Source organism: Lactuca sativa, chromosome 2 (genome assembly GCF_002870075.4).
Source record: "Lactuca sativa cultivar Salinas chromosome 2, Lsat_Salinas_v11, whole genome shotgun sequence".
Taxonomy (NCBI): Eukaryota; Viridiplantae; Streptophyta; class Magnoliopsida; order Asterales; family Asteraceae; genus Lactuca; species Lactuca sativa.
In genome coordinates, this window is record NC_056624.2 from 200,572,214 (window position 1) to 200,644,302 (window position 72,089).

Sequence of the window (72,089 nt, forward strand, 5' to 3'; positions counted from 1 at the left end):
CAAATCTCAAATCTATGCAATCCCTTTTGAAGAACACTCGCGATTTCTCTAACCAAGTTATAGACCGATTACACAAGTTTTTCAAATTGGATGATTTGATCGGAAATCTTTTGTGATCAATGTCACCTAAGAAAGAGAGATCCGATGCATATATGGGATGTAACATGTCTAATGAAAATTTTTAATAGTGATCCCATAAATCTATGAATTATATAGTAAGATATAATTGATAATCAATATCTACCAGACTAAATTCAAATGAATGAGATAAAGGTCACATAATCATTTATTTGTTTTGCAACTTGGATCCTAGACTTTGATAATTAATGTTTTTGGAAACTAAAAGGGTATTAATTATTAAAGACTAAATATTGAAAATACTAAATGAATTTTGTAAATAAATAATCCACACTCATTACTATGAATAGTTATTTTCGTTAAATGACTTGATAAAACAATAACATTCAATAGACATAACTTCAATAAATGAGTTCATGTCTTGAGAGAGAATCTCATGAGAGATGTGAAATTATATACACTTAAAGGTCATAGTCCTAAACAATTTGCTTTGTGCAATAGACCTGAGCATGATACCTATTAAAGGCATCACTGTGATGCTCAAGATGCTTCTAACATCATACTAGGAATAGTTATTCCTGATTTCCAGGAAGTCTTGGATAATATATATATATATATATATATATATATATATATATATATATATATATATATATATATGATATAACAGGTTAAACAATATTGCAGAAAATATAGTGATATTTGTTTTAAACTTGTTTAAATAGTGGAATAATGCAAGGATGAAAAGAGTGACCTTATGTGATCTAGGAAGCCTATGTTTAAAGGACTGAGCACCTTTAAGCCCAAGAAATCTAAGAAGACTCGCATAGATGGATCTTGTTTCTTTTGTGGAGAAAATGGATACTGGATGATAAATTACTTCTCTTACCTGAAAAAAAAAGTTCGGGAGAGACTAGTACTTCAGGTATCTATTAGATAGAACTTATACTTTTCATATAACACTCAAGTACTTGGTACTTAAATCTTAAGCTAATATTTGTGACTTGTTTGCATATAATTACAAAAGAGTAACCAACTGAGCACAAACAAGTTGTAACCACACTCTCAGAGTTTAGTTCATTATTTATGCTTAGAACATAAATTACTTGTAATATACAACAATGTTTGTTTTGGAACATTGTATGTTTTAAATTTAGCATGTCTAAATATTTATGTCTCAGTTGTTTTATTTAAATGTTTGATTATTTACTTGATCATTTTTATAACGATAATACTCATATTCTGAAACGATTAACTTCTGTTTATGAAACTAGATCTCTTAATAGAACTATAAATTAAATATCAATATTTTAATAAATAAAATTAAGTTCTAATTGCAAACACTTTTGGCTTAAACTTGTTTTGAATCAAAGTTATCTAAGGCATTGTTATATTTTATTATATAAATGAAATATACATATTCCAACTTCAAGAAATGGATATTTAAAAGGAAATAATGTTGTTTATTTGACATATGTGAATTTTATTGTATATAAAATATTTCTAATCAAAATTTTCCTAATATGTAGAGGGAATAATTTTGAAGGAACTATACATTCTGATGTATGAATTCCTTTCTAATGAATTTCTAAGATTTAATGCAAGATACCAAATCAAATTTATTAACAACTATAGTAGTTATAATTATATTTTACATGGTAAACATGATTGTGAAACCTTTGTTGATGTTCCAAACATAAAGTTGGGATACAATCCAGTAACACCATCTAAAGCTTTACGTGATAATGAAGGATAAATTAGTCCTTACCGGATAATGTTTACTTTTTAATTAGTCGAAATTATATTACTTTATTCTCTTGGGATTATACATTAATCACTATTAATTGTATCTTAATTACAAACACCAACAAATTACATATCTGTAGAATATTCTAAAGGGGCATTTAGATTATTAATACAAACCCATAAAGAATAAGTTCTCTTATTCTTCTGAATGTTGAGTTAGCAGAAAGCAAGCTTCTAGTGACAAATCAAGTGGAAGGCACATGGAACTTGAATAAGCTCAAGAACCGTAGCTTCATGTAGCAATTGTTGACACTAGTTTCAACAAGGAATTGTTAAAATTGAATAATAGTTATTCACAAATACAAACTGTTCGTATTAATGGTAGAAATCATCATTGATTTGAGAAATGTGGAATCTCTCATTGATGAGTTCTTTTTGATAGTTTCTGGAAAATCCATCGACTACCAAGATGCTATATCAAATCTTGAATTTGATAAATGAATTAGAGTCATGAACATTGATATGTAATTCATGTATAATGTAACATCCCGATGTTGAGGTATTTTCAATTGTAACCCTATGTATGATTAAATGTTGCATTTTGGTCCCTAAGTATAAGAAAGAGTATAAAATGGACCATATTGGCATTTTGGTAATTTAGTCAATGATTAGTATGTTGTAGGGTGTTTACGGGGCGGTTCGACTCAGATAGTAATAAAATTATGAACCGTGACCACGGGGCAGGCATCTTACATGCACTATTCGAAGCGAAACGAATTGTATAATAAACCGAATTGAACCAAACCGTATAAAAGCGGGTAACCACGACTCGGTTCACTGTTACCCGCTATAAAAGATCAAATTTTGTTGGAGTTCTAACACCATACATTACCAAAAAATGATAAATGTGATACATAGACATAAATAAGATACTATACACTGATACATATATATATGACAGAAAACATATCATGCATAATAATATAAACAAATATACAAAATTTGAGAAAAAACCAGTTATATATTTAGTACTAAAATAAAAACATTTAATTTAAGGAACTAATGCTTCAATAATGTATAAAGTAGAGAAAATGAAAACCCTAATTTTTATTTGGACACTCCTAGTACGATGGACATACACCTCATACGCGGGGCGTACGTAGTGAAAATAAAAACCCTAATTTTTAGGGTTTGATCCATATATAAACATCATTATCTCTCATTTCTCATTCCCTCACTAGCCTCCCTTTGTGAAAATAGACCCCAAGCAAACCCTAAGTGATAATAGTGCATTTTGAGCCCATTGGTGTACTTTGGTAGTGTTTGTGAAGATTAAGATGATGATGATGAGAAGAGATTGGAGCTTGGAAGCAACTTAGATCTAGGATTCCACACTTGTTGGCAACATCTTGGAGGTAAAAAGTTCACAACCTGATTACTTTATCTTGTAGATCTAGCCATTTCTTCCTTTAGGGCACTTCTGGTCCAAAATATGGTGATTCTTGAGCATGACATGTTCTTGATAAAATAAGTCATCCTTTAAGACCTTATGGGGGGTCTTAAGTCATAAAAATGTGGTCTTGATGGTTAGTTTTACTCCATGCATGTTATAGAAGGTTTTAATGCATTAAGATGTTAAGATTTGGTGTTTTAAGCACTTAATGGACATGTAAAGTCATAAAGTTGGAAACTTTATGACTCATGATGGTATTTTAGCCTTGGATCTATAATTAGACATCTTAAGTCGAAGAAATAAGTGCTTAATAGGCTAAGAGAAGGACTGCTGCGTATGTTGGGCATACCGCAGGGTACGCTGCGTGTACGCAGATATGGCCTCGATGCCTCAGACACACTTGTTTACCCCGCGTACAAAGCCTGAGTCAAGTCGGTTGAGTTGACTTGGTTGAATTGTTGACTTTGAGTAGTTTTGACCAAGGGTGTTGTGGGAAAATGTTATTAATTTAGAAAGGAAATGCATTGACATTTAGGATTTGGGTTGGGCCGGTATTTGGGAGTAGAGTGTTGATCAGATATTCGTCAAACTGTGAGGTGAGTTTCCTCACTGTTCTTGGGGTTGAAGGTACCAATGCCGGCCCCTTTGGTTATGTATCCTGGTATTTAGGATGTTGCTATATAGTAGTAATCTGTAGATCTGTCTGCTAGTCTGTTAATTGGTTATATGATTATATGTTGTTGGATATATGTTATTTGTTATATGCATGTCGACGTGGTATGGTGGGGTTGAGACTGTAGTGCTTTGTGCTATAAGTCAATAGACCAGGGCATTCCAACCGGAAGGTTGTGGGCCGGAGGTAATCTAACCAGAAGGTTGTGGACCTGTTATGTTATGTATTGGGCACTCTAACCGTAAGGTTGTGGGCCAGAGCATTCCAACCGTAAGGTTATGGGCAAGGGGTAATCCAAACAGGAGGTTGTAGACCTATTATCTGTTTGATTATATGTTTTTGTGGTGGTGCTTTGGGGGAAACTCACTAAGCGTTGACTTACAATTTTAGTTTTGTTTCAGGTACTTTAGAGGACCATGGCAAGGTGAAGGCGTGATCACACACATCATTGATTTTATGATTGATTGGATCTTGGGAGACTCTGTTTTTGAATAATTTTTCGAAAACAATGATTATGTAAACACTTCTTTTCAGTAAATGGGTTGTTTTAAAAAGTTTAAATTTATTGTGGTTTTGAGATGTTACATATAATAATCAAGTATGGTCTTGATGTATCTTCCTCTTTATAGCAAGGCTAGAAGGAGTAAGAGATTCTTTTAGAAAGAATAAATACATGGATATCATACACATTTAGCAAGGCATGTCATAAAATGATTTTATCATACTCGTATCATTGACTATGGTCCTATCATACTCATGACATTAACTATGATCAAACTTTTTCAGAAGTAGCTATGATTAGATCAACAAGGATATTATTTACTATTACTTTATATTCTTAATATGAAGTAAAGCACTTCCTAGGCTCTCCTAGGATCTCACCTCACCCTGCCATCAGCTGACTAAAGACCCTCATCGGTGCCAATTAACTACTTCATGAATACAATCACATGCAAAATAACTTAAATAATCTTAGATTAAAAGATTCAACCCTACAACGGTTGGACTCATACAAGATTTGCACAATAAGAACAAATCCTTCACTCTATGATTATTAACCCATGTAACATGTGACTTAATATATTCAATTAATAGTTAATTCACACTCGAAAGAGTCCTACAAGAAACAAGCAAGTAACATTCGATCAATAAAACTCTATAGGCATAAGGCATTATAATTCAGGAAATTCTAGTATGCAATTCCTGAAGATCCCTACCCTATAACTAGCATGCAGTTCTATCATAAGCAAATTACGGTGTGGTTATCTTAGAGGTATACTTTCTTGCTTCGGATGAGCGTACACATTTCATCATTCTTTGGTTACCCTTGAAAAACATATCCGAAAACAATTTTGAAAATTATTTTGAAAACTTTTACATACTCTGGATTCGTACGAATGTTCATACAATTCTCTCAACCAGGGATCCGATACCAACTTTTAACATCCCAAAAATCAAGGTAAATTTTTTTTCAAGACCAATCTAAAAACCATAGATGTTTACAAAACATAGTTTCTAAAAGTTATAATAATGAACCGAGTATCCCAAATCAAACATCATAAAATACGATGGATGTGTATGATTGAGCCTTTGTCCTATCCTTTGAAGTACCTGAAACCATAACAATCAAACTGTAAGTCAAAGCTTAGTGAGTTCCCACAAAGTACCATACACAACCATATGGATAACAACATGCATACCGGGTCCACAATTATCAGATTGGATTACTCCTGAGCCTACAACATGAATCTGGCTTGCTCCCAGGTTTGTTGGCTTCCGCATAGAGCAATATTGCTTCAACCCTACGGTGCTATATCGACATATGCAATAGGGATGTCAACGGGGGCAAACGGGACGGGGAGTGCATCCCCCGCCCCCGCCCCCAAATTTTCCTTGTTCCCTCGTTCTTGCCCCCGCCCCCGAAATGTATAACCTTCTTACCCCCGCCCCCGATTGATTTTCGGCTGCCTTTTTTTTTGGTTAAAAGAAGTTGTTATTTACGCTAAAAGAAACTATTTTTTAGGTAACAAATAATTATTTGTAGTAAAATTTTACATGTTAAAAATAAAAAAATTATGGCATCTTAAAAACATTATACTAACAATTTAAAAACATGTTTTTTTTAATGAATTTTGGAAGCTCAAAATCATGTTATAGTTTATTATATTTATATAATTGATATATGTAAATATTAGTGTAATTTATTAACGGGGTCCCCATGGAGGTTTCGGGACAGGATTGTCTACCCCCACTCCCGCCCCCGAAATTAAAATGGGGGTTAACCTTGCCCCCGCCCCCGATTTTTTAAATTTTTTTCCCCAAACGGGACGGGGGCCCCATGGGAACGGGATCCCACAGGACTTTTTGACATCCCTAATATGCAATAGATACATAATCTAGTGGGACGATATTGGTGCTTTCAACCTATAAGTACAATGAAGAAAATTCACTTGAAATGAAAGACCAAGAAACACTACCACATGCTTCCCTTTTGCATTGCTTGCTCCCATGAGCCATCTATCACCAAAACATGGAAGAGTCTTGATCAACAGCCAAAATCCTTCAAGTTTGACCTGAAGTCAAACAGGTCAAATAGATAACGGTCAAACTTGATCAAAGTCAAAGCCACATCGTGGCTATGCCAAAATAGGACAATCGTGATTTATTGTGCTAAGAGAGATTTTCCTAACTAAAATTAAAACCAACCTACATATATGCAAATCTTGTAATTATATGTATTCAAATCTTGTAAATATATGTATTGGAGGGTATTCATAGAGTTTGATTTTGTTCTACGTATATTTTATTATTGATTACGTCATATAAGCTTTATATTAAAGCAAATATTATTATTTTCTGGAAAAAATCGTGCCCATTGTTTATATATATTTCAGTGATCCCATATAAACAACCTAAGTTGAAATTTCCCTTTCATCCTAAATGCGGAATATGGAGGCCGGAGAGCCATCCTACAGCGGCGGTGAAGACTGCTCCGATGATATTGAAGGAAACATTGCCTACAACATTGGGTTCTATTTGGTCTCTCTGATGGAATAATTCAGAAATAGATTTAATTGTTTTAATGTCATGTTTTTATTTTATGTTGAATAATTCAAGCCATGTTGGATGTAGAAGTCCGAGTCTTAAGCCAGTAAGGGTAGTTGCAGAAATTTTAGCATTTTTCTTTGTTTAAATCGATAGCTAGTGTGAACGTTGTGATTATCACTTTTTCCTGCAATTCAGTAAATAAAAGGCTTCAAAAGCTATAAGCTTTAAGCAGTTCTTGGTGCTCTGTTTCTTTTGTGTTACTATTTCATTGCTATACCTATGACAACCTGAAATTTTGTTCTGTACAAACATTAGCACTTCAATAGAAGTCAGAATAGTTGCAGTAACTTTTCAGACTTTTCAGTATAAGTTTGAGTATTTCAGGATTTACACTTAAAGAGATATCAGGAGAGAGGATGCGCTAGGGTTACGTGCAACTCTGTTATTTCAAAACTCTATGATATTAGAGTTCATTTCTTGAATAAAATATTTTCTGCCAAAAATCCCAGGAGTATATATAGGATTCTGAGCCATATTTATTCATTAGTTCCATTTCCAACTAGAGAAAAGCAGATTCTCTCCCACGGATCTTCGGTTTTTCATCCCAAATCGTGAGTACCTCTCTCTAGTTGTATTATAGAGCTTAATATGTGCTTAATAATATAAAAATCATGTCCAAACAACAAGATTTAAGAGTTTACCGCCCAAGAACATCTTGGACCGTAAACCCTTTTATAAGGGAGAAATGAGGGCCTAGTCCTTTCCTCTTGATATGAAACTATGCTAGGCTTGTATGTTAGTGTATATAGGACTAGAAATCACCCATGAACACCAAGAGTAAGGTGTTTACGGCCCAAGAAGTTCTTGGACCGTGAACTCCAAACTCAAGGGCCAAAAGGTGCCTTAATCACCCCTAAAGCCTTGGACAATAGCCTTGATTTACTCCGAGTTAATTTAGGGACTTTAAATCATCAAAAAACCCATCCTAAAGAGAGATTACGACCGTAATCTCTAATGCTTTTGGTCCTTGGGGCCGTAAACTCCTCAAAGGAGTGTATTTAAGCCCAAGTAGGAATGCTTCTAGGGATCATTTAGAACTTCAAAACACCAAATGACATCAAGCTTAGGAGCTTACGGCCGTAAAATCAAGGGTTTATGACCGTAAACTCCTTGTGTGAGGTTTCTTGGAGAGTAAACTCATGTATAGGGTCCTTTGGAACCCTAAAACCCCTAGCATTGACCTACAACAACTTAGATGCAATCCTTAGGGCTAATAACACTTATTATAAGTGTTTAACATGTTCTAGGAGGTCTAAACATTTTCAATTAGTAATTTAAAGCTAATTGGGTACATTTATGTGTGATTATATGTTAACTAGGATCATAGCGTGTGTTCAAGACTTCACTTGACACCTAGCAATCCTACATCTTCAGTACATCCGTATCACTCACTACAGGTGAGTTCATACCCCTTAATCAATGGTTTAAATGTTTTTAAACGCTTTTATGGGGGGGGGGGAATACAAGTCAAATACTTATAGTTATTAAATCAATCACACGTGATTAATAACTACTAAACCAGTGATCTTTCTTACTGTTCAAACTGTTTTGCTTCAAACTGTTTTACAAATTCTTATATTTGTCAAATACATTTACTTAAGCTCTGTTATACTTATTATCAATTGCATGTGTAGGTATGTATAGTTATATAAGCAATGTTTAAAAAGCTTAGGACGGCTTTCTCGCCTTATTTCCTTTTCGCCGTTGAGATGTGGTCTGGTGGGGTATCGGGTATCCGTCCGAAGGTCGTTTAATCATTAGTTATATATCATGTGTACATACATCGTCAAAAAGGTTCTTAAAGTTCATTCAATACCCTTGGGTAGCATGGGTATACTTCCATGTTCATACGTACCAGTACATCACTAGTAAGTTACCATAGGGGTAGCACAGGAGGATACATTTACTATTACTAGAACAATGAAACATACAATGAGTCAGTTCATTCATGAGTCGGTACGGGTAATACATACAGTACATTACTATACATGCTAGATAGAGAGAACATACATTACAGCTAGCACACACAGAACATTTCAGTACATTACTATACATGCTAGATAGAGAGAACATACATTACAGCTAGCACACACAAAACATTTCAGTACATACAGGCAGACAGAGAAAGAGTACACCTTTCAGTTAGCACATTCATTACATGTACATTTATGCAGTTATGTGAACCGTTAAGCGGGGCATGGCACTTCCTTCCATGACCGTTTTTGTATCCTGAATTTCCTTAATTAGGGAGCGTATGAGTTTGCGTATAGATCTATACTGAATTGACTATCCTACACCTTGTTGCTCGCTACAGTGGGACTTGCAAGTCTATGGGTGCCAAAGGTCATTTCTTACGGCGTCTTACATCGGCGTTTTACTAGAGTCAGTAGCAGGATACAGGTCGATCACGTGTTTTATTGAATACCTTTTGTTTTTAAGGTAGTTAGTACAACGGTAGTCACTTATTACAAATACTACGGTACTTTGATATTTTCCCATTACATTCACTTCGTGAATATTCACACGATGCATGGTAATGTAGTAACTATATTTTTGGTTAATGATAGTCCGAATTGGGAAAACACACACACTCTAACAAGAGACATACACACAGACACTAGATGCCTTGGTAGAAGGCTATAGTTAGTAGGAAACATAGGGTTTTCTAGGAGAGTTCAAACATTTTACAAAACATTTTACAAATGCTTTCATACAAAGACAGACATTAATATACTTATGATCTCACCAGCTTTAAGCTGATACTCGCTTTCAAAATAACTTGTATTCTCAGGTCACCACTAGACAGGTACAGGTGCCAGGCTTTTGAGAAGATGGAGTTCGTTCAAGACTCATCTGTTATTTTTGATATGTATATTTTTGGTGTCTATAACTTTGACAGAACACACATGAATATACTATTAATGCAATGGATGATGTTGTTGCTTGTTTACTATTATTCATTGTTTGTGATACTATACATGACGTCCTCTGCCCCAGAATGTTTCCGCCATTCATGGTTTTGGGGTGTGACAATACCCTTGATAACAGGTTTGTGAAAAACCAACATTTGGTATCAGAGCATACTTGGTACATGCCCAAATATCAACCTAGAAAAGAAGAAATGGCAGGCAGTGGCAGCAATGGGAATGGTGACAAAGATGGGCAAATCACTCTACACTATCCGATGTTGACTAGAAGCAATTACAGTGCATGGGAAAGTAAGATGAGGGTCTTTATGTTGGCTCAAGGTGTTTGGGATGCAGTAGAACCCAGAACAGCCAACACTCTCGTTGAAACAAAGAAGGATAACATGGCATTGAATTTGAAGCGTTAAGCATGAAAGAGATGGAATGTGTTGATGATTTCACTGGGAAAGTGATCAACACTGTAAGTACTCTACGCACCCTAGGAGATAAGATTGAAGAGGCTCAGGTAGTGAAGAAATTACTTAGAGCTGTATCATCCAAATTCATCCAGATTGCCTCAACACTTGAGCAATTTGGAGATTTGGAATCTATGTCTGTCGAGGAAGTAATTGGTAGGCTTAAGGTGTATGAAGAACATATGAAAGGCAGCAGCGAGAGTGACAATCGGAAACTCTTATTGACCCACAAAGAATGGACCGAGAAATACAAGAAAAGGGCAGACGGAGACTCGAAACAAAGTTCGAATCGTGGTGGCTTTAGTAATTCTCGTGGTGGCAGAGGCAGAGGCAGAGGCAGAGGAAGGAATGGAAGTGGCCGTGGTGGTCGTGGAAGGGGAAATTCACACCATCAGAAAGAAAGAGGTCAAGGTTCATCAAATAATCGAGACAAAAGCGAAATTCAGTGTTATAATTGCCAAGAATTTGGCCATTATGCCGCTGAATGTAAAAATCCAAGAAAGGAGCGAAGTCATGAAAGCAATTTAATTCAGGAGCATGAAGATAATGAACCTGCACTCTTATACGCAGCATATGAAGATGAGAGCCTAGTGTTCCTGAATGAAGAAAATCTCAGTCCCCATTTGAGAACCCATGGCAATCCAAAGAAATCATCTTGCATATGGTACCTGGACACAGGTGCTAGTAATCATATGATTGGAGACAAAACCACATTTAGGAATTTGAATGAATCAATTCATGGTTTTGTGACATTTGTAAACGAGTCAAAAGTAAGAATCGAGGGAAAAGGCTCGATAGTTTTCAAATGCAAGGATGGTGGGTGTCGAAAATTAGATGAGGTGTACTACATACCCGACTTATGTAGCAACATCATTAGCCTGGGTCAATTAGCAGAAGGAGGAGATGAGATAAAAATCAAGGATCTATTCTTATGGGTTCATGATTCAATTGGAAATTTGCTTATGAAAATGAGAAGAACAACAAATAGACTCTACAAGATAGAGTTAGAAGAAGCCACTGCAGTATGCTTTGTTGCTGAAGCTGGTGACCAAACGTGGCTATGGCACAAATGGTTGGGACATACAAACTTCACTTCAATGAAGCAAATGAAGGATAAGAGACTGATTGAAGGAATGCCACAGATCAAAATTCCCTCACAACCTTGTGAAGGCTGCTTGGTGGGAAAGCAGACAAGGAACTCATTTCCGTTTAAAACAAACTTCAAGGCACATAAAAAGCTTGAGTTAATCCATGGTGACTTATATGGGCAAATCTCCCCTCCAACACTTTCTTAATCTCGATTTCTTGCCTTATGGTAGCACAGCTGCCCACCATGTCTTCCAAGTCGTTAAGCAGCTCACCTTTTCTTATCAATGTACTTTCCATTGATCAAGGTCCTTGCCTTTTATGCATTCAAATGAGAACTCATAGGATTCACATGCATAATTAACTCGATTCGATTGGCATAGAAACAAAATAATGTCAACACGATAGGTTGTAAACCTCAACTCGTGTGCTAGTGATGATCGATAAGGTTTATTTGATTTGTTCTTGAAACCTTTCAAGACCATTAAGACTCCCACTGACTCCTTGACATATAAGATTCTCTTGTCAACAACCATTTCTTGACAAACAAATATTCAAGAGTTAGTGTAGCTTTTATCAAACACTTCATAAATTGGTCCTAGTTGGTCTTTGTCTTATCCAATACATCACAACTTTCCACATTTGATGAATGTTATAAACCTTCTTAATACTTATCACTCAATTTCACAATCTTAACTCTAAGACTTGTTTTTGGAACGAAGTATGATTGACTTCTTGATTTAACCATTTCTTCAATTCTTGATTCCTTTTCTTAGACATACAATTGTACTAAGACTCACTTAGAGGATCAATTGAGATATGGTTCTTAATCATTAAGACCCATCATAAAGCATAAAAGGTACTCTCCGTTCTTCTTAGAATGGAGAAACTTTTATCTTTCTGCCTACTTGATTCTTCTTATTCGTTCTACTATTGATTTAAACCTTTTTTCAATCAATCTAGAATTACACTTAATCTTGTAAGTATAATCACATTTACTCTTATGGTGGACTTGATCAACACGCAACTTTGTGTGCTCGATCTCCTAGTCCTTCACTTGACACTTTGTCAATGAATTAGTCTAATTTCCAAATGTGAAATTTCTCATTCATCGTGCAACCAAGTTGCATGATTCCAAGTTTCTGTCCAATTGAAACTTGAGCGATGAGAAACTCTCCCTATTTGGTAAATTCTCGACTTTCCATAAATAACATAATAAGAACCAAATCCATTATTGCTAATAATAGAAACATCCAAACATCAATTTTTCATATACGCCATTGCAAGGATAAATAAATAATATAAAATCAAAATTTATTTTATTGCGGAAAATTTTTTGTCCTTACAATGCAATTCATTGAAAAACTATGCTAATACATCTTTCTTAGCAATCTAATTCTAACTCTAAGTAGTAGCTCAAGAATCTAATCTTCGAGAAATGCGATCGAAATCCATTCCTTCACGGTTAGATTTTGCTCACTTCTTCCCTTAAGCTTCCTTTCTTTTCTCCGATCCTACAAAACATCAATTGTAATCTTATCACATTATGTATTAAGAATCTAGAATAGAAGCTTAAAAGAGTTAGTCAATGGATTTTACCTAAAGCAAAGCCATACGTTTTGACTCTCCCATCTCTTAGATCTCTTAGGTAAATAGGGCAGCTTCGTCTCCAATGCCCTTTCTCTTGGCAATAACAGCAAATTGACTCTTTTGGAACATGACATGGAACTACTTCAGACATTGCCTTTCTCTTATGATCAAACTTTTCGATCATAGCATGTCTTTCGTTGCCATTATCTATATCCATAGAGGTCTTGAAGGCAGATTCACCAACCAACTTTGCTTTTCTATTGCGCCAAACCATTGCTGATTCAGCAGAAATAAGCATATATGTGAGATCTATAAGGGTCACGTCGTGGTTCATCATATAGTACTCTCTTACGAACTCACTATACGAGTTAGGAAGTGACTGAAGAACCCAATCAACAGCCATTTCCTCACAGACAACGGATCCCAACATTCTTAACCTATCAATGTGTGACTTCATCCCTATGACGTGTGCACACACCGACTTTCCTTCTTTATGTTTACTTTCCAAAAGGGCTTGAGTGATCTTGAACTTTTCAAGCCTTCAAACTTGTGGGTTAGGGAGAATAATCGGAGGAGGAGGAGGAAGTGAAGTATGATCTCTTGTTCCTCGATCGAATCGTGGAATAGCATCTTCATGTGGAAAGCTTGTTCCACGGGATTTGGGAAGACCATAGTTGTCGAACTTTGACATCTACAAAACGGGAGAAAACGAATTCAAGTTAGTTGATTGATTGAGTCCTTAGTAAATCACCCAAATGAGTTACTAAGGCTAGGACCCAACACAATATTCTACAACTCGGGAGAGGGATGCCGTAACCCTAATTGCAGAATATTTGAAGGTAAGTGAATGACGATTCACTAATTTCCACCACGAAAAACGAAAAAGAATTTAAGTTTTAAATATATGAAAACTCCTAGATCCTTTGAGATTCATTGAACTTTCAATGGCATTCTTAAATCTCGATATGCCCCTCTTGTTTGTGACTGGGATGCTGAGGATCACAAAGCGGGTGTGAATAACCATGCAAACTTACATGGTGCCCTCACATGTTACAGTCATCTATTCGATGTGCCGGTAAACCACACATGCTCCACCGAACTATGACAAACATTGAGTCACCCTTTGCTACCTTCACTTAGAACCATTTAGTGTGCCGGTAAACCACACACACTCCACTAACGTCTTCACAAGGGTACAAAGTGTAATTTCATGGAATTGCATCAATTCACTTTTGCCTAAGTAACTAAGATTGGGAATTTTATGAAAACATTTAGTTACTTTAATAATTCATTATACTTATAATGGAAGGTTTCGTCCTATCCTACCCGTTCGGCTAACGACCCTCCACTAGTCAAGAGTGCGGTGGGTAAGAGTGGATACCCATTCAATCGCCATTTTATATGCAATTTCCTTAAACACCCCTTATAGACCAGCTTCGTGAATGAGGCCTACTAACAGTAAGACTGACTTTTACTCATTCATATATATAATGTTAGACTTTTAATGTTATATATAGTATAGGGTGTGTTTTACACTTTAAAATACTAGGTGGTCAAATATAACAATTATATTTTTAATTGTAAACCAAAACTTTTATGGATTTATTAAACTTCTTTTAATTATACACCTTAAAAAACCATAAGGGTGTAATTTGAACCTTTTTAAAACAATACTAGGGTTTTAGAATTTAACATCCTAATTAAACTTTTTATCAACTTTTAAATTCCAAAACTTGAGGGCAAGTTTTGAAACTTTTCAAAACAATTTAGTTTTAATCTCTCTTAAAATTTTCGAATTTATGCCATATAAATTAATATTTTAAATATTAAAACTCTTGATTTAATAATTATCTTGAATTAGACTATTAATTAAATTATTAAATCATAAGGGATTATCTAAATCATGAGGATAGTTACCATTTATACATTTAAGATATCCTAATCCCTTAATTATCTCTCTAGATTTCGAAATTATGGTTAGGATAATGCAAAATCTATAATTACCATATATAATAACTAGAGGATAATTACAAGATATGGGATAATCCAAATCCCTAAAATTTAGGATCTTATCTTGGGGAGGAGGCTAATTTCAAAAATCATGGGGTTTTTCAAACCCTAGATTTCGAAATCTTGAGGCTTAAGTAAAGGATTTGAAACCCTTTCAAATTTTCGCAAATTAGGGTATAGAAACCCTAATCTCGAAATTTCTAGCCTCCTAGGGTTTATTGGCTATAAACCCTAATATGTCAAGTTCATATAATTGTATAATACTAATTGAAAACAAGTTAACCAAAGGCTCTGATACCACTGATGGGATTTGTACAAACAATCTTATGTGTGCATGCAACCCTAGAATTGGATCTATGTTTTCACTATTAGATACACAACATTATGAACACATAAAGAAACCCTAATTCTAGCATATAAGTAATCATATTAACATAAGAATAGGTTTATAATATTACATTGATTGTTATGTAGCAATAACAATCCCAAATCTCCTTGTATTGACTTTGGAAGGCTTAGAGTCACAAGTGTCACTCCTCTAATGGTTCACAAACACCAAGAGCAAATGGAGAAGCAAGAGAGAGAGGGAAGAGGTATAAAATTCATTTCTAGGAACCCTAGACAAGGCATGGTCGAATTCTTATGGCCTTAGGGTTATTTATATAGGTGTAGAGATTAGGTTTCAGTCCTTATCCTTATCTAGTTGCTTGCCCACCAAGCAACCATAAGATAAGCCTTGAAAACCTTTATCTTTTATCCTTTGGACGATTTCAAGGATCCTTATCTCCTTGAATTCGTTCAACCCATATAATCATTACCATATTTTGTAACTATCACACAATTACAATTCAGCCCCTCTAGTTTAATTAATTACATTTGATCACAAAATTAATTCTTAATTAATTATTGACCAATATTAATTAAACAAATATGATTTCTCCTTTGATATATTATTCTTATAACATATTAATAAATCATAATAACCTCTCTCTTTATTTATTTCTCCAATCAAGTTGCTTTGGTGAAGGCAACCCAAAAGGAGCATGCACCATCGGGTCAAGTACATACCAAAATAGTTATGGGCTTAGACACTAATCCAACAATTTCATGATGATTGTCGATGACTTCACCAGAGTAATGTGGGTGCACCTGATGAAGACTAAAGATGAAGCTCTACAGGTGTTCAAGAATTTTAGAAGTCTAGTAGAAACTGAGACAGGGGAAAAAGTGAAAGTATTCAGGACCGATCGAGGAGGGGAATTTATCTCAAACGAATTCAAGAAGTATTGTGAAGAAATTGGGTTGCAAAGACAATACACGTCTCCATACTCTCCACAACAAAATGGAGTAGTTGAGAGACGTAATCGGACTGGGTTGGAGATGGTAAGATGCAACTTGAAGACCATGTCAATGCCTGATGTCCTATGGGGTGAAGCTATAGCGCACTATGTTTATATTTTAAACAGAGTTCAAACAAAGGCCCTGAAAGACTCGACTCCATTTGAAATGTGGACTGGGAGAAAACCACATATTGATCATCTCAAGGTATTCGGATGTGTGGCTCATATGAAAATCGTGAAGGGACACCTGAAGAAATTGGAAGATAGAAGCATCCGCCTGGTTCATCTTGGAATTGAAAAAGGATCAAAAGCATACAGGCTCCTGGACCCAAATTCAGGGAAAGTTTACGTGAATCGAGATGTTGTATTCGAAGAAGAACGAAATTGGGTGTGGGAGAAAAGTCAAAGGATCAAAGCGACACCTGGAGTATCTTTTACAGTCGATGGATTTGATTTAGATGGTGATGTCCCTTACGATGAGGAAGAATGGGCGTCGGACACACCAGGTCAAGAGATTGGGTCGGATCAAGAGAGTGGATCACTTTCAACTTGGGCTAATAGTCAGCAGTCAAACAGGTCGGGTCAACCACATGTAAGCCCATCAGATAGTCCGATACCAACAAATACCCTAGTCACACCCACTACCCATCACAATCAATTCATCGTCTCGATCAGCGACGTCGAGCATCGCCTCTAGCTCGACGGGTGGTGGCGCTCCTAAGCGATATCGCCTACTTACTGACCTCTACGAAGCCACCGAAGAGATCCATATACCTCCAGAAGAACTGCTATTGATCAGAATTGATGAAGAACCAACTTCTTATGAAGAAGCCAGTCAGAAACAAGAATGGCGAGAAGCTATGAAGGCGGAATTACGTGCAATAGAAAAGAAAAACACATGGAGGTTGGTCGATTTACCAAGAAATCGAAAAGCGATCGGCCTAAAGTGGGTCTTCAAGGTAAAACGAGATCCAAGTAGAAAGATAGTGAAGCACAAAGCCCGACTCGTAGCAAAGGGATATGTCCAGAAGCATGGAATTGATTACGAGGAAGTTTTCGCTCCAGTAGGATCGAAACAGTAAGGTTAATTCTAGCCCTAGCAGGTACAGATGGGTGGAATGTACATCACTTGGATGTCAAATCGGTGTTTCTGAACGGTAATCTGGAAGAAGAAGTCTACGTATCGCAACCACCGGGTTATGAGAAGAAAGAAGAGCCAAACAAAGTCTTAAGGTTGTCCAAAGCCCTTTATGGACTCAAACAAGCGCCTAGGGCTTGGAATGCTTGCCTGGATCGACATCTAAAGAACATTGGTTTCACGAGGTGCGCTCATGAGTACTCTGTCTATACCAAGAGGTATGATGAACAGGCCCTAATTGTAGGAGTATATGTAGATGATTTAATTGTAACAGGGAGCTGCCCTAAAAGTGTTCAGAAGTTTAAGAAGGAGATGAACACTAAATTTGAGATGAGTGATTTGGGACTTCTAACTCACTACTTAGGGATTGAAGTGAACCAGAAGGAAGGTGGGATTACACTAAAGCAGGAGTCCTATGCCAAGAACCTGCTTGTTAAAACAGGTATGCAAAACTGCAACCCTACAAAGACTCCCATGGAACACAAGCTCAAGCTCAAGAAAGAAGATGGATCTGAATTGGTAAATCCAACAGAGTATCGTAGCATAGTTGGTGGGCTGAGGTATTTAACTCACACCAGGCCGGATATAACTTTTGTTGTGGGCATTGTAAGTCGTTTCATGGAAAAGCCAACTATGAATCAATTACAGGCAGTAAAAGGTATTTTAAGGTATATAAAAGGCACCTTGGATTTTGGCTTGATGTACTCAAAAGGAGAGGGACCAGTCACACTAAAAGGGTATACAGACAGTGACTTAGGAAATGATGTTAATGATCGAAAGAGCACTAGCGGCATGGCATTCTTTGTGAATGAAAATCTGATCACGTGGGCATCACAAAAGCAAAAGTGTGTGGCTCTCTCCTCTTGTGAAGCAGAATTTATGGCTGCCACTATGGCAGCCTGTCAAGGGATTCGGCTAAGGAGACTACTCAGTGAAGTAACCGGGAAAAATATACCACTTGTTGAGCTGAAAGTTGATAACAAATCAGCACTTGACTTGATGAAGAACCCAATCTTCCATGGCAGAAGCAAACATATAGATATTCGTTTCCATTTCATCCGGGAATGCATTGAAAATGGGGATATTTCTGTCATCCATGTTTGTAGCAAGAAGCAAAAGGCTGATGCCTTAACCAAATCATTGGGAAGATTGAAGTTTGAGGAGATGAGAAGTCTCCTTGGAATGATGAAGGTATGATTTCTGAATTAAGGAGGAGAATGATGGAATAATTCAGAAATAGATTTAATTGTTTTAATGTCATGTTTTTATTTTATGTTGAATAATTCAAGCCATGTTGGCTGTAGAAGTCCGAGTCTTAAGCTGAGTAAGGGTAGTTGCAGAAATTTTAGCATTTTTCTTTGTTTAAATAGATAGCTAGTGTGAACGTCGTGATTATCACTTTTTCCTGCAATTCAGTGAATAAAAGGCTTCAAAAGCTATAAGCTTTAAGCAGTTCTTGGTGCTCTGTTTCTTTTGTGTTACTATTTCATTGCTATACCCTTGATAACAGGTTTGTGAAAAACCAACACTCTCTCCTCTTCGTATTCACCCTCTGCTATACTTCTTACATCTGCAACCACACGATACACTCTCGATTATCACCACCGACCACCACCAGTGACGGCGCCGACGACTACCATATTATAAGATCCTCTCAAGGTCTTTGCGATTACGTCATTTCGACTTTTCCGACGATTCTCTACTCGGAGGCCGTGGTGACTCACAAGAGCGACTCTGGAACCAGTGCCAATAATAAGTATAGTTCCGGTTGATCTATTTGCTTGGCGGATTATAACCAGTTGAACGTCCTCCGTTTAATGCCGGAATATGCTCACGTATTTCATTTGAGTTGAATAGATGCGTGGTTCAAGGTTCATCCTACTTGTCCGGTGTGTCAGAAGTTGTTTGACTTTAGTAAATAACGACGAATTCAATGCAATATAATAGCCATTAATTGCGTGAAAGTGAAAATTAAGATTCAAACGTATACAAGCAAGTCGACAAAATAAATGAGAACTCAAAGATTTCTTAGATATGAGAGACGACAAATGATCTATATCCTATCAATGACATGAGTTTATAGATGACAAGTCAAACCCACTACTCAAATAATTATTAACTGAAATTTGTTTTTTCCAAATAATTAATTGGATGCTACTTGTTCATCAAGTTGACAGGATAGAAAATGTTAAAAAGGAAGATCCACTGGCCCTTAAGATGACGTTTCGGCCAATGCCTCACGATTTAGATCCGAAGGTATAGTAGCAGGCACCGTCTTCGCATTTCACTTCCGCATAAACTCCTCCTCACGACTCACGCACAGAATATGGACGCCGGAGAACCATCGTACACCACCGGCGACACCCTACATACGGAAAGAGCCTTCACCTCCAACTTAGGAGTCTTCTTCGCTGTCTTCTTCCTCATAATCGTTCTCTCTTATGGTTCTTACGTTTATAGGCGCAGCATACGCTCTCAATCATCACTACCCATCATCTCTCTCGATGACACCGTCCACTCCGACGACGACGACGAATGTAGAGGTCTTGATGATGATGTCTTGGGGACTTTCCCGACAATTCTATACTCTGAAGTCGCGATGCTTCTCAACGGCGAGACTAACACGGCGACCCATGCTGATAATTGTGGTTCTGCTGGCTGCTCTATTTGCTTGGCGGATTATAAACCGGCGGATGTCATCCGGTTGTTGCCGGAATGCAGTCACTTGTTTCATGTAAGTTGTGTAGATACGTGGTTAAGGGTTCATCCTACTTGTCCGGTGTGCCGGAACTCGCCATTCCCGACCCAGCGGATTTGACTTCACTAAAATTTTAAACTTATTTGTTTACATACGCAAGTAGCAAGCAATTTTTTATGTAACAAAAAGATTATAATCTATGAGCAACTTGACCAAACTCAATTTCTGATTCTTTTTTTAATATTAATTCGGTGGGATTTTATTTATTTATTTATTAGTTTTGCCCAAAAGCAATTGAAATTGCGCAACATTTAGCTTATTGTTAAGATATATTAATATGTTTCTTAACTTAAGTTTTCCAGACAGCATGTGAGATTAGAGAATGAGAGAAACGAAAAGCAAAATTCAATTGTATGCTCTCATCGTTTCTCGGCCATTAAACAGTATAACAATTGAATCTCTTCAAATGTCTGAATTATTATTCAGAAAATAGGAACCATTTTAACCTTCTTTGGGGCCAGTTTTGTAATTTACAGTAAGAATTCCCCAAAAGATAGGTAAAGGTTTTACAAAACAAGATGCAAATCCAAGTATATATATTGGATAAAGCATATTATTGTTACCGATTACTGATTTAACTATAAAAATGAGTGTTTCTTTTTTTTTTTTTAATATATGATCTTTCTGAAATAATAATATACAAAAATGATCCAGACTAGAGTTTTATTTAGATGCCATCTGTAACAGCTCCTCATTATCATTAATGGCTACGGGGAAGAAAGACGGTGACGTGGCTGCAAGGAAGACGGTGACGATGGGAGCTTGACAGTTTTTTTTTTTTTAATTATTTATAATTTTGTTATAAATACTATCTTTCTAATTAATTTAGAATTGTTAAATTATGTTATTTACGAAGTTAACTGCTTGCAGTTTTTTATCAGTTAATTTGGGTAGGTGGTTGATAGCCTCCACAAGAAGGCTTTATATAAGATACAATATCTATAAATTTCAAGGCCTTGAGAACACACACTCATATTATCTTAAAAAGAAAAAAAAAAAGTTTTCCACATACATGGAAGGAAACTTCTGTCTTAGATCGAACACTGAAAATCGCATAATTCTATCAATATCAATTTTGTTAGTATTTCGATTTCAAGTACGTTTCTTGTAAATTGATTCATTGTAACAAGTATTTCTATTTCGTTTGTTTCTGTTTTTATTAGTTTTAAATTGATTGTATATTTTGTGCGTACAGTAACGTGTTGTTTCTCGGCATAATCCCTTATAACGCCTAGCTGAGATATAGATTGGCATCAACAGCTAGGAACGGTTTGCAGTTTTCATCAAAATGTTATATTCCTTTAATAAACAAAAATATAATTTTCATAAGGTTCTTCTAATAAAACTTGAGATAATATTTTTAATTGATTGAAAAGTAAATAAATTAATTAATGTCAAAAGTAAACTTCGACATGTATAGTGTATACACAAAAAAGAAACGAAATTAGAATAATAATTAGTAACGTACCAACTACCAAAATAGATAAAACTTGATATAACATTATTTATTGCATTATATTGAGATGCTTTATTTGAACTCTGTTGATTAATAACTTTTTTTCCCTGGTTGTAACATGTTTTGATTTGTTCATCTATATGTGAAAATACTTGATTATAATTTAAAAATTATTTACATAAGAATTTTGATGTGAAAAATGGGGTACATATAATTTGTTTATGTAGAAACTAAGTAACAAATACAATTGAACCTCATTCCATCTCCTACTCTCCTAGTTATGTTAACTTTGATGAATGAGGATCCATGAATGAAGAGAGAAGAATTGATTTTTCTCATTAATTTTCAGAAACTATTACAAATATGATTATATACAGCTGATTAACAAGAAGCTATTCTAATGAACAAAATAACTAACTTAATGTTAAATTACTGAAGTAGCCTCGAACAAATAACAGCTATAACAGAATCTAACACCCCCCTCAAGCTGGAGGATGTGAAAGGAGTCCAAGCTTGCAAGTAGCATCTTGATGTTGTGGTCCATATAATGATTTGGTGAACACATCTCCTAATTGTTGTTTAGTGTTGACATGAAATAGTGAAATCAATCCAGCTTGAAGTTTTTCCCAGACAAAGTGAAAATCCAATTCAATATGTTTGGTGCGTTCATGATAAACAGGATTGTTAGCAATGTAAATCGCAGCTTGATTATCACATTTAAGCGGTATAGGGGTAATATTGTCAACTTGAAATTCAGATAGGAGTCGACTAAGCCAAGCCAATTCAGCACACACTCTTCTCATTGATCGGTATTCTGCTTCTGCAGATGATAAAGACACTGTCACTTGCTTTTTGATTTCCAAGATATTGGTGTATTTCCAAACATAACAAAGAAGCCAATCACACTTCGTCTAGTTATAGGACATGAAGCCCAATCTAAATCACAAAAAGATTCAATATTGAAAGTAGGATTGTTATTGAAGAATAACCCTTAAAATATTGTGCCTTTAAGATATCTCAACACATGAAGTGCAACTTTATAATGAGCATGACAAGGAGTTTGATTAAACTGACTTAAATTTTGAACTGTGTATGCTAAGTCAGGTCGAGTATGAAGCAAAAAATTCAATTTTCCAATGAGTTGTCGGTAACTTGTAGGATCTGGTAAAACATCATCCATTAAAGGTAATAAAAGAGTTTTAGATGGTAAAGGAGTAGTAGCAATAGGTTAATCTTCCATGGAATAAGCAGACAACAATTCCTTGATATATTTTTGTTGATGAACGACCATCCCTTGATCAATGTTGTTAAATTCTAGTCCCATAAAATAATTAATATATCCCAAATCTTTAATTTGAAACTGTTCATGAAGAGATTGCTTTAAAGATGTAATTTATGTTTCATTATTTCATGTGACTAAGATGTCATCAACATAAATGGCAACAATGACAATATTATGAAGTCTACTTAATGAACAAAGAGTAATCATTTGAAGATCTATAATATCGCTTGAGAATAAGAGCAGATGAAAGCTTATCATACCACTGTCTTGATGCTTGTTTTAATCTGTATAGGGATTTTTTTTGTGTAACACCCCGAATTTAGAAGGTCAAGAAAGGAAAGGAAAAACCTTAAGTCAAAGAGGTCTAGTCGTCGAGTCTAAGGAGGAACTCGACGAGTAGGAGCGAATTCTGTGTCGCGAATTAAGTGGCCGACTCAGCGAGTCGGGGGACTGACTCGGCGAGTCTGGCCTGGGTTGGGAAACCCTAATTTCGGGACTTGGTGCCCCATTTAAGCATCATATTCTCATTCCCTCAGCCTCATCTTTAGCCTCTAGACCCCAAACCCTCACCCACGAAAACCTAGTGCACCTTGTGAGTGTTTGAGCCACCTTTGTGTGATTTGTGTACTCTTGAAGAGGAAGAAGGAGAAGAAGGAAGTTGGAGGTTCAAGAAGGAAGACGTAGATCCAGAAGATACACTCCAGTAGTTGTATTTCTTGGTAATCAAGTCTTTATCTTGGATTTTGATTTAATAGATCTCTTTATTGTCCCTTTTATGAAGATTTTGGTCCATGAATGGGTGCTTGTGGGATTTGGACGTCCCCAAGCAAGATCCTTTCAGATCTAAGAGTATTGTGGATAGTTAAGGCATAAAGGTGGAAGCTTTATGCCATTAGAACTCCCCATGCAAAGTTTAAGAGGTTTTTATGGCCTTTTGAGCAAAAAGGGCCATGCATGGATGTAAAAACAGTAGCTTTGCGTGTTATTTCGACCCTAGAAGGTTAGATCTGGGTCCTGGATGCTTTGTGCTCGATTGAAATCGTATGAATAGATGTGGACATAGAGTGACTCAGTGATTCACTTATAGGACTTGGCGAGTCAGGCCGTTTCCTTGCCCAAAACCCTTCTGCTAGCAGGTATGAGTTGAATTGGTTAGGAACTCATCCAGTCTGGGTTCATAGTGGACTTGAAGATCATCACACTCGACGAGTTCAAGGATGAACTCGGTGAGTCCGAGGCAATCTCCTAATCCATGAAGACGGACTCGACGAGTTGTTCATAAAACTCGACGAGTCATAGACTGGACGACTTCGTATGATGAAGATGAACTCGACGAGTTCAAGGATGAACTTGGCGAGTCGGTTGAAGATGGTCCTGATGTTATGGTTGAAGGTGAACTCGTCGAGCTCTTGCTAGACTCAACGAGTAGAGTCGGGGGTTGTATCATTTTAAAAGAATAGGGACTCGACGAGTTGGTGGACCAACTCAGCGAGTCAAGTCAACTGGATGTTGAATTTGACCTGATTTGACTTTTGAGGGTACTGTGGCCTAATTGTTATTTTGGGTATTAATAGTTTGGGGAGCCGAAGGATCAGCAGTTCAAGAGTCGCCCGATAGCAGTCAGAAGTGTTCAGCTAGTCTTCAGTAGTGCAAGGTGAGTCTCCTCACTGTTTTATGGGTCTAAGGCACCAATTCTGGCCCATTATGTTTATGTTTATGTATAGTAGGAAGACCCGAGGGTTAGCCCTAGGCACTTATTGTTTATGTTTTGGGTTTCGACCTGATGTCGGGCGAGGCCCGAGGAAGGTTAGAATGCTAGTGGTCTTTGTGAATCTTGCATGAGTAGTTATGATAGGTTTAGGACTGGGGTCCGTTGTCGGGGTAAGCCCAAAGTATGTTAGATGATAGTATGTCTCTGGGCCGGGGGTCCAATGACGGGGCAATCCTGAGGAAGATTCTTATGTTGTATGTTAGATTATACATGTTGTCTCTGTGATATTTGTATGTGCCTGGTAGGGAGGTGAGTGTGGGCGAGGTCTCGTATCTCATCACTAGCTGAGTATGAATGAGGTTCTATATCTCAACATTAGCATAGTAGGGGCAAGGCCCATGATAGGAAGGGAGTGACTGTGGGCGGGGACCCGTATCTCACTACTAATATGAGTATGGACGGGGTTCCATCGCTTCAATAGCAGGACAGGGGCAATGCCTTAGATCAGGGAACAGTTAGAGAGTGTTTATTTATTAGTATGCTATTTGATTGTATGCATGTGGGTAGCGGGTGAGGCCTGGAGGCAGGCGGGACCTAAGAGATACATATATGTATAACGAGCAGGGCTCGATGCCAAGCGGGGCCTGATGTCGGGCAAGTCCCGATGCAGCGGGAGGGGGCCCAGTATGTGGTTATGCATATGGTATGTGGTCGGTTGGGGAACTCACTAAGCTTCGTGCTTACGGTTTTCAGTTTTGGTTTCAGGTACTTCCGGTAGCAGAGAGAAGAGCTCGGTATGATCGCATGGCACACACCAAGAAGTTTTTGCCTAGGATGTTTACTTTGATAAAATAAATATGTTTGAAATGATACTTGATTTCATATAAGGATTTATCTATGACTTGATCATGGTTTATTAATGGTTTTAAAACGAAATTTTTGGTCATGGATTTTTGGGATGTTACATTTTGAGTTTGCAAACCAAAGAAGGAGATGAAATAGAATAACCAGGTGGAACACGCATATATACTTCCTCATGTAAATCACCGTGAAAAAAATCATTGTTAACATCAAACTGATGAACATGCCATCCTCTTTTTACGGCTAAAGCGACCATACATCGTACGGTGGTGAATTTGATAACCGGTGAGTAAAGCCTTTGGCTACTAACCGTGCTTTATGTCTTTCAACACTACCATCTGCCCGATATTTGATTTTGAATACACACCTACAAGAAATGGGTCGTTTTCCTTTAGGCAATTTGACCACATCCCAAGTTTGGTTATCATGCAAAGCTTTTAATTCTTTCTGCATAGCTTCTTCCCATTGTGCTTTGCCTTTAGCTTCATGATAAAAGACAGGTTCGAATTCATGAGAAAGGTGAAAAGATGAATTAACATTCATAGAATAGCTTGAAGCATGGGAAGAAGGCAATATAATACACAAATTGGTTATTGTGTGAGAGCAAATACTATCTGAGATAGTATTGTTGCAAATGTAATCCATTAGGTGAACAGGAGGTCGAGTAATTCTAGTTGTTATTCTTAATAATGGAGCAAAAGGAGCAGATGACTGTGAATCAGTTGGACTATTCAGAATAATTTCATCAGGGGTAGAATTGGAATTATGAATTGGAATGTCATCAAAAGATGCTGGAAGATAAGAGTCTATGGATGGTAAAACTAAAGAAGAATTGGAAAAGTGTAATGGAAAAATGGTCTCATAAAATTTAACATCTCTTGAGACTAAAATGGGTTTGGTTACTAAATCCAATACTCGATAAGCCTTCTGTCCATGTGGATAACCAATGAAAACACAAGGATGTGCTTGAGGCATAAACTTGTCTCTAGATCTTGTGATGGATGAAACATAACATAAACATCCAAAACTCCTTAAGGAAGTTAAATTGGGTTCTTCTTTGTATAATGCTTGAAAAGGACTGATACCCCTTAAGACTTTAGAGGGCATGCGGTTAATCAAATGAGTGGCAGTCTTTACACATTCTCCCCAATAAGCAATGCCAATTCCAGATTTAAAGTAAAGAGCTCTAGCAGTGGGTAAAATATGCTGATGTTTTCTTTCAACAACCCCATTATGTTGAGGATTATAGGGTGTTGACTTTTGATGTAATATTCCATTATCTTGAAAAATTGAGACTCCTTCTGTGCTTGATCCCAATTCCATTGCATTATCAGTTCGAATAACTTTGACCACTTTGTTGAACTGAGTTTTCACCATTTTAACAAAAGCTTTAAGAAGAGTGAAAACATAATTTATATGGGATAAAAAATGGATCCACGCATGTCGACTATGATGATTTACAATGGTTATAAAGTATTTATAACCATCATGTGTAACATGTTTATAGGGACCCCATACATCCACATGAATTAAATCAAAAGAATGTTTTGACATGGATTCACTATGTGGAAATGGTAACTTTTGCTGTTTAGCTTTTGAACAAACAATACAGGATTCAACATTCAAATCATTACATTTAGAAGAAACAAGAGAAAGTTCATTGAGTTTGACAACAGGAACATGTCCTAATCTATTGTGTCACAACATTATTTGATCAGAAGAAGAAAGACAGAATACAGAAGTTTGACAAGACAAAGAACTTGGAAGAACAAAAATAGAGTAAGCTAATGAGTACTTGATTTGATGATGATCAAAAACATATAGGTCATTAACTCTTTTTCCAAGGATTCCATGTAACGCCCCAGTTCTGGTATGTGATTTAAATAAAGTAAGTTTCAATTCTAGAGGGGTACTCGATGAGTCTGTAGCCCAACTCATTGAGTAGAGACGGGTTCTGCACGCGTTTTAAGTTGGCTACTCGATGAGTCCATATTCTTGGACTCGGCGAGTCTGCCAGTCTGGATGAAACTCTAATTTCAAGGGTTTGCACCCTATTTAAACATCATTATGCGCCTCAAACCAACCTCCATCACCCTCAGAATGTCCCTTACTAAACCCTAGCCTCCCTTTAAGTATATTTGGAGTATTTCTCATTTTGTGGGGGATTTTGGTGCATTTTGAAGTTAGAAGAAGAAAAGAGAAGAGGGGTTCTCAAGAGAAGCAAAGAAGATATGAGTTTATTGTGTCATTCCAGCTTCCATTAAGGTGTAAAGCTCGAATCTTTGATTGTCATCATGTAGATCTCCTTAAAATCTTGCTAGTGTTGTTTTTGAGCCTTTTCTAGACTTTAAGGTCGATTTATGGGTAGTTAAGATGAATGGGTTTCAGATCTAAGCATTTCAGGACTCCCTAAGCTCAAGGTTGCCACCTTTATTGAGCTAAAACACCCATTCCAAACCTAGATCTCCTCTTTTAGCTCCTTATTAGGCATTTTAGCTTATTATGAGCATGCATGAACGTAAAGTTAGAAAGTTTACGTATGAAATCAGTCCTAGGAACCCAGATCTATGAATTGGATGCTATGGAATCGAGAAAAATCAATTGTATAGTAATGGCATGCTTGGGACTCGGCGAGTTGCTCTTCAGACTCGGCGAGTTGAATCGTGAGTCCCCGGTTTTTCCCCGATTTGGGAGTTTAGGGTGAATCAGTGACTGGGAATGGACTCGGTGAGTTAGAGTTCAGATCTAGTGATGGAGGGACTCGGCGAGCCTACGCCCTTACTCGACAAGTACGGTCAACTGAAAGTTGACTTTGACCAGGAAGTTAACTTTGACCAGGGGTAAAACAATTATTTTACCCCTGAGGATAGTTATCAGTACCCGATCTAGTGTTTTTGGGATTTATAGCCGGTGAGTTCCGGAGCAGCAGTCAGCCAGTTTTAGAGTCAGTATCTCAGCAGCCAGCGTTACGAGGTGAGTTTTCCTTCCAGTAGGAACGGGTCTATGGCCACAATGCCGGCCCGTTTAGTTAGCAGTAGTTCCGAACCTCGGTCTGATGCAGTAGTTAGAGTGCCTGATGTCTTTGTGATTCAAGCATGTTTTGTGTTATGTGTTCCAAACCCTGGTCCGATGCAGTATGCAATATATGTATTCATGTTAGTTGGTATGTATATGCTATGCTATGTTCAGTCAGTTCCGAACTTCGGTCCGATGCAGGGGACGGGGTCCCAGTCAGTTCCGGACTTCGGTCCGATGTAGTTTCTGGACTTCGGTCCGATGCAGTGGGCAAGGCCCAATAGTTGTTTATATGTTATTGCATGGTATGTGGTAGTTTGGGGGAGCTCTCTATGCTTTGTGCTTATAGTTTCTGTCTTGGTTTTAGGTACTTTCGCTAGCAAAGGGAAGAGCTCGGGTTGATGGCATCACACACACCACAACTTCAGTTTTATCCTGCGAGTTTTACTCAGATCTTTTGATATGATTGATACAGTTTGTTTTGACACAGTTACTATGACTTTTGAGTTACTCATTTCATGGTTTCTATTATATGTGACATTCGATGATGTGATTTTTAGTAATATTAAAACAAAAATTTTGGGTCATATTTTGGGTCGTTTCATTCCAAAAGCAAAATTACTCTTCAATGAAGGGTCCTGTATGAGACAATTTTCATCAGTGAAAATTGCATATGTTTTCAAATGTGATGTGCGTTTTGGTATAGAAAGAAGATTATACTTAAACTGAGGAACATATAATACCCCATGAAGTATAATAGAGTCATGAATTTCCACATCACCAATTTAATTGACAGAAGTGTCAATGCCATTAGGAAGACCAAGAGAATGAGGCTGAAGAAGTTTAGTAAGTGAGACAAAAAATTTTGGATTAGAACAAATATGATCAGTGGCTCTAGAATCGATAATCCAAGATGTATGTTGCTGAAGAAGGTGAGATGAATTATAAACATTTGCACAAAAATGTTTAAATGAAAAAGAATTACCATTAGAATCAAGAGCGCCTTCTTAAATGGTGGAATTCACTTGAGAAGAAGAAGAGATGATATTGATGTAACACCATAAAACAATGTATCAACATTATCTCATTACCATGTATCAACATTATCTAATTACAAATCCCAAGATCAAATCATAATAAACTCCGCGGGTGTGTGTACAGATCATGCCGACGCCTTCCCGCGATCATCACTAGTACCTGAAACACATAACACATAAGACTGTAAGCATAAAAGTTTAGTGAGTTCCCCAAAATACCACTCGAACACATATTAGTCACTCAAGGCTATAACTCTGCTGACCCTGTGGTCAGTGTGTCTCACTGGGACCCTCTAGTCCCAACTCTCTGTGGGCCCTCTAGCCCTAACTCTATGGACCCATAGGTCCTATCTCTGGAAACTCTAAATCATGCATATCACATATCACAATAACACATAAATAGCATACAAATACACCGGCACATAACTCAACAGTACACTAGCACGTAACTCTGTTACCACTCTAGGTAAAATATAGTGAGAAGACTCACCTCAGATGTCTCGGTAAATCTCTGACTCGGTAGAAATATGGTCTAGCCTCCGCCTAATCACATAAAGTAAATACTCTCATAAATATAACTCTCGAGACTAGACTCAACCCTCTCTTGACACCCTCAGAAGGGTAAAAGACCATTTTACCCCTCTCTTATCACAAAGACCCCATTGTTGACCAAACCCTCAAAGTCAACGGTCAAACTTTGACCCGACTCGCTGAGTGCACTTGGGCGACTCGGCGAGTCTACATGTGTCCACTATCCCTCTACTCTCGCATGACACGTCGAGTCTTTCCCCTACTCGACGGGTTACACCTGGCATGAATCGCGGGGCCACCCCGACTCAACTCGCCGAGTCCCATTATGAACTCGGCGAGTTCCGCCTTGAACTCCAGTCCTCTATTTCCCTCTAACTCGCCAAGTCTTTCCCCCAAGTCGGCAAGTTACTCACTGAATGAACTACAGGAAACCCTAACCCTACTCGTCGAGTCTATTCTTGGGACTCGACGAGTTCATGCCATGCTCAAACTCAAATGACCTCCTGAGGTCAGATCCGTTCCTCTAACCCATAGATCTGGCCTCCTTAAGCAATATAAACATGTAAAGTCTGGATCTTGATGCCCATGTAAAGACCCAATGGCTCTATTTGAAGAAATGGCCTCAATATGTCACCCTAAGCTCATATCACCCAATGTCACCCATAAAGATCAAGGAGTTAAGATCTCTGGACCTCTTTGGATCCAGATCCGAAGCCTCAACACAAGAAGGGACCAATTACACCATCATCCACACTCTAAATGGGCGAGAAACCCTAACTCTCAAGGATTAACACCCAAAACTGAAGAAGGATCGAATATATACCTCAATATGAAGTCCTTAGGCTTTGAAATCCACATAATAGCACCCTCATTAGCTCCCTCTTGCCTTGGTCACCTTCTTCTTGCAAAAACACCCACACAAGGATCAAAAATGGCCTCTTCTTCCTCACAAACGCTCTAGATCTCTTAGGGTTTCGCTCAGGGGTCTGGTAGCCGCAAATGGTGTCTATAAGCCCCTTTAAATAGGTCCCAAACCCCGGGGATTAGGGTTTCATTAAACAGCACGGACTCGCCGAGTCCACTAGTCGACTCGCCGAGTCCGATCATTAACCCAGATAGAATTCACGATCCTACTCAACGAGTCTAAGCGTCAACTCGCCGAGTCCCTCAAAAATCTCCAAAATAAATGAATAAATAATGTACTTGGAAATCCGGATGTTACAATTGAGATTGGTATTGTTCAGCAATTGAAGTAACTGTTGATATTGTTCTGGAGAAAAACTCATATTGGAGGTATTGGTTACGTTATGAAAAACAGATGAGGATTCTTCTTTTCTTCCCTTTGTGAATTTGAAATTTGATGGGAATCCAATGAGTCTATAACATTGAGACTTAGTGTGACCATATTTCTTGTAGTGTGTACATGTGAGAAACTTTTTTGATGTTTGCAGATTATGATTTTTGTGAAACATTCATGGCAATGGCTTTAGAGTTAAACACATGAACAAAATTAATCTCTCTTTGTTGTTCTTCTTGAAGAATCAAAGCATATGCAGTAGATAGAGTGGGAAGAGGTTTCATCATAAGGATCTGGCCTCTGATTATCTTGTAGGAATCGTTAAGCCCCATAAGAAGTTGAATTAACTTCTGAGCTTCAAGAAATTTGTTAAGAGCAGCAGTAGCATTGCAAGAACACGAAGGAAAATCTTGAACCACACGCAATTCATCCCAAATTTTCATGAGTTTAGTATAATAAGTAGAAAACTCATCTGATCCTTGTGAAATTGAATATAGCTTTTGTTGAATTTGGTAAATGAGGGCTCCATTGGATTGTCCATAGCGCTGATTCAGTTCATTCCAAATTTGAGTTGCAATTGGAAGAAAAAAACACTATCAACAATATTCGTGTGAAGTGAGTTCAATAACCAACTGATGCCCATGGAATTGGCACGATACCAATTTGAGTAATTAGGAGAAGATGTATCTGGTTGAACACTTGAGCCATCGACAAAACCTAATTTGTGTTTTGCAGATAAAGCAATTGTCATAGCACGTTTCCAAGCATTGAATCCAACTCCATTAAAGAGATTGGTGACAACAATTGAACTCGGAGTGTCAAAAGATCCAAGATAATATGGACTTGAGACAGGAATTACAGTTGGATCAATCGAAGTTGATGTAGACATGATTGTTTACAGAGAAGAAAATGAAGAGATGAAGAAACGAAGATGAACAGTAAGATGTGCGGAAGATGAAGATCGAATCAATCTGATATCATGTTAATTTTGATGAATGAGGATCGATGAATGAAGAGAGAAGAATTGATTTTTCTCATGAATTTTCAGAAACTATTACAAAGATGATTATATACACCGATTAACAAGCAGCTATTCTAATGAACAACATAACTAACTCAAAGTTAAATTACTGAAGTACCCTTGAAAAAATAACAAGTATAACAGAATCTAACAAGTTATAACCGATGAAAGAATAGAGAGTATAGTTTCTTGAAGATCCCATATTCGACCGGTTCAATTCATTTAGAAACATTTTGCAAACAAAACTACCACTGATTAACTTTAGTAAGCATTAGACGATTAGTATGATCAAAAACTCAAATCGCTACATTGTTAATTGAGTTTATTCGTGATTAAACATTTACACAAAACAATCTAGAGAGTCTAGTTTCGGCTTTCCAGACAATTCAAGTCTAAGATCAACGTGTTATATATCCGTTCATGCAGCACACTCTTTGGAGAATGGAGATGAGGCTTCACATATACTAATAAAATGTAAAACTTTTTTGAACTAATTAACAACATAATCATCATAAAAAATTAAACACGAATACAAAAACTACATGCAAATTAAGATCTTTTGAAGTTTAAGACATCAAATAAGATAATCATATACCCCGTGGGTAAAGACTTAGGACACCCGGTCCGTATACTTGCCGGATGACACTTGCATCGAGTATATATAATGGTCGCGGGAGAACATCAAGGCAGTACCCTAACCGGTGGAGTAGAAGCGGCGGGCATTCTGACAAATATCATCATTTTCATTCCCTGGGAACAGTAGTTCAACATGGGGCATAAGAACATATATTCACCGGTATATGGTAATGTTACCAAAGCCGGCCCTTCTTCGTAAGCGTTTACTGGCGAAAGGGTGGATTCACAATGACTGTAATCATCCGAAAGCACTTGGTGCACATTGTACATTTCTGATTCAAAATCGAAATCTGCATGTTTTTTTAGTTCAAAGTAACGAAAACGAAGAAGCTTTTGAAGGGAGATTATTAGGTAGAACGTACAGAGAACGTCGCCGGGAACGAAGGTTTGAGAAGTCGACCAGTTGTTGTAGAAGTGAACGCTCGGAGGGATCGACCAGATGGAGCCTCCCACAATGTGTTTCACGCCACCGGCGGATGCAGTAAAGAGTAGTATAATTATTAAAGCTTGTGGAATTACTGCCGTTGCTTTTGAAAACCAATAGTCGCCGTGCGCCCCCATTGCCCAACGGCCACCGGATCCAGGGGAGGAGAGAGTGTATGTATGCAGTTGTAAGAAACGACGTAATGGTATGACGGTTACTGCAAATAAATTACAGTTTTCCTTGGAAAATGTAAGGTTTTTAATGGCTTTTTTTTTTTTTTTTTGACAAAACTGCAAAAATGTCCTTGTGGTATGCATTTTTTTGGGGTTTTAGTCCAAACCCCGATTTTTTTGGCTTCGTGGTCCTTTCGATCATGTTTGTACGTAAATTTGGTCCCTCGTAAAATTGAAATGACTGTAATGCGCTTCTTATATATATTTTTTTATTTTTTTTTATTTAATTTAAATGAAAAAGAAAATAAATAATTAATTTGGGCCTCTCTCTCTCTCTCTCTCTCTCTCTCTCTCTCTCTCTCTCTCTCTCTCTCTCTCTCTCTCTCTCTCTCTCTCGGAAGCCATTCTCACGGCATCACCACCCAGTTTTGATTTAGGGAATTTAAGATTGCTTCAAGAAATTTAAATGCCAAATTGATGGCTTAAACAAACATTTGTGAAGCAAAATTACTAAAAATCAATGAACACAACGAAGAACTACATGTAGCATCAAAAGATCATTCAGACAAAAGATCAAACACTTGGTGGGCATCAACTACACACCCAAACACACACACACACACACACAAAACCAACCTCCTCCATGTCATCTTCATCACATCACTTGCAGAAGAAAAAAAAGCAGAAAAAATTCACTCCTCCCACTTCCTTCTTCTTCTTCTTCATTTCCGGCCATTGACTCCAGTAACAATTTTTTTTTCCAGTCAAGACTCTCCCAAACTTCTGTCAATACGTTCTCAAAAACATCAGAGAACACTCTAATTGTTCTCACTTCCTTCTTTAAGAATTTACAGACAACAATACACCCACTAATGATTTGGGTTTAATTCTTCATCATCGTCATCTGGTCCCCGATCCTCCTTGTCAAATGGTGGAGATCAAAGAGTGTGTCAGGTAGAAGAAGAAGAAGAAGAAGAGAAGGTGGGGTTACAATTGTTTTTTCTCATTCTGACAGAGACTAAGTCGGAGGAGGAAAGGTCATCGTTTGAAATCTTCAAACCCCACCTCTTTATCTCTGACCCCCTGTACTCTTCTCATTCAGACCCGAAACCCAAAATCAAAGGGGAAATCAGATGGTTTTTGTAGCCTTTTACTCCAAACCAACAAAAATTCACGGAAAAAGTAAAGCATACATATAGATCTTTAACTTGTTTACATAAACTGATTTCACTCGTTATTGATGTAACCACCCTTTGGAGCTCCAAATCCTTGAGGTTTTTGTCCCTGAAATCAGCCAACCAAGATCCAAATCCTTGATGAACCCGTTGATGGTGAGCTTGTAATGATACAATGTGTGGGGGTAGGATCGAACGTGCTATGGTGTAGGAGGCTGAAGCTGAGCGGCGATTCAATGTTTTCCAGAAGCAGTTTGTTAATGGTGGTCGAAAGTGGTTTAGGGTTTTTTCTTTAAAATTGTGATTCTTTCTTGTTACGATCACAAAAAGAGGAATTGTGTTCTTAAGGAGAGAGAGAGAGAGAGAGAGAGAGAGAGAGGGTGGGCCTCTTCTTATTTTATTAATTATTAAAATAAACAAATTAGTATTAGATTTAAAAAGAAATGAAAGAAAAATGGAAAATAAATACCCCAAGGGTATTACAGTCATTACACTATTCAGAGGGACCAAAAACACAAGGAAACTAGTTCAAAAGGACCATGAAGCCAAAAAAGTCAAGGTTTGGACTAAAACCCCAAAAAAATGCATACCACAGGGACCATTTTTGCAATTTTGTCTTTTTTTTTTTTTCATAATTGACGTTTATATCTACATTCCTATTCACCTATCTAATTTTCGTCGGAACCAATTCACGACTAAACTGTAAAAGTAATCTTGTTATTATATTGTTAGTATTTTGTTGTTAGAAGTCCAACAAAAAAAAATAGACAAAATTGCAAAAATGGTCCTTGAGGTATGCATTTTTTTGGGGTTCTAGTCCAAACCTCAATTTTTTTGGATTGATGGTCCTTTTGACCATGTTTGTCTGTAATTTTGGTCCCTCGGAAAACCGAAAAGACTAAAATACCCTTTCTAATATACTTTTTATATTTTTTCTATTTAATTCAAAGGAAAAATAAAATAAATAACTAATTTGGGCCTCTCTCTCTCTCTCTCTCCTAAAACATACTTGCACAACTTCAAAATCGGACCCAGGAAGCTCAAAATCATATGTTCAGATGTTCTTAATCAAACATAGTTCCATAAACATAAAAAACCATTTTTGTGCAGGCTCTGAGAAACTTCAAAATTAAACCCAAAAACCTCAAACTTATGTGTTCATACCCTCAAAATCGATATGAGAATCTACAGCACCAACCAAAAAACCAAAAAATTTACACAAACGATGAAGAAAATTAATGGATAAAGATATTTCTTTTACCCATACTAAACCCATTTCCTTGTCTGCTTTGCCCAATTCAAACCTCTCTAAATCCGATCAAAACCATAAGAAAATAAGAATCATGAGTGAGCAGGAAGATTATTAACTTGCTGGATATTTCTAGACCTATCTGTTGTTTACCAATAATCTCAAAATCAAGTGTTTCCAAACCATCTCCAAACAGGGTAAATTGATTGTATCCTAATCTGGGTTTCAAATTTGCTTCTTGAACAAAATCACACACATCAATAAACATGAAGATCCATGGTTTGGTGTATTGGCAACTCACTGATGAAGAATAATATTCCAGATCAAAAGGGAAATTGAGATTAAGGGTTCTAAATCTGCATTCGTCGGAGAAAGGGGTTATTGGTGGAAGGAGGGGGTGTCACCATCACCGATTTTTGGTTGGATTTGGGGTTATAAAAAAACTATCTCAGGCTTTTTGCAAATTAGAAACCAGATATGAAACTTTTTGCATCCAACTATGGCAAATTGAGAGATGAGTCCGCTAAATGCTCATAACCACCATGAGCAGTAAGTGGTCCGAGGAATTAAGAGATATGTGTGTATGCATCTGAAATGGTTTCAAGAAGGTATATGTGTGTGAATCAGAAATCGCTCCTTCCTCCGGTCACTGCCCCTCCCTCTTTCTTAATCAGAAAAAATTGTGATTGCCTCCATCTTTGGATAAAAAACTAGAGCTGGAGGGGACGAGATTAGAGCACTGATGAGGTTCTGCAACTGGAACAACTCTAACAATATGAAGTTCGGACCTGTTTTGATGAACATGATGAAGATCTAATATGGGTTTGTTCTTGAAATAAAGGTTGAAGATAGAAGAGCACAAGAATCGAGAGCATGAAATCATTTTTCAATTCCAAATCTAAGCATATCATTTATATCATTTAGTGTGTGTAATTACAATGTGTATCTATGTGAAATTGTGTGGGTTTGTTGAGGAAGAAGACGATGAGAGAGAGAGAGGTGGACCCGGTTTTATATTTAATAATAATAATAATTTTAAAAAGTAAAAAAAAAAATTAAATTCATTAAGGGTATAATAGACTTTTTAGTTTGGACAGGGAGTAAAACTGCATGTAAACTAGCTCAAAAGGACCACCAATCCAAAAAATTCGATGCTTGGACTAAAACCCCAAAAAAATGCATACCACAGGGACCATTTTTGCAATTTTGTCAAAAAAATATTGTTTTTCTTTCGAGAGTTGTAACTGTGTAACTGTGGCTGGCTGACATTAGTCGCCAGTAAAGGCTGACAGAGTAATGGTAAAAGTAATAGCGGCGACATGTCGCCGGTAAAAAGTTGCCAATACTAGTCTGTCGTTGTTATTGCTCAAAATGTCGTCAGTAATACCATATGTCATTCTTGTCGCCGGTAATAGTTTGTGTCGCCGCTAATGATACAGGCGTCAGTAATTCCCTTTGTCGCTGGTAATAGTATCGCCGGTAGTAGTGTCGCCGGTAATAACATTTTTTTCATAATTTTTATTAAATCAACGATTCTGGGGGCAAAAAAACCAATACATAATGACATTAAATGCAGGAAAAAATACATGATAACATTTGATTAGGTACCAAATAGTGTTATAATTAATTTCATACCAAAATAAACAACCAAAGTTTTATAATTCCGACAAGTACCAAAGTGTCACAACAAGTCTAACATAACAGAAACTAATTATCCGACGAACCATCACCTCCGTTCCCGTCGTTTCCTCCTTGATCTTTCCCCGATTGAAAAAACGTATAAAGGTCATCCCTACACGATGAGTCATTGAGTATTGCTCGAAGATTTTCCAACTAGATAATAAATTACAACATATATAAACTTTAAGTTAAATTATCAAACATAAACAAAAACTACCAAATCAACATGCATTTATTATTGCAAAATACATTGCTATTTTTAAACTAGAGACAAAAAAATAAAGCACATTGCTATTTCTTGCACTTAAAACATAAACACAATTACCAAATCAACATGCATTTATTGATCATTATATAGATACATAAGACTTTGAAATTAAATAATCTACTTTTTGTGCTAAAGAACCTTAAATACAATAAATACCAAAGTATATTGTTATTTCTTGCACTTAAATACAAGAAATACCAAAAGTACATTGGTATTTCTTGCACTTGGGACAAAAACACAATTACCAAATCAACATCCATTTATTGATGCCAAAGTACATTGCTATTTTTAAACTAGGGACAAAAAACAAAAGTACATTGTTATTTCTTGCACTTAAAAGATAAACACAATTACTAAATCAACATGCATTTATTGATCATTATATATATACATGAGACTTTGGAATTAAATAATCTACTTTTTTCATGCTAAAGAACCTTAAATACAAGAAATACCAAAAGTACATTGTTATTTCTTGCACTTGGGACAAAAACACAATTATCCAATCAAAATGCCTTGATTCATGCCAAAGTACATTGTTATTTTTAAACTAAGACAGAAAAACTAAAGTACATTGTTATTTCTTGCACTTGGGACAAAAAACCAATTACTAACGCTTTTAGAAAATAATCACCACAAACCAAAACTACCAAATCAAAATGCATTTATTGAAATTAAATAATCTTGTTTTACCTATGATGGTTGTGAAGATTGTGGTGGCGGTTGTGATGGTTGTGCAATCGGCGAGATAACAAAATGTTTTTGGATGATGACTCTAATATGGCCATGTCATTCACCTAATACTTTCTCGAAAGTAGCTCTTTCTTGAGCGGGTGTTAACTATCTTTCACCTTCTTGTCATTGTGTTTGTTCTAAGAGCTCTTCCACTAACCGAATCTGTGCTTTCCAAAAGTGATTAATAATCCACATTGTTTTTTTTGTATAAAAAGACCGCATTCTCAATAATAATATCTTACCTTATATGTATTACATTGTTTTTTCTATCTAAGCATTGTACTTTTTTTTTCTTTTTTTATTTGTAACATTTTTTTTTCAATTATAGCATTGTGTTACGCTTTTATTTTTAGGCTAGGCATTAATGATGATGTAATAGTGTAGGTCAACATTTGTAAATTGTTTTGAAATAATAAGATCTATTATTTGAATATTATGCGTTTTATACTTAATTATTATAATTTATTGAATTAAGGATAAAAATAAGCATCGAAAATAAATGATAGATAACCCTGATATATATGAAGAAAGTTGTAGTGGTCGAAATAAGGATTCCAGAGATATAAAGAATACCGAAATTCGAGTTATAACGAAGAAGTTATGACCTGTCAAAGTTTCGCGACAAAACCGGCATGACGTTGTATGACGTAAAAAGTGAATTTACGATAAATTGTTTTTTAGCATAAGTGATCTAAACGAAGTTCGTAGCATACGTTAAACCGAGAGCGTGCATAAAAAGAATGTCCAAATCTGACTTCGTATGAGGAAGTTATGAATTTTCTAAGATTTGGCATAGTAGTATACAGCCCAAAACTCGAAATTTGAATCGAATGATTTTTAGCCGAAACAACCTAAACGAGAATCGAAGGTCTCGTCAATATTAGTACAATGGTAAAAGACAGACAAACATGGATGTCGGATGAAGAAGTTGTGAATTTTTAACGGATTTTCTTGTCCTGGTATGTTAAAAATAATAATATTAAAATAAAGTCAAAATTAGCCGATGGAGTCTAAACGAAAGTTGTAGAGTATAATCTCACCTATGCGTGGATATAAAGAACATCAAAAACGGAGCTTGTATGCAAAACATATGAAATTTTGAAGTCTGTGGCACAAACTTCGAAGCTTATCCGATGGGAACGTGATACGTTCGAGGGAACGCCTCGCGTTCGCATGCAGTGACACATATCTCGCATCTTGACACATCTGAAGCCACGCACCCACCAGAACGCGCTGCGTTCGGGAGCCAGTCCCCTATAAATAGAAAGCAAGACTTCCGAATTTTGTTTACAATTTCACTCTCTCTCACCATTTTCTCACTCTCAAACTCTCCTAACACCCCTCGAAGTCCCGGTAACATCCCTAACACCCGAAGTAAGTCCCGAAGCCCCGAAGATCCCGAGAAAAAGAGTTTTCTAGTCGAAACTCTGCCCACGTGAAGCGCAGCTTTTGAGAAAACATCTCGGTTTCATCGAAGAATATTGTTTTAAGAGACGAAGTGCTGTCCAATCGTCATCTTATCAAGTAAGTGTATAGTCACTTTCATCTTACACATAGATATGAAATATTTTCTATAAAATACGTGTTATGTGTAATTATATTATTTGTTTATTTGAGATGGGTGTTGAATAGATATTTTATACAAGTTTTAAATTGTATATGTATTTTTATCTACAAATATGTTGGGTAAAACATGTGTAGATGAAATAGTTGATGTGTGTTAAAATGATGAGAGGCCTCGAATTTGTTATTGTTTCAGTCATCTAGCGGAGTAAAGATGACAATCACAGACTTTTCTAGACAGTCCAGTGGAACGCTAGCAGGCTCGCAACCTGTAGGTGTTTGTGAACTTAGTGTTCAATGGTATACTCCATCTCCCACATGGTTGCCTTATTTGACATAAATTGTTGACGAATCCCCTAAAGCAGTGTTGTCACCCCGATGAAAATCCTTAGGCTAGGTCCCTTATGAAAGGTTCTTAGGCACGTAAAGTAAGGATAACGGGAACGGGTAATCAGGATTATTGTTGTTTGATGAAATTAATAAACTTATTTTTGGTTGTTGAAAATTAATAAATTTATTATTTGTGGGTTGAAAACCCTATATGCTCACTAGGCTCCCAAGCCCGACCCACTCAGCTTTCTGTATTACATGTAGTGGACCCCGAGCATAGTTGGATGATGACGAGAGATTTTTGGATTATAGGCCAGTAGTTGTAAGGCTTATAATATATTGTTTATGCTTTTGGTCTGTATCGGAACATGACATCCCGAGGTTTTGTTATATAATGAAAATATATTTCTTTAAGAAATGCTTTGATAAATTTTTATTTTATTTTGTTTTGGGAACAAATCCCGCAACATCTTTTGGAAAATTACCCTGATTTTATTTTAAAAGCATAAACTAAATCGGTCTTTTCGGGGATGTCACACATTGTATTTAAAATAATTATATTATGTTGTTTTCTATTGTAGTAGTTTACTTTATGTTTTCATTGCTAATAATAGCATCCTAATTTATTATTATTATTATTATTATTATTATTATTATTATTATTATTATTATTATTATAATTATAATTATTATTATTATTATTATTATTATTATTATTATTATTATCATTATTATTATTATTATTATTATTATTATTACAATCCACATTGTTTTTTTATAAAAAAAAATGTATTCACAATAATAGTATCTTACTTTATATGTATTACATTGTTTTTTCTATTTGAGCATTGTACTTTTTTATATATTTGTTATTTATAACAATTTTGTTTTTGTTTTTTTTAGTTATAGCATTGTACTTTAAACAATTATATTATGTTGTTTTCTATTGTAGTGGTTTACTTTATATTTTTCATTGCTAATAATAGCATCCTACTTGATTTTTATTTGTTTACAATCCACGTTGTTTTTTCCATAAAAAAAAAGCATTCTTAATAATAGCATCTTACATTATATGTATTACATTGTTGTTTTCTATTTGAGCGTCATACTTTTTATACTCCCTCCGTCCCAAAATAATAGTCCACAGACAAAAAACACACAGTTTAAGAAAACATTAATTACCATTAACTTAATTAAAGGAAATGACAGTCTTACCCTTCTGTTGCATTTAATTCTATGGTAGTTGCATTTAACTTTATGGTAATTTAACTAATAATGAGGGGTATTATGGTAAAAGACATATTTATTTTTAGAAGTAGACAATTATTTTGGGACAAACCAAAAAAGAAACATGGACTATTAATATGGGACGGAGGGAGTATATTTTTGTTATTTATAACATTTTTTGTTTTTTTTCAATTGTAACATTGTATTTAAAAAAATTATATTATATTATTTCTATTGTAGTGGTTTACTTTATATTTTCATTGCTAATAATAGCATCCTACTTTATTTGTTTTTTTTTTACAATCCACATTGGTTTTTTTTATAAAAAAAATCATTCTCAATAATAGCATCTTACTTCACATGTATTACATTGTTTTTTTCTATTTGAGCATTGTATTTTTTATATATTTTTGTTATTTATAACATTTTTTTTTGTTTTTGTTTTTTTTCAAATATAACATTGTATTTTAAACAATTATATTATGTTGTTTTCTATTGTAGTGGTTTACTTTATGTTTTCATTGCTAATATGTAACACCCGGTTTTGAAAGTGTTTGATTGTGTCTTTGGAGGACAATAGCATAAGCGTAATCTGATGATTCAGTCTTTTATAGGTATCAGGTTCTATTCAAAAGGTTCTTAGGCTTGAGGGTGTATCTAGGAGCGTAGGGCTTCTCGCCATCTTTTCGTGGATATAAAGTTCGTCGGAAACAGACTTGGGACGAAGACGTTATAGCACTTTGAAGTTATTGTCAATATTGGTCCCTAATGGAGAAAAGTGGCAAGAAGGTACCATGCTTGCTAGGTGGTAGGCGCGGAAGTACTCCCAACGTACAAGAAGTACGCCAGCGTAGGGGTGTAAAGTGGACGCGGGTGTTGGAGGCGTACGCCCAGCATACGCTCAGAGTTGCTAAACCCTAATTTTAGGGCTATGCCACTATAAAATGAATAATATACCTCATTGGTCAGCCTACATTTCATCTTCAGACATCCACCACGAAACCTTAATCCTCCCATGAGTGTTCTTGGAGCTTTAGAGACCATTAGAGAGCATTATGGTGTTGTGAATCCATTTTCCAAGCAAGTGAAGAGCAAATCAAGGTGGTGGTTCAAAGGAGAAGTTGTAGATCCCAGATTGTTTCTTCATTTCAGATTATCTTGAGGTATAAAGTCTTAAACTTGCCCCTTGAATGCTTAGATCTATTATCATGGGTTTTTTGGACCTTTTGGTCCCAAGGATGGAGCTTTATGGTTCAAATCTGATTCCTAGGCTTAGAGTTGCCACTCATGGTGTTAAATGAGTCCCTAAGGCAGAAAGTTGCCATCTTGAAGGTCTTAATGGGTTCATGCATGAGTTAGGGTCCCTTTTATGAAAGAAGAATGCCATTTTTGGAGTTTGGGTTTGTTTGGGGCATGCAAAGTCACCAAGTCAATGAATTTATGGATTAAGACGTTAGGTAGAGCTCAAATTTGTAATTTGGTCCCTTTGTTTGAAGCATTAAGCACTTAATGGATTTTGTGCATCAGCCGTTTGTACGTTGGGTGTTTAATGTAGTACGTTGCGCGTACAAACCTTTTTCCCAGTACGCTAAGCATACAGAAGAGGTACGTTGGGCGTACGCTCTCAAGAAGACTTGGGCCTTTGTGGACTTTGGACCTTTGGGCCTGGGTTTGTTGATGGTTGGTCCTGAATGTATCTTTGGGCCAATAATGGTATAGTTGGGCCTATTAGGCCTTGTGGTCCAATATAGAAATGGACTTCACATTATGGGCCTTGGTTTGGGCCAATTCTTGGACTAGGTGGCTGTGGGCCTTTGTGGGCCAATTGGAAATAGGATTATGGACCAGGGAAATTATTGGGCTTTAGTATAAGGTCCATTAGAAATGTCCGTAACCAATTTAGAAAATTGGGCCATTGATGTTTTTATGGACATTATGGTGTTGGACTTTTGTTTTGGGTTTGGGCCTTAGTTTTGGATCATACTGGGCCAGGGGTAGAATGGTTATTTTACCCCATGCATGGATTAAGGATTATGGTATGGGACCCAGTTGCTAATTGGTTATATTGATTGGTAGTGACAGATCAGGAAGCTGGCGGGGCAGCAACTAAGGTGTTCATGTGGGAAGCTTCTGCAGTGCGAGGTGAGTCTTCTCACCATACCAATAGGTCTAAGGCACCAAGGTCGGCCCATTTTATGTTATGTGGTACACTAGCTGTAATAGAGATATGTGGTATGATAGTTAGCTTTATGCTAAGTGGTATGCTAGTGATTATATGATATGTGGTATGCTAGTTGTCTTTGTGATGCTTGCAAGGAAGACCATGTGGGGTAGCCCATGGCACAATGGTATAAGACCCTGTGGGAGGCCACGGCATCCTTACAGGTTTATGTGCGTGTTATTTGTAGTTACTTCTGTGATACAAGATATGTTATTTGATTATATATGATATTGGCATGGAAAATCCATGGGGGAGCCCATGACACTTGGATGTAAGACCATGTGGGGGAGCCCATGGCTGTTCGGCAGGGAAAGACCATGGGGGAGCCCATGACACTTAGGTGTAAGACCATGTGGGAGAGCCCATGGCGTCCTTATGCAGGGATATGTGGTAAAGATAGCTTTATGGCTAATATCTTATATGATATGTGGTAGAGATAGCTTTTATAGCTAATGTTATGTGGTAGAGATAGATTTATGGCTAATATGTTATGTGATATATGGTAGAGATAGCTTTTATAGCTAATGTTATATGGTAGAGATATCTTTATAGCTAATATGATATGTGTTATGTGGATTGTGTGTGGGGTATGCTCTGGGGGACTCACTAAGTTTTGTGCTTACTATTTATAGTTATGGTTTCAGGTATCATCAATTTGGAAAAGAAGAGCTCGGATTGATCGTATTGCACACACCTATGATTTCCGCAATGAATGATTTTGGCATGAACTCTGATAAATGATTTAGTTATCGATGATCTGAAATGTTTGAAATAAATGGTATCAATGTTTTAGCTATATTAAAAATGAAATTGTTACCCTTGATTTTGGGTCGTTACATAATAATAACATTCTACTTTATTTGTTTTTTTTTCTTTACAATCGACATTGTTTTTTTTTTGTTTTGTTTTTTTTATAAAAAAATAGAATTCTCAATAATAGCATCTTACTTTATATGTTGTTTTCTTTCATTAAGAGCATCCTACAATAATAGCATTCTCAATACATATATTAAATACACAATAGCATCCCACTTATACCAAAAACACATGCTTTCACATACATACATATATAATAACATCAAATACATATACTTTCTTATACAGCCTTATTAGAGACGACAAATCTTTCTTATACAGCCTTATTAGAGACAACAAATCTCCAGAAAAAGAAGTAAATTGTTAAAGACGAAGTGAAACAATTTTTTGCATATCTTATTAAAAAAAGATTGCAATTTATAGGATGACTAGAAGTTACTCTATGCTAAAAATAAGGACCCTACATGCAGTAATATTAAATCGTGGGACTACTAACAGGGGCACTAGCTCCTTTATTGACTCAAGCATCAAAGACCAAGTCTTTCTACTTAAACATGCATGTAACAAACATGTGATGCTTCAACCCTAAAAACGTGTTGCTTATTCCATCAGGAGGTGTTCGTATCAATACTCCACTCCTGAAAATTTGCCTTGTCCTCAAGGTCGTGAGCATGTTGGGGGATGGAAGTTCACGGTGGGTCGGACTCCGATTGAAGAAGGAGAAACTTTGGTGGGTTGCATTGGTGACCCGATTGATATTTGGCAGGGAAATTTTAATAAAGACCTTCAGCTCGTCTTTTTTGCATCTCAGTGGGGCTTAACCGTTTGATTGGAAGTGTTGGAGGAAGTTGTGAAGGGCTGGGCAACAAGGGTGATTTCGTTGGTAGAGGCCGAGGGAGTCATCAGAGGACAGAAATTGAGCATAGAGCTTGTCTTCGATGAGTTTAGCAAGACCGTAAGCCTGGTGAAGTGAAGTTGGGTGATGGAGGGATAACTCGTTCTATATTTCAGCCTTTAGAACGGAAAGAAAACAATCTAATAATGCTTCTGGTGTCAACCCATTGACACAATTGCTTATCCTTTCAAATTCCGTTTGATAGGCGGAGACAGTGGTAAGATGTTTAAGTTTAAAAAGGGTGGCTTGATGATTTTCATAAGAGGAAGGACCGAATCGGAGCTCTAAGGCCTGGGAAAACTCCGCCCATGTTCCCAACAATCGATTATTAGCAAGATGTTTATACTAACAGAGCGGGCCACCGATGCAATAGAAAACAGCCAAGGCTACCCATTGAGTGACGGAAACAAAATAATATTCAAAGTAGTTTGCTTGGAACAACCAATCAAGAGGGGCGGGGGGTGATCTGTTGGTTGGTGAGGAGATTAACAAGAGTAGACACGTTTGTGGTGAGTTTGTCGAGTCGGGTGTTGGTAGTGGTGTTAAGGTGGATGAGAGCTTGAAGTTGGTCTTGAATGGATAGGGGTTCATCGGGTTTGTTCTCTTGTTTGGGAGGCATGGTAAGGGAGATGAAAGCACCAAATGATAAAACTTTATTAGAGATGGAAAATCTCCAGAAAAAGAAGTAAATTGTTAAAAACGAAGTGAAACAATTTTTTGCATATCTTACTAAAAAAAATTACAATTTATAGGATGACTAGAAGTTACTCTATGCTAAAAATAAGGACCCTACATGCAGTAATATTAAATCGTGGGACTACTAACATGGGCACTAGCTCCTTTATTGACTCAAGCATAAAAGACTAAGTCTTTCTGCTTAAACATGCATGTAACAAACATGTGATGCTTCAATCCAAAAAACATGTTGCTTATTCCATCAGGAGGTGTCTGTATCACTTTCATGTACACATACCACATATACACCAGATACACATACATTCTCAATACATATATCAAATAAACAATAACATCCTACATATACCAAAAATACATGCTTTCACATACCTACACAATAACATCAAATACACATACCACATATACACCAAATACACATACATTCTAAATACTTTCATCAAATACACAATAGCATCCTACTTATACCAAAAACACATATTTTCACATACATACATAATAACATCTTACTTATACCAAAGACTCAAATTTTCACACACATACACCAAATTCACATATACATATAACAAATACACACATATACCACATATAAACCAAATACACATATTTTTGCAATTAAAGTTCAAAATCAGTAAATAAAACCTATGGTGGCCAGAAATCAGTAGCTAGTGTAGTGGTGGTGGTAGTTGTCGCTGGTGACAGCAACAGCCGGCGGTAGCGGCGGTGAGAATGGAGGAAAATGCTTTTTGAAAAAAAATTGCAACTAATCACAAATGCTTCTGGAAATCGACATTAAAATAGAAATAAAGGAAGAAATGAGGAAGGAAACACGAACCTCGGAGGAGGAAATCGACAACAACAACTGTTTTGGTCGAAAATTGATCAAATATAATTCAGCCAAATTATATGAGAGGTTGTGGTGTTTGGATAATGCAAGTATAGAATAATAATCAAAGTGAAACAAATGAGTTACATGGAAATCCCTTGATCCTTTGTAGGATCTCCAACATAAAATATTGGGAGGTGATAATGATCACCTGCCTTGTTGCGTTTTATTGATTTTAATATGAGATTACAGAGATGATGAAGATAACACGAGTACAAGTGTGATAATAGACCTAATCGTGTGTGTAGTGTGTAATTTATAGGTGTTATTTATATTCTAAGTTGAATAATAAGAAGTCTGATATTTACGGGATCCTCCTTGAACAAGCATTTGCACGTTGTTTGACTTGGTATTCCTAGGTCTTAAGATTCGTTAAAATGATTCTCCATTGAGAATGAGTCTTGTGTTGACTAAGTCAGCACATATGAGAAAAAGAAAGAAGAATATAGTCGTTATAAGTGTTAGGAAATATTAGTGATAATAGTTAGGATCCTAAGATATGTTTAAGGATCCTAAGGTTTTAGGAATATTAAGGATCCTCAATATGATTCTGGGATCTTGCCCCTAACAGCAACATCGTCGGTGGCCGGAGAGGGCAAGTTTTCGGTGGCCACTGGTATTTGTTCTACTATGGGGCTGTTAATTGAGGGAGAATCATAGGAGAGAGGGAGAATCGTCAGAGAAAATGAGAAAATGGAAAAAAAAAATGAGAGCATAAGGCAGAAAGAGGAAGTGATTGGGGTGTAATGACCAATAGTGGCGACAAGTAAACTAATACCGGCAACACGAACCAATAGCGGTGACATACAACGCGTGAAAAGAAGGGCACATCTTTATTTGACCATTAGCGGCGAAAATTTTAGGTCTTTAGCAGCGACTTTATGTAGCTGGTATTGGTTTTATGCGAAAATGAGTACCTCAGTCATTAGATTAGATACACTATCGAACGGTTGGGGTTTACCAGAAGGTGAGAACGTGGATTTGGTCCACTAAGCATTATCGGGGACGCATTTAACAACGATAAATTGATAAGTCGTCGCTAAAGGTCCTTGTCGCCACTTAAGGCATAATCGGTAATACCTTTATTTCTTGTGATGATACTCATTAGATGTAAGGACCTACCGATGTAAAAACAAGAAACTAGGGCTTTCAAGATACAAACAATCAGTCTAAGAAAAGACGCGCTTTGCAACTTACTTGTTAATTGTGGAAAAGACCCCCTTAACTAGGGTTTAGTATTACATGACAATATATACAATAATGTTACATAAGGGACCTTACACCATACAAAATGTATACCTAACACACCCCCTCACTTTGAGCATGGGGTTTGCGAATGTTTAAACTACCCTAAAAGTCTTGAAATAATTGTGTAGGAAGGCTCTTAGTAAATATGTCTGCAAACTGGTAAAGTTGATGGCACATGCGAAACATGCACATGTATAATAGGAACACGTTCCCTGACAAAATGTAAATCTATTTCCACATACTTTCTATGTTAAAGTTGTACAAGGTTAGAAGATAAATATATAGCACTCACATTATCGCAAAACACAACTGTTGCTTTAGGAAATGGACATGATAACTCAAGTAAAAGGTTACGAAGCCATGCAACCTCAGCAACCATGTAACACCTGGTTCCTAGTTATTTTTCATTTGTGGCTCAAAATATTCAATTCTTGCAAAATTGGCCCTAACGTTGGACGTACACAAGGTATACGAAGGGTGTAAGTCATTAAAGTGGAACATGGGAACTTCATGCCCTACGCAGGACATACTTACGCCGATTCCAAAATCCTATTTTTTAGGGTTAAGACCTTATTTTAAGGACCTCAATTCCTTGAGGCCTCCCTTATCGTCAGCCTCCACTCCCAAAGCACTCACTTTGAAACACTAGCCACTTTGTGAGAATCTTGTGCATTTTGAGTGAGTTTTCATGTGTTTTGTAAAGAAGGAATCCATTCGAGAAGCATGGGGGAGTTTGAAGCTTGATGTTCCAAAAATTTCATCCCATTTGTAAGCCTCAGAATGTATAAAGCTTGAACCTTTATGATTCCTTGGTTTAGATATAGTTTAGCTTAGAGTTTTGTATGCTTTTGGTCCCATGGTTTTGGTTCTTATGAGTAAAGCTACTCTAGAGCTTATGATTGTCTTATATTGTCATTTCTAGGGATTGTAAGTCACAAAAATGGGATCTTGATGGTTTCTTTTCACCCATGAAAGGGTTTAGAGTCATTAGAGTATGTTAAGGAACTCAGGTTTGGTTTTGAACTCCATTAAGCAATGCAAACTCAGATTTGGGTGTTGTATGTTTGGTCTTAAGCTATTAAGGTCTTAATGAGGAAGTTGGCAAACTATTTTGTTATACAGGGTGTAACCTCTAAGTACTTACTGATGGGTTTTGGTCATAAGAACATCCTATGTGCTCATACAAACCATAATGCTTGGATCTAGGTTTCTCTATTGTACATGCAAGTTATCCAAGACTATAAACCCTAATTCTAGCATACAAGTAATCATATTAACATAAGAATGGGTTTAAGATATTACCTTGATTGTTATGTAGCAATAACAATCCCAAATCCTTCTTGTATTGACTTTAGAAAGCTTAGAGTCACAAATGTCACTCCTCTAATGGTTCACAAACACCAAGAGCAAGAGGATGAAGAGGAGAGAGGATGGAGGCTGTCCAAAAAACGTCTACAAACCCTAGAGAAGTCTTAGCCACGTTTTTGGTTCATAAGGGATCTATATATAGTGAGGCTATTAGGCTTATCTAACAAGGAAACCCTAATTTGGATGCTTAAGCCCTAAGCAACCCATGGATCCCTTTCCTTAAGGCCTTGGACGATTTCTTATGGGCTTCCCCATAGAATTCGTCCACTCCTTAATATAAGGCAATCCATAGCCCAAATTGCAATTATCTTATAATTACAATTCCAGTCCCTTAAGTTTAATTAATCTCTTTTAGTCACAAAACTAATTACTAATTAATTCTTGACTAATAATAATTAAACAATATGATTTCTCGTTTAATATATTATTCTCATAATATATTAATAAATCATATTTAATCCTTTCTCTCCATAATTCATCCTATCAAGTTGCATTGGTGAAGGCAACCCAAAAGGACCATGCACCATCGGGTCAAGTACATACCAAAATAGTTATGGACTTAGACACTAATCCAACAGTCTCCCACTTGGATAAGTCTAATAACTATTATGCGTATGACTTCAGATCCTGATCTGCAATCGTAGCTTTCCAAAGCCGCTGTAAACTCTGATCCTATCAGATACGCGTGTCCTTTAGATAAGGGATCATATATTCCTCCATTCTAGATATCGTATAATACATGATTTCAAATCATTCTATTTGTACTATTTCTCGACTTCCGATTTATGACGACTGACTAATTGAACAAATCAAATTAGCCCTAGCCCGGCCGAGCATTTACGTTTGTCATCACTAAATCATCTAGGGGCCCAAAAGATATCGCTTTTATCCTAATTTGGATAAAAGGAACGGATAAACTTTGATTCAATGCTCGCTTGCACTCACTCACCAAATTACACACAACAATATGTTTTATAAAACCAAGTTACTGGTGCGTTTACATATTATCAATGTGCAACCGATTTGCAAGATACAACTCACACATCTCGGTTTCAAGAATATAAGATGTTATCGTCTCACCAATCACTTGTGATACAATTCATGGAGTGATCCAAGTGAGCGTGGGTTTAATCCAATGCTCAAATCATATTCATAAGCACTCATGAATGTTGCAGCAAATATTTGCTTATGTCTAATATTCTTTCAGACAATCCACACACCAATTCACGACAGTCTTCATTCATACCTACTTCCAACATATGAACGACTGTGGCCCATTCGAATAATTTGACTGTTCTTAACCAATTAAATTATTCAGGAAGTCAAAACATGCAAAGTAAAACACAAGAATAATACTAATCCCATATGGCCCCAACCCTTTGAGCATAAATAAAACACCTTTTATTTATCACCATATCGATTACTCATTATTTGTCGTTTCGGGTAATCAACTTCTTACTTGAATTATTACACTTGTCCCATGCTCCTAGCATGCACACAATGTTTACCTATGGTTCTTACTTTTAGATCAAATTGAACATACTTCCAATCATTCTCATTTCACAACTCCAAATCCTTTTTCATAAGTGAAAGAACATCAAATTCTTGCTACTTATAGAATATGCTAGATTCTAACATTCTATGCAACGATCCTTTCGTAATGTCACTGCACCAAAGTCACAAAGACTATTGCCAATGATATTACAAAGTCTTCTATCGGAGATTGTTACAAGACAATTCCTTAGATATGATGTCTCTCACTCAAAGTACATCCTTTTGCATAAAAGTTTCTAATCTAGACATAGATTTTTTTCAATATTCAATTCCCAATATGGACACGTTTCCATATTTCCATATGACAACTCATTCTTAATAGAATCTTATCTATTCGTAATAATGTCGATATGGTCCATACAATACTATACTTCCAACTACTCACAAGCGACCAATCCGCGGCGAACTTTGGATTGTCCTTTGATAGTTGTTTAATTATCTTAGTCAAAACCGATTCTTGTCCTTTTTCCCTCTAAATGCGCTAGACATTTGGAAAATTTTAGAATGGTCAAATATTATAGCATTTTCAATCGATCCTATACCCGAAGCGTATGGGACACGATGCATAATGTCTTACATAAAGATTTGATACTATATGAATCTTCTGCCATAATATTTTATTTGCTATGTTCTCAAAATTCGAATTGTGAAGAGGAATGCCGTAATCATAATCGAAATTTTAAGAACACACTATGTTTCTTTGACTAAGTTATTAACATTCCACAACCTAAGCCTTTAGATTTGAAATGAAGCATAATAATCTCTCCCTTAATTATAGCAAAACAACTTTACAACCCTTACGACTTTGCAAGGTATAACTCTTGTTTTCTATAATTAATATTGCCAACTTGCAATACGTGCCTTAATTATCATACAATCATAACATTTATGCTCCCACTATCATGATGATTATTATAAACATAACACTTATGCTCCCACTAGCTTCGACATGTATTCATAAACATCTTAACTTTTAGAAAAACAATACCTATTGAATTTCATAAGTCCATGTTTCAAATACTTAATGCTTTGATAACCTTTTATCAAGGCTTTTTGAACTTATACACCTTTGCCTTAGATAGTTCATATGTGTGTCTAAACAATTAAGACTAATTGCCAAACCTCACAATTCAAATCATGGAAAGGCATACCGTAACCATGATCGAATTCGAGAATGCAATTTTACAATCACTATCTTCTTAAAATCTTTCTTAGTGAAAGCATTTCCTCACAATCATTTTCATGAAGGAGGAAATCTTATGACACTTGGATTTTAATGGTGTATGTGCTCCTATCCATGTGAATTTGTCAAAACCAAAGTTTACGACAAATTCAAACTCATATGGACCGAACTTCCTTAATCTTGATTTCTTGCCTTATGGTAGTGCAGCTGCCCACCATGTCTTCCAAGTAGTTAAGCAACTCACCTTTTCCTATCAATGTACTTTTCATTGATCAAGGTCCTTGCCTTTTATACATTCAAATGAGAACTCATAGGACTCACATGCATAATTAACTCAATTGTAACAGCATAGAAACAAAATAATGTCAACACGATAGGTTGTAAACCTCAACTCGTGTGCTAGTGATGATCGATAAGGTCTTTTTTTTATTTGTTCTTGAAACCTTTCAAGACCATTAAGACTCCCACTGACTCCTTGACATATAAGATTCTCTTGTCAATAACCATTTCTTGACAAACAAATATTCAAGAGTTAGTGTATCTTTTATCAAAACACTTCATAAATTGGTCCTAGTTGGTCTTTGTCTTATCCAAGACATCACAACTTTCCACATTTGATGAATGTTATAAACCTTCTTAATACATTTTCAATCAATGTCACAATCTTAACTTTAAGACTTGTTATTGGAACGAAGTATGATTGATTTTTGATTTAACCATTTCTTCAATTCTTGATTCCTCTTCTTAAACAAACAATTGTACTAAGACTTAATTAGAGGATCAATTGAGATATGGTTCTTAATCATTAATACTTATCATAAAGCATAAAAGCTACTCCCCCTTCTTCTTAGAATGGATAAACTTTTATCTTTCTGCCTACTTGATTCTTCTTATTCGTTTTGCTATTGATTTAACCCTTTTTAATCAATTCCGAATTACACTTAATCTTGTAAGTATAATCATATTTACTAAACCTGTAGTAAATCATGACGAATATCTTTGTTACTCTTATGGTGGACTTTGATCAACACATAACTTTGTGTACCCGGTCTCCTAGTCCTTCACTTGACACTTTGTCAATGAATTAGTCTAATTTCCAAATATGAAATTTCTCATTTATCATGCAACCAAGTTGCATGATTCCAAGTTTCTGTCCAATTGAAACTTGGGCGATGAGAAACTCTCCCTATTTGGTAAATTCTTGACTTTTCCATAAACACCATAAATAAGAATCATATCCATTTTGTTGTAGAAATATGCAAACATCAATTTTCATAACGATTTCATTGCAAGGAAATAAATAAATAAGTCAAACCAAAATTTATTTTATTTATAAAAGCAGCGGAAAACATTTGTCCTTACAATGCCAAATCAACTGAAAACTATGTATTTCAAAAAGAAAATTCCTAACAACTCTATCATAACCATCTAAGCTCAAAATCTAATCTTCAAGTCCATGCGATCAAGATCCATTTCTTGTGATTAGACTCATCTTGCTCTTTCCTCAAGCTTCCTTTCTTTTCAGCGATCCTACAAATCATTCAAATGCAATCTTATCACATCATGTATTAAGAATCAACGAATAGGAACTTAATGGAGTTAGATAGTGGATTTTACCTGAAGCACAGCCATACTCTTTGACTCTCCCATCTTCTGGAATCTTCAGGCTCTTAGGACAGACTTCTATCCAACGCCCTTTCTCTTGGCAGCAAACGCAGGTCGGTTCTCCTAGAACGTCCTCGGAAGCCTGGTCGGTTGACTTTCCCAACAAATACGCTCCATTGCTTCGCTAAATCATTTCTGATTCAGCAGCAATGAGCATGTAAGTTAGGTCAATGAGGTTGTCGTCATGATCCATCATATAATACTTTCTTTTGAACTCATTATATGATTCAGGAAGTGACTGTAAAACCCAATTCACAGCCAACTCATCTGGGAATGACACACCCAACATTATCAACCTATCCATGTGTGATTTCATTCCTAGAACGTGGGCACACACGAGTTTACCATCTTCATGTTTCATTTCCAATAGGGCTTTAGTGATATAGAACCTTTCAATTATTCGATCTTATGGGTTAGGGAGAACAATTAGAGGAGGTGGAGGAAGTGAAGCATGATTTCTTGTTCCTCGATCGAATCGTGGAATATCATCTTCATGTGGAATGCTTGTTCCACAGGATTTGGGAAGACCATAGTTGTCGAACTTTGACATCTACAAAACGTGAGAAAACGAATTCAAGTTAGTTGATTGATTGAGTCCTTAGTAAATCACCCAAATGAGATACTAAGGCTAGGACCCAACACAATATTCTACAAAACGAGAGAGGGACGACGTAACCAAAATTGCAGAACATTTGAAGGTAAGTGAATGACGATTCACTAATTTCCACCATGAAAAACGAAAAAGAAATTTAAGTTATAAATCTATGAAAACTCCTAGATCCTATGAGATTCGTTGAACATTTCAATGGCATGTTTAAATCTCGATATGCCCCTCTTGTTTGTGACTGGGATGCCGAGGATCACAAAGCGGGTGTGAATAACCATGCAAACTACATGGTGCCCCCACATGTTACAGTCACCTATTCGATGTGCCGGTAAACCACATACGCTCCACCGAACTATGACAAACATTGAGTCACCCTTTGCTACCTTTGCTTAGAACCATTTAGTGTGTCAGTAAACCACACACGCTCCACTAACGTCTTCACAAGGGCACAAAGTGTACTTTCATGGAATTGCATCAATTCACTTTAGCCTAAGTAACTAAGATTGGGAATTTGTAAAACATTTAGTTACTTTTGTATTTCATTATACTTATAATGGAAGGTTCTGTCCTATCCTACCCGTTCGGATAACGACCTTCCACTAGTCAAGAGTGTGGTGGGTAAGAGTGGATACCCATTCAATCGCCATTTTATAGGAAATTTCCTTAAACACCCCTTATAGACCAGCTTCGTGAATGAGGCCTACTAACGGTAAGACTGACTTTTACTCATACATATATATAATGTTAGCCTTTTAATGTTATATATAGTATAAGGTATATTTTACACTTTTAAAATACTAGGTGGTCAAATTTAATAATTATACATTTAATTCAATTAAATTGTAAACCAAAACTTTTATGGATTTATTAAACCTCTTTTAATTATACACCTTAATTAATTAATAAAACCATAAGGGTGTGATTTGAACTTTTCAAAAACAATACTAGGGTTTTTGAATTTAACATTCCTAAATCAAACCTTTAATCAACTTTTAAATTCCAAAACTTGAGGGCAAGTTTTGAAACATTTCAAAACATTAGGGTTTAGAATTTAAATATACATCAAAATTAAACAATTAATCAAAATTTAAATTCCAAAACTTGAGGGCAAGTTTTGAAACATTTTTCAAAACATTAGGGTTTCAACTATTTAAATTTCAAAACAACAAAACTTTTGAGGTCAAATTTACACTATAAAACCTAAAGGGGAAAATGTGAAACTTTTCATAACACAAGGATCAAATAACAAATAATCTAAATTAACATTTAATCACATAATTATCCATATTTGATTTATTTAATGATTTCTTGCAACATAATTTACCAATTTAATCAAAATAATCGATCAATTATCACATAAGGAAACAAATATTTTATTAATTGATAAATATCTTCAATTAGATCAAGGATATACTCGTATATATCAAAAAATCGGATTAATATTGATCTAATATGATAAGGCAACTATCCTTAAGCAAAAACAGCAAAAAAATCCTGGTTTTCCCTCCTTCTGACCAGCCGACTCGTCGAGTCAGGCATGGACTCGTCGAGTTAGCATGAACTCGGCGAGTTCAGCAAGCAGAACCACAAAAAACGAATTTTTTCAACATACAAGGAATCAATACAATAGAAACCAATCTAGGCTCTGATACCACTGATGGGTTTTGGTCATAAGAACATCCTATGTGCTCATACAAACCCTAATGCTTGGATCTAGGTTTCTCTATTGTACATGCAAGTTATCCAAGACTATAAACCCTAATTCTAGCATACAAGTAATCATATTAACATAAGAATGGGTTTAAGATATTACCTTGATTGTTATGTAGCAATAACAATCCCAAATCCTTCTTATATTGACTTTAGAAAGCTTAGAGTCACAAATGTCACTCCTCTAATGGTTCACAAACACCAAGAGCAAGAGGATGAAGAGGAGAGAGGATGGAGGCTGCCCAAAAAATGTCTACAAACCCTAGAGAAGTCTTAGCCACGTTTTTGGTTCATAAGGGATCTATATATAGTGAGGCTATTAGGCTTATCTAACAAGGAAACCCTAATTTGGATGCTTAAGCCCTAAGCAACCCATGGATCCCTTTCCTTAAGGCCTTGGACGACTTCTTATGAGCTTCCCCATAGAATTCGTCCACTCCTTAATATAAGGCAATCCATAGCCCAAATTGCAATTATCTTAGAATTACAATTCTAGTCCCTTAAGTTTAATTAATCTCTTTTAGTCACAAAACTAATTACTAATTAATTCTTGACTAATATTAATTAAACAACATGATTTCTCCTTTAATATATTATTCTCATAATATATTAATAAATCATATTTAATCCTTTCTCTCCATAATTCATCCTATCAAGTTGCTTTGGTGAAGGCAACCCAAAAGGACCATGCACCATCGGGTCAAGTACATACCAAAATAGTTATGGACTTAGACACTAATCCAACACTTACCGTGTAGTATGGCCTTGCTCCGTTTTCTGTGGGAAGGCTCTACACATGGCGTAGAGCTAGAGTACGTATGGCATATGTTCGGAAGGTGATTTTGGTTGTTTTTTAGAATAGGTCATTTTGAGGTGGGTTCTAGCCTTAGAAGGGTAAAATGGTCTTTTACCCTAGTGATAGAGAGTATGAAGTGGACTTTTGATCATGGATTATCACCTTAATCAATAATTAGTGTTGTTTTAGATATGTTCAATATGAGGAGCTTTTGTAGCAGCAGTGAGTGTAAGATTCAATTATCTACGGATTAAGATGAGTCTCTTCACTATACTTGGGGGTTGAATGCACCAATATCGACCTACTGGATTATGTTTGTAGGATGGTAGTTGTCTTTGTGACACTTTTTGATATGCCAGTATGTTCTTGTTGTCTTTCTGACTCGTGATGATATGATTGTATTCGCAGATGTAAGGTGAAATAGACCCATATCGGTTGAAAGATACCGAATGAGTTGAAATAAACTCGGGGGTGACATTGATCCGTACCGGTTAAAGATGTCAAAGGAGTTAAAATAGACTTTGGGTTGAAATAGACATGTATGGTTTGAAAGATACTAAAGGAGTTGAAATAGACTCGGGAGTGAAATAGACCCGGTTTAGCTTCGTGTTGTTATGTATGTTTAGTATGGGGTATTTTGGGGAAACTCACTAAGCTTTGTGCTTACAGTTTATGTTTATAGTTTCAGGTATCTCTAGTTTGAAAGGGAAGGGCCGGGAATGATCGCACAACATCCACCAGTGTTCTGCATTCTATGATTTTCTTTTGTACTCTGATAACTTTGATAAAATTTCCTTACACATGATTTTGGTATTTGGAATGAATGAATGACTATTTTGGTTAACTTAAAATAAAAAAAAATTATTTACTATTTTTAGAACATTACTGTAGAAACAATAAAAAGGCCAAAAGATTCTATATTAAAGAGCGTGAATTAAAGACAAGAACAATGAAGATCAAACGATTGTTGAATGCTTAGATTAAACAACTCTAGAAGAGTTCACAAGAACTTCTATGTAAGAGCATACAAACGGATGTTAGGGTTGCTAAAGCATAAAAAGCATTAACCTTAATGTTACATGCATGCACTATATATATGCTAAGACTAGAAAGACCAAAACGAGAATGGACAGGCCCATCTCGGTATAAATAAGACTATACTAGTACATATTTGACACAACATTATTAAACCTAACAATCTCCCCCTTTGTGTCAAATTCTGAAGGAGAGTCTTCACTATTTCCTTTTCTGCATGTTGAAAAGTTTGGGAATCAAATTCTAAAGCACATTTTAAACAAAAAAACACCAAGAAATAATATCCGAAAGCATTTCAGATCCGCAGCAGAGTTCGCCTTGCAAGTTTCAACCATTACGAGAATAGTATTCAGAGCAGCAGTTGAGTAGAGATGTTTGTCTTTCAAAAAGAACACACTTTTCTGAACCTTTTCACCAGATTTTAGAGAATACGCAACACTCCAGTGCTCATTCCGAATAAGTCCCAACTTCATCTTCTTAACATCTTGAGGCTGCTCTTCGGGTTCCAAAATAGGCCTTTTTTGCAACACCAACGCTGTTTCCACATCCATCTCCACAATCTCTAAGACATAGAAGATGAGGATATTTTTTAGATGGGCAACGATGGGTTCGTATTGTCTGTGGGAACTTTCACTAACATGGCTTCTGGAATAGAACCAACAAAGCTGAACTTGCTCGGATCGGAGATCATGAAAGTTGATGTTTGCAGAATTGGAATAGCAGAAATTATCGAATCATTCGTCTGTGGAACCTGTAAGTGACTTAGAGCTCATTTGACCACAATATACCAAAAGCGAGCACATGAGATCTCAGTGTGACAAGTGGTGGAGACGGTGCTTTGGATTAACCGAGTCCACAAGATAGAACCAAAATCGAGATTCGTTCCATGGTAGAGGCCATAGAGAATAGTACAGAATAGCCTGGTTGTGTTGTCAGAGCCTGCAACTCTTTTTGAGAAGCTCTTGAAGAGAAGAGTGAACAACCCATTCCACATTGGAGGAAGAAAGGGCTTCCTAAACTTTGACAATAATGAGATATCTCCAATGTATCCCATCTGGTAAAACATATCGATGAGTGTAGAAGTAGAAATTGATTTTAGATCCACGAGTCCTTCAGTAGAAGCAAACCCTAAAATTTTGTAGAAACGAGATTTGGAGATCGAGGTCTTGTGATAAGCTACCTCAAACTAAATAACCCCCTCAAATTGACTGTAGTTGGCAGACGAATAAGCCTTAGAGAGATGGACCAAAGGAACTGATTCCTCCATGGTTAAAGCTTGAGCCAGTGGCGAGAACCATAAGCATTCAACCATGTGCAGGCCTTATGGATTCATTATAGCGAGATGAGTCAAGATCGAGAATGAGATTCTGGTTTGGCTTAACGTTGAGCATGATAACTAATGCAAATTGGTCTGCGAATGAAGCAGTTTCAGATGATCCTAGCATGTTGCCTTGAGGAAGACAATGAACAGTAGAGAGAGAGAGAGAGAAAAGGGGGTTTTGCCTTGAGAGTTTTGAATACTTTGTGAGTGGCGAGAGAAATCAAACCATCGAAAACACTTTTATACATCAGTGATAAGTGGTGAGAGAAATCCGTCGTTTCACGTTCCCATATCCCGGTAAATCAACCTTGAAAATCGTGATAGTTGTATGTGTAGATGTCGTTATAATAGACATGTGTGATGTCAGGAAATTTAAAAGATGTGCCTGTTTTGAAATCTTATCTCCAATAAACCGTCGTTTCGGTATTGACACATTCGGAACAATCAGCCAATCCACCGGAGTTATAACAAAAACCTGTTCTCAGACTGAAAGCAACCATTCGGAATAAAAAACAAAACTTGGAAAAATCACAAGGATTTTTGTGCAAGAGTGTGCCAAAGATAAAGAAATAAAGAAAATAAAATTTTTAGGGATTTTCTGATGTCAAATAAAATTGACATGAAAATCAGATGGATCCCGGACAACGATCTCTTCCTACTGAGTCAAGAGAGACTCTGAAGTTCTTGTGTGATATCCCGTTGAATTACGATCACCTATTTGTTGAGAAATAGTGAAAGGATTCTTTTAAGTAGGCAATAAGGTGGTTTCATCTTCAATCAAATTCTGAAACTCAACATAAATCTGAAGATATGAGAGAAGTACTTGTCTGACCAGTGTAGCTACAATAACAAATATGCTTTGGATATTATTTAAGTGGTTGGATATGATTAAAATCTCAAGAAAATTAAAAATCTGGATCTCTTGGGAAGAAATGTCTTAGGTCTAGAACATTTCGTTAAGATCACTAAAAAAATGAGATTTCATACTTTAAATGGTACAAACCAAAAGGTTTTATGTGTCAATTCCATGGTGAAAATATCTAGAACATTTGATTGTTCACCGTCAAATAAGAAAAGCAATAAAAGATATTATAAGGATACATAATAGTAACCACTTATGGTGCTACTCAAGCCTCATTGGTAGTCAACTAGAATGCCCTGCTCTTCACCACAGGTACCTCCATCTTGCCCATGCAGCCATCGGTAATCCTTAAGGTGGTTGTTAGAGATGCAGTGCTAGATGCCATTTTATGCTTCTTTTAGGGTAGTTTTTATTAGCATTTACCATCATATTTTATACATTCTCATGTCATTAGTTTAAATAATGTTCATATCATGTCGTTCGTTAGAATTCTCGTACTGCTAGCGTTTTTATGTCATTTTCAGATAATTCGATGGAAGTACTTTAGGAGCAGCTTTGGATGCATTTGATGGAGAATTGGAGTTAAATGAAGCTTGGAACTTATGAAGGATTCTGAGGAATGATTCAAAGATTTTTGGTCAAGAAAAAATCGATCGAATAGATCCGACGAAGATAGATTGCTACATTCTAAAGCCAAAAGGATGTTGCTAGCAACTTTGACCCCTTGTCAGTATTTTGACCATATCTCATGACTCGTAACTTCAATTGACGAGATTCAAAATGTTTCGGAAACTAGACTAACTTTTGAATGAATTTTGTGTTTGTTAAATTCGATCGAATAAACACTTCGTAGAAAAAAGTCCTGAAAATCAAAAAAATGTAAAATTCGATCAAGTGACCAAAAATTTGATCGTGCTCTACAAAAATTCAATCGGATTTTATGATTTCTTGTTCCCGAAGACTCTGTCTTGTATATATAGGATGCCTCTCTTATTAGATTGAAGGTTAGCCGATTCCTAAAGCTCCAGACGACAAAAAAGACGATTTCTGAGGCGATTTCTCTCTGATTTCAGCGGTTTTAAAGATTTGAAGACTGTGGATCGAGTTTCTCAATTAGTTTAGTAAGATTCATTATTTTAATGTTTATGTTTACTAGTTTTTATCAGATTTTAGCCATGTTTGACTAAAATCCTAGTTTTTAGTTTTGCAATAGACTAGTAATCTTCATGTGATCAATTATCAGATTTGGTTTTCATTATGTGCTTCTATCTAGTTGTTTAGTTTTGAGCTTAATGAATGTTTGATTTTTAATTCTTGTTACTTAGATCACCTAGCTAGGATTTAATCGTTTCAGTTAATCAGTTAATAGAATCTGTAATTGTTCTTGGTCAACTGGTAATAAGTAACAAGTATCATATTGGTTCCATGTTAGCGGTTTAACTCTGATATAAAATGAAATTTCATGAATTACGCTTCCGAGCTTATGAGAAGTATTAGGTATTGTTGGGAATTTTACACAGATCTTAATGCAACTTTTTTTTATCTTTATTAAGAGTTTGTTTAATTAGGCAGTAAAAAGTTAGGGTTATTGAAGAGCATTTTTTGGTTAACTTAACTAGGTAAAAAAAGATTATACTAGAGTTTGTTGGTTTTTCTCTATACCATCTTAGATAGAACGCATTTGGAATAACCAAATTTAGGTTGATTGCAAGATTAGGAAAGCCACAACATAGCTAAATTCGTTTTTTTTTTATTGAATTTGTTTAGTTTATTTTCACTGCTATTTAGTTTAGTTATTAATAAACAAAATTCCCATTCTCATATTAAAAAATCCCCTTTTTCATATTTCCTATTTATATGCCTTATGCAAAAAGGTATTGGCTGTTAGGTTGTGTCCCTAAAGATTCGACCATGTTTCCCTGTGTTATCCTTTAGTGCACCAAGTAGTGAAAATATTATTTGCATCGTGCGTGACAACAATTTAACAAATTGGCGTCGTTGGTGGGGACACATTGCTTCTAATAGTTTTATGCCAAGAACTTTTCATACAGATACACCTCTAGTTTTTTATCCAGAAATTGAAAAGACTGCAAGAAAACTGAAGAAAGAAGCAGCAAAACAAAAACAATCAGCTGGTTTCTTTGGTTCATCATCATCCTCCCTACCAACTGAAATCAACAAACCACAAGGTAGTCCCTTATGGAACGAACCAGGAATTACCGTCTCGTCCTTCCCAAAAGTAAACCAATCTTCTCCTTCTAACAAGCCTTATAAAAATAACTCGCCAACACCCTCTTAAACTTTAGAAACACTGTAATTCAGAACCCAACTCCCCAAAATCAGCCATGAGTGGAGATGAAGCAGGAAATACTCTCAGAGAATAGGCCACCCAAGAGGTCAACCAGCGGCCTCTCTACATCACTTTTCTGGAAGCTTAGAATTTCGAGCTTAAATCTGGTCAAATACACCTTCTTATGTTCGAAGGCTTAGAAAATGAAGACCCAAATAATTTCCTTAAGGAATTTTCATGTAGTTTGTTCAGGTATGAAGCCACATGCAATAACTGAAGATCAGATAAAGTTTAGGTCATTCCCTTTTTTCCTTCAAGATTCAGAAAGAGAGTGGTTGTATGAGCTCCCATCCAGATCGATCACCACTTAGACAGAACTCACAAAATCAATTTTAGAAAAATACTTTCCAGAAACGCGAGTTTTGAATCTTCGCATAGAAATCCTTGGTATCAAACAAGGAAGACGAGAAGCTTTACATACTTACTAGCAGAAATTCAAAAAGATGCTGGTTCGTTGCCCTCAACATGGAATCATTGATTACCAACTCTACAACTATTTATGTGAAGGTTTGACACCCATGGAGAGGCGCCTGATAAATGCTTCAATTGGCGGAACCTTAGGTGATATCACACCAACTGAAATTCGAGAACGGAAAGAAAAGTTGGTGATCGAGTCAAAACATTTTGGTAACGAAGACGAATGGTATGCAGATCTACCTAGGGAGTCAAAGAAGTCAGTAATGCTCATCTGGAGTCCCAAATTTTTGAGCTGATGAAAGTTGTTTTATTATTAACAAAGGAAAAAGATACACTGTAGAATCTGCATGAAGACTGAACATAAAACATATATGTATCCATTAATACAAGAGGATAAAACTTCAGTGAAAGCTGTCGGAGGATATCAGCAACACAAAAATTTTAACTAGCCTCCAAACTTTTATCAGAACGGAAATTATCAACAAAGACAGCAACTTCAGCACCCTCTTGGTTTTCAGCAGCCGAATTTTGTGACATCCCATTTTCACGGCCAGAAAAGACCGATTTTTGTTTATGCTTTATAAAAATCAGAGTACCACTTTTAATAAAAATGTTGCGGAATTTGTTCCCAGTAAAACATGATAAGTACGTTATCAAAACATCTCCAAAGAAAAGTATTTTTATTCATTTTAAAACATTTGGGATGTCATCGTCAATACAGAAACATAAGCATAAACAGAACTTACATTCATTTACACTATTGATCTACACCTCTTTAATCTCTCAGTGTAATGTAACTTCGTATAGACACCTGTGATTCACATAAGCTTGAGTGGGTCAGGTTGGGAAACCTGGTGAGTACATAGGGTTTTCAACCTACAATAATATAATCATTATGTTTAATCATCAAAAAATTAACCCAATTACCCATCCCCATTATCTTCTTTTGATATTCCCTAAAGTATTACCTTAAAATTCATCTCCTATATCGTGATTACCTCTTGTCTCTTTACCTCGCATTTCCTTATATGTTAGTTCCTAAGGACTTTTCCTAAGGATCACCGCCTACATCACACAAACAATAATGGTTCAGGGATTACTCCCTCAATACGTACCTAGTAAGGATTGGGGTATCATCGCATGAATACGTAGTTACAACATCGCCTGAACTCGTAATTCATAGTAAGGGTTAGAGTATCATCACATGAATACGTAGTTACAACATCGCTTGAACTCGTAATTCATCACCTACAGGTTACGAGCCTGCTCGTGTTTCCATGGGGTTGTCTATAGTAGTCTGTGGTCGCCATCTATACTCTAGTAGATGACTACATCTCCAAATTTTCGGGCAAGGTTATAGTATCTTTCATCCTACATCACCGATTCATCATCACCTATCTATCCGCACCTAATTATCATCACCTTCCTATCATCACCTATCTCTCATCATTTTATTTCATATCAACTATTTCATCTACCCATGTTTTACCCAAAATTTTCGTAGATATAGAATACATATACAGTTTAAATCATTTAAAACATGTATGAAATCGTTTCATCCAGCATACACAGCAAGTATTCAGATAGTATACACACATAGCACGTAATTTATATAAAATACTTCATATCTATGTGTAAGATAAAAGTAACTATGCACTCACTTGATTAGGTGGTGACTCGGCACTCGGACAGCACTTCGTTACTCTTAAAATAATTTTCCTCGGCAAAACCTAGTATCAATATCACTAGGGTTTAGTCTAAAGTTAACCGTGACTAATTAATAGTCTAGCTATTATTACTATTATATATGTGTTAACACAATATTTTTCACCCACTATATACAGATGAGGCCAGACATGGAACACCGGAGGGCAAGATCATTTTGGCATATAAGCACTTCTGAATCCAGCAACCCAAGCGGCCCTCCAAACCGGATCCCCCGTACCGCGAGTGGTTAAAAAGATACTATAACGACACTTATATAACTCATAATAATAGCCCAAATACTTATTATAAGGTCCTAATAACATTACTATATTGAAACATAAGCTATACTAAAGATAGGTTAGGCGTAGCTCACTTACAGCGGGTTTTTCTCAAAACCGGGCTTCGCTGGAGCAGCATTCCCGAGCCGAAAGGCTCTTTTTCTCGGAGTCGTCGGGCGCTTCGGGGCTTCCGCCTCGTGCTAGGGGGTTCCCTAGGCTTTTCGGGGGGTTTTAGGGCTTAGAGAGAGTGATAGTATAGAGAGAGGAATGAATGGTTAAGATGTGAGGAATGAAGGAGAGGGGCGTTTCTATTTATAGGAGGCTGGAGGAAGGTTCACGTCGTGAATTTTTGATATTCACGTTGTGAGCCAGGCTGGTTGTGACATCCCCATTTTCACGGCCAGAAAAGACCGATTTTGTTTATGCTTTATAAAAATCAGAGTACTTCTTTTCATAAAAATGTTGCGGAATTTGTTCCCAGAAAAATACGATAAATACGTTATCAAAACATTTACGAAGAAACGTATTTTATTCATTTAAAACGTTTGAGATGTCATCGTCAATACAGGAACATAAGCATAAACAGAACTTACATTTATTTACACTAGTGATCTACATCTCTTTAATCTCTCAGTGTAATGTCACTTCATATCGACACATGTGATATAAAGGTTGGGAAACCTGGTGAGTACATGTGACATCCCCAAAATCACGGCCAGAAAAGACCGATTTTGTTTATGCTTTGTTTAAAAATCAGAGTAATATTTTAAATAAAAGCGTTGCGGAATTTGTCACAAAACAATATATGATAAAGATTTATCAAAAGCATTTTCGTAGAAATGTATTTCATTAAAAAGACTCGGGATGTCATGTTCGATACAGATCATAAGCATAAACAATACAATATAGGCCTTACTACATTATTCTGTATTTACAGGCCTAAAATCCATTAATCTCTCATCCCAAGACATCACATCTATGCTCATGCGCCACTACCTGTAATACAAGAAACTGAGTGGGTCAGGCTTGGGAGCCTGGTGAGCACATAGGGTTTTCAACCCACAATAAATAAGTTTATTAACTTTATCGAACCAAACAAACCCGATTACCCGTTCCCATTATCCTCACTTTATGTCCCTAAAACATCTAACACAAGGGACCTAGTCTAAGGACTATCATCGGGATGGACATTACTGCTAAGGGGATTCCTCAGCAATAAATGTCCTTAAGGAAACCATGTGGGGGATGAAGTACATCTGGTGAGCACACAGTTCACACAGTTCAAATAAACACACAGTTCGAATAAACACCTACAGGTTGCGAGCCTGCTAGTGTTCCACTGGACTATCTAGAATAGTCCGTGGTTCTCATCTATACTCCGCTAGATGACTGGATCATCAATAACATCTACAACGAGGCCTCTCATTATTTCATTTTTAGCACACAACAACTAACACATCTACCCATGTTTTACCCCCAACATTTCCGTAGATATAAAATACATACACAGTTTAAATTATTGAAAACATGTATAAAAACATTCATCCAGCATAGATAGCAAATATTCAGATAATATGCACACAGAGCACATAATTTATATAAAATACTTCATATATATGTGTAAGCTGAAAGTAACTATGCACTCACCTGAAAGGTGGTGACTCAGCACTCGGATAGCGCTTCAATACTCTCAAAACAATTTTCCTTCGATAAAACCTAGTACCAATACAACTAGGGTTTAGTCTAACGATAATCGCGACTAATTAATAGTCTAGATATTATTACTATTATATAAGATTTAAACAATACTTATATAACCCATAATAATAGCCCAAGTATTTATTATAAGTTCCTAATAACGTTACTATAATTAAATAAAAGTTATATTAAAAATAGCATAGGCGTAGCTTACTTACAACGGGTTTTTCTCAAAACCGGGCGCCGCTGGAGCAGAGTTCCCAAGCCGAAAGGGTCTTCTTCTCGGAGCCATCGGGCACTCCGGGGCTTCCGCCTCGCTCTAGGGAGTTTCCCTAGGCTTTTCGGGGTGTTTCGGGGCTAGAGAGAAGTCCTAGAGAGAGAGGGAAGTGAGGGGAGGTGTGAGGAATGAATGGAGGCCTCACCACTTATTTATAGGGGCTGGAGGAAGGTTCACATCGTGAATTTTTAATATTCACGTCGTGAGCCAGGCTGGCTACAGCCAGGCGCAGCCTGGTGCTGACACGTGGCAACGCACACAGGGTGAAAATCAACCGATTTTCAAAAATTCATAACTTTCGCATACGAACTCCGTTTTTGACGTTCTTTATATCCATGCATAGGTAAAAACAAGATCTACAACTTTCATTTAGACTATGTCGGCTAATTCTCTACCGATCTCAAATTTAACAGTAGGAGGCATTTCGACTGTTAAATGACCGCGAAGAATTCGTAACTTCTTCATACGGACTCCGTTTTCGTCCATCTTTTTACCGTTGAGTTCCTATTAATGAGATCTTCAACTCTCATTTAGGTCGCGTAAGCCCAAAACCGCTCGAACTAAAATTCGAGTTTCAGGCCGTGCACTGCTAAGCCGAATCTTAGAAAAATCATAACTTCTTCATACGAAGTCAGATTTGGGCGTTCTTTTTATGGATTTTCTCGGTTTAACATATCTACGAATTTCATTTAGGTCGCTAAGGCTAAATCTCGCTCTATCGTAAATTCACTATTTACGCTTCTCGGTGTCGTGCCGGTTTCGCCGTAAAACTTCGACGGCCATAACTCCTTCGTTATAACTCGGATTTCGGCGTTATTTATATGTACGGAAACCTTGAGACATATTTTAAAACTTGGTTAAGACTATTTATTATAAATAATATTTTGCCGAAAAGTCGTTTTCGACACTTATTGCCTCTAAATTGACTAGCCCGGATCTACGGGCGTTACAATTATCTCCCCCTTAGGATGATTACGTCCCGGAATCATCAACGAAACATGGATCACATGATGACCCCATACGTTATCTCTTCATCCTAAGTAATAACCGTAACTTTGATGTTTCTTCGAATGAGTATCTAACTCTAAGACTTCCTGACCACAGGCGGTGCCCGATCTAGGACCCGCTCTCTATCTCATGTTAGACTTCCAATTATGACCTTCGTGTCACAACCTCATTCTTTATCAAAGACTCCTTCTTCTTCTTAACAAACTTAGGATAAGTTAATTTGATTACTACAATTAACCGATGTGTCATATTCTAATGGCCTATCATCATATGTAGCAACGCTTAGACTCAGGTTTCTTAGAGTCAAATTCCGGAATGGAATATGCCTTCCTTCATGGTCTAATGTGATATAATCACATTTTATCATGTAGCATTTCTAGCTACCAACTTCTTTAACAACGAGCGCGATACTTCTATTGATCGCTTTGATTTCAATCGTTTGGTTTAAGTCGGGCGCTACATCAAACTTGGTTCTTTGAACCACGTAACCTACTTATCGTAGTCGGACTCAATGTGATATGACCACTAGGGTCGGGATAACAATAATCTTCTTAGTCATTACCAAAACAATGGTAACGACATACTTGAATAAAATGAAATCAATTACTAGCTTCTTGGTAACCTTGTGACTTTCCCTTATCTAAGTGTGAGTCCTGTGCTTTCGGTAGTATAGGCCTCTACTACCTTTCACACCTACTCATACTCGTCCCAAGTATTGTTCCGTAGTTTTCCAAGTCACTATACAAGAACATCACATAGAAACTTAACACATAAAATATCAAAACGAAGGTTTTATATTATTCTTTGAAACGATTACATGGGTGTTCAAGTTCACCCTAGATTATGCCTCTAATAGGCTACACCATATGACACTATCTACATGGCTTCTTCATAACTTGATCTCCATGTATCCATCCTCACTCCTGATTCCTTGCATCGTCAGCTGCTTCGTCTAGGATCATATGGAATGCTCTTGCCTTTGGTTTTGGCGGAATGTTTGGTCTTGCCACCTCTTTCTTTTTCGGGCAATCCTTAGCAACATGCCCTTCTTCACGGCATTCATAACACACCCTTTTTCTGGCGGTGCACTCGTTGGCGTAATGTCCGGTCTTCCCACACTTGTAGCAAGTCACTTCTTCGCTACATTTCCCAAAGTGATTCTTCTTGCACTTCTCGCACCATTTCACTTTGTTTCCTCCACCGCTAAACTCCTTTGAACCAGACTTGATCTTCTTATTGGGCCTCGTAGACCCCTCAAACTTCCTCTTTTCGCCAACCTCAATCTTGTTGGCAACTCTTCCCTTAATCATATCTTCCACAGACTTGGCAGCCCAGATAGCTGCCTCCAGAGTAGGTGCCTGACGCATTGGCACCGCGTACTCCCATGGAAGTCCCTTTGCATACTTGTCGATTTTCGTCAGCTCATCCGGAACAAGGCGCAAAGCGAACTCCATCTTCTCTGTGAAGTTGTTGGTATATTCATCAATTGACATGCTTCCCTTCTTCAGGGTTAGAAACTGGTTCTCTAGCTCGAGCAGGTTTCGAGCTGAGCAGTACTTTCGTTTGAATTGCACCAGAAATTCTGCCCATGTCAGTTGCAGAGGCTTGCTGGGGCTTAAAGTTTTCCCCAAGGTATTCCACCAACGTACAGTGCCTCCTCGAAATTGACGTACTGCAAATGTGGTCTGTTGTTTTCCTCTGCAACCGCACGTCATGAAAGCTAACTCCATCTCCGAGATCCAATCCATGACCCCGATCGGATCTTCCTTTCCCGTGAAATTCGATGGCTTGCAAGTCAGAAAATCCTTGTACTTGCATCCATTTCTCTCGACTCCGTCATCTTGGTTGTTTTGAACTATCAGTGGGTTGACTTGACCAACAGTTCCACTGTAGTCTCCCTCCTCAGTCTGCCCTTCGTTCAACTCGGGCTGTTCGATCTGAATAGTGGCTTCCTCTCGATTTTGCTGGAGCAAACGTCTGGTTTCCTCCATTTGACGATCCAACATCGCCTGGATCATCACTTGCACTCCGACCATCGTTATTAGCTCAGCAGCGGCTTCCATAACTGGTATTTGCTCAATCACTGGGGGTTGGTCTCGGTTCCCATTTGCATTCATGTTTCCACTACGGGTCCTTGCCATCTTGATCTATACACCGAATAAGGTGAATCTAGATAGTTATTCAGTTTTTTTGGATTATTTGGTTCTTATTTTCTAAACCAAAACCAATCCGAAACCCAAAATAATAATTCGGTTTTGGTGAAATCCAATCCAAAAATCCGAATATTCGAACCAAATAGTCCAATCCAAATTGTCCAATTGGACAATTTGGTTTTATCCAAATAGTGAACAACCCTAATGATGCCCCGGCAGAGATTGTGGCAGCTGAAGATAAGATGATGAAGCTGCAGTTTGCATTTATGGTATCCTCTTCTCATGAACCTAATTCAGCCAAGGTGAGTCTTCCATCATGCTCTCAAGCCTGTATTGATTATGTTAAAACTTTGCACGAGAAAATTGAGACATTAGGCAGTGAAGTAGAAAATCTTAAGATTCTTCGTGAACTTAATGACAAATTAATAAGGGACGTAGAAGACCATATATATGAAGGCTACCAACTTAGAAAAGGTAAAAAACCACTTAAAGCTCAATTGGAATAAAAAAAAATTAAGGACTTTAGGAGACTTCAGGAAGACTACAGTAATAAATGTGAGAATTATGATTATGTAGTGAAACAGAACGCTGAATTAGTGGCCGAAATTGAATCTTTAAATGCAAAATTTGAAACCGCCAAGCTTGATGTTAGAAAATATGATTATTCAAGTAAGGTAGTTGTAAATATGATAGACCACAGCATGAAATTTAAGAAAAATCAATCAAAAGGTCTAGGGTATAATCTTGTGCCTCCTCCATTTAATCATTCATATCTGCACAAGCCTTTGTCCAAAGAAGAGATTGCCAATGAATCAATTATGGTTTATGGCAAACCTTCTGGTTTTGTTTCGGGAGGATTTATTAATGTTGAAGATACTAACATTTCTACTTCTCCTGCAGATCAATCCTTGAATCGGTCAAAGCACGAAGTTGAAGGATCTGTTTCTGAAAATAAAACTGAGTCCAAACCTGAAGTTTTAGTTTTAAATAAAGACAATGCTTTTTCAAATGTTTTAAGTGACAATGGTTTTTGTGATGTTTTTGTTTCTCCTGATACTGTTTTTGTTTCTCCTGATACTGTTTTGAATGATTTTCGAATGACTGATACAGTTTTGAATAATGTGGTTGGCAATTTTAATGTTTGTGATGAAAATGTTGAAACACCACTAGTCTCACAACCCTCCCCATCTAACATACCCTCACTTGCCTCACAATCTTATAATGTTTCTTGTTCTTGTGAGAGAAGCAAGGGTGTTAGTATGGAAAGCAAATATGATCAATGTAGTACAAGTTATAATAATAACAAAC

At 36.6% G+C, this 72,089-nt stretch overlaps 3 protein-coding genes across 3 annotated transcripts; 2 read left to right on the forward strand and 1 right to left on the reverse strand.

Annotated features, from left to right (window-relative positions):
• The first annotated feature begins 17,313 nt into the window (after nucleotides 1-17,313).
• Nucleotides 17,314-19,225, forward strand: LOC111916438 (uncharacterized mitochondrial protein AtMg00810-like). Its single transcript, XM_052769035.1, has 3 exons — nucleotides 17,314-17,425; nucleotides 17,879-18,795; nucleotides 19,115-19,225. The coding sequence occupies exons 1-3, from the start codon at nucleotides 17,314-17,316 to the stop codon at nucleotides 19,223-19,225; spliced, it is 1,140 nt and encodes a 379-aa protein (XP_052624995.1).
• A 331-nt stretch (nucleotides 19,226-19,556) lies between these two features.
• LOC111916220 (RING-H2 finger protein ATL70) lies at nucleotides 19,557-20,524 on the forward strand. Its single transcript, XM_023911839.3, has one exon. The coding sequence runs from the start codon at nucleotides 19,931-19,933 to the stop codon at nucleotides 20,420-20,422; it is 492 nt and encodes a 163-aa protein (XP_023767607.1). The 5' UTR covers nucleotides 19,557-19,930; the 3' UTR covers nucleotides 20,423-20,524.
• A 12,730-nt stretch (nucleotides 20,525-33,254) lies between these two features.
• Nucleotides 33,255-33,770, reverse strand: LOC111916440 (cucumber peeling cupredoxin). The gene has a single exon (XM_023912119.1). The coding sequence runs from the start codon at nucleotides 33,768-33,770 to the stop codon at nucleotides 33,255-33,257; it is 516 nt and encodes a 171-aa protein (XP_023767887.1).
• Between the last annotated feature and the right edge of the window lie 38,319 nt (nucleotides 33,771-72,089).

Bases quoted from the DNA above. Each gene is read 5' to 3' on its own strand.
- LOC111916438 (XM_052769035.1), top strand. From the start codon at position 17,314: ATGGCGAGAAGCTATGAAGGCGGAATTACGTGCAATAGAAAAGAAAAA. The intron at 17,426-17,878 runs GTAAAACGAGAT...TAATTGTAACAG, and splicing joins GCCTAAAGTGGGTCTTCAAG to GGAGCTGCCCTAAAAGTGTT. The intron at 18,796-19,114 runs GTATGATTTCTG...CCTTGATAACAG, and splicing joins GTCTCCTTGGAATGATGAAG to GTTTGTGAAAAACCAACACT.
- LOC111916220 (XM_023911839.3), top strand. From the start codon at position 19,931: ATGGACGCCGGAGAACCATCGTACACCACCGGCGACACCCTACATACG.
- LOC111916440 (XM_023912119.1), bottom strand. From the start codon at position 33,770: ATGGGGGCGCACGGCGACTATTGGTTTTCAAAAGCAACGGCAGTAATT.